Genomic DNA, 63,699 nt, shown 5'->3' on the forward strand with positions numbered 1-63,699 from the left:
GGACAGAGAAGCCTGGCATGCTGTGGTTCATGGGGTCGCAAAGAGTTGGACACGAGTGAGCAAGTGAACTGAACTGAAGAGTAAACAAGTTTCCCTGTCTCCCTACACCCTCGCCACATTGAACTTAAATCCTTTGCTAGTCTAAGAAGTAAAAATGGGGCACCACAGTATTGTGGTTTAATTTCCATTCACATCACAGGAAAGGTTCTTGTGCCTTTCCTTTTCATGTACAATGTGGGCTTGTCAAGGTGTCAGGATAGGAAAAGGGAAGAGCTTGTTGTTTTAGTCGCTAATTCATGTCCAACTCTTTGTGACCCCATGGACTGTAGCCCACCAGGCTCCTCTGTCCATGGGATTTCCCAGTCATGAATACTGGAATGGGTTGCCATTTCCTCCTCCAGGGGATCTTCCCAACCCAGGAATCAAACCCGGGTCCCCTGCCCTGCAGGCAGATTCTTTACTGTCTGAGCCACCAGGGAAGCTCAATTCCATCCATAACTCCCCCTTAGTTTGCCTTCAGTGGTGTTTTCCAAACCAAGGAAGACATTTGATAGCTTCCACATCTCTCATTCCTTCCTTTTTCACCACAGTCCGTATGGGACTCATAGCATGCTTAGGAAGAAATATAAATATTGCACATACAGGGGCAAAAAGTCAGAGGCTGTATCTATAAATCTGTCAAATTAAAGGATAGATCTTGGGTCTAAAAAAAATTAAGTGCTATTGTGTCCACATAACTGGAGGGAGAAGATTAGACTTTCACATAACCTGTCAGAAGCCTGTGGGTCTCCAGTGGAAAACCCCAGGTATTATAAAAAGATTATTTTTTCTATGCTTCTACCACTTCTAAGTTGATCCAAAAAAGCAGGTATGATGGGTATTGTAATTTTTTCCCACTGATCTATATCCTTGCACAAACAATTATTTTCAATTTGTCCCTTGAACCAAAGCAAAAGTTCTTGGGCTTTTCCCTCCTTTTGTGCATCTCCACTCTGCCACAAGGAATTCATATCAGCTGTCTTTTTAAATGGCACCCCACTCCAGTACTCTTGCCTGGAAAATCCCGTGGACGGAGGAGCCTGGTAGGCTGCAGTCCATGAGGTCACTAAGAGTCAGACACGACTGAGCAACTTCACTTTGACTTTTCACTTTCATGCATTGGAGAAGGAAATGGCAACCCACTCCAGTATTCTTGCCTAGAGAATCCCATGGACGGAGGAGCCTGGTGGGCTGCCATCTATGGGGTTGCACAGAGTCGGACACTACTGAAGCGACTTAGCAGCAGCAGTCTTTTTAAAACGTTGATCGATTTTTCCTTTGTGAACAAGTCTGTTCATATTATTACCTTTCCCAAGAAAGAAACAGATAATTGGTTGCTTTGTACGATACATATGCTTATATTGTCCCTGAAAGAATTTTCCAGTGACTAAACATACTTTTCCATTACTTTAGAATCTTGACCTGGCTATTGGTTTTCAAACCAGAATAAAAGGGAAGCTAGGAAATAAGTTTTGTAATATTGACAAGTCATTCCTACTTATTGTAAGACTTCTCGAAGCTGATCTCGAAGTTTTGGTAAGAGATTCCAAGAGTCCAGAAAACTTATCTGCTTTTAAAACTTCTGGGATTCTCCAATACAGCTCTACTTGAAGTGGCAAACTAAGCTGTGGTCAAACTCCCTTGTTCTGTAAGTCCTCTGAGGGACCAACTATATATTCATACTTCTTAAAATACCGAGCCACGTTTCTCTGAGGCTTGGCCTCTTCATTTTGCTTAATATTGTTCCTGGGTTTTAGAAGGAAAAAGTAATCATCAAAAAAAAAAAAAAAAAAAAAAAAAAATCAAAGGGCTTTTTCAACGAGTTTATCCAGTAGTGAGACAAAAAGCTTTTCCTGTAAGATCGAGAATAAGACCAGGATGCACTGTTTTACTACTTCTCTTCAATATCTTATTGGCAATTCTATGCACTTTATTTTGGCTATTATGACATCAGCTCCACCTCAGATCATCAGGCATTAGATCCTGGAGGTTGGGGACCCCTGCTCTAGGGGGTGTTCCCTCTGTTGTTGGGGGTGGGCTCTGTAGGCGGTGTCACAGGCCTGGTTGCTGGGGCCTACCCTGTGTGGAGGCTGCCAGCGGTTCATTAGTGGTACCTGGTCCCAAGGAAGCTGGCTGCAGAGCCCCATGGGACCTGGAGCTAGTGCTGGCTCACTGGTGGGCATGGCCAGGGTCCAGAAAACTCCAGGGCTGTTGCCCATCCACTGGTGGGTGAAGCCAGGTTCTGGGGTTAGTGCCAGATGACTGGCAGGCAGAGCCATGCCCTGGAGTCTGGCTACAGGGCCCAGGTATCCCGAGTTGGGGTCAGATCACTGGGGCAGGGTGGGGGTAGGGGGTAGTTCCTGACACAGTTGGGGTCGAATCTGGCATGTCCTGAAGCTTGTATTGGCCTGCTAACAGGCAGGGTTGGGGCCCAGTTGGTCCTAGGACAGGGTGTCACCTGCTGTGTACAGGTTGCATCCACAGTCTGCAGGACTGTGGTTTTCTTGCATTCTGCCCCTTGGTGGCTGAGGCTGTCCAGAGGCTAGTGAAGGTTTCCTGGAGGGCAGGGCCCTTACCTGCCCACTGGCGGGGGAAGCTGGGTCTTGGCCCACTGGTGGGCAGTGCCATGTCTAGAGGCATGCCTAGAGGTGGCGGTGGGCTCAGGACTGTCTTTACTCAGCTGTCTGATGATGGGTGGGACTGTTAGTTGTTTGGCCTGAAGCATCCCAGCACTGTGGACAGTGACTGCAATCATGAAATTAAAAGACACTTGCAGTTTGGAAGAAAAGCTGTGACAAACCTAGACAGTGTGTTAAAAAGCAGAGTCATTACTTTCCGACAAAGGTCTGTATCGTCAAAGCTATAATTTTTCCAGTAGTCATGAATAGATGTGAGTTCAACCAAAAAGAAGGCTGAGAATTGAGGCTTTTGAACTGTGGTGCTGGAGAAGACTCTTGAGAGTCTCTTGGGCAGCAAGGAGATCAAACCAGTCAATCCTAAAGTAAATCAACCCTGAATATTCATTGGAAGGACTGATGCTGAAGCTGAAGCTCCAATACTTTGGCCACCCGATGCAAGAGCTGACTTATTGGAAAAGACCCTAATGCTAGGAAAGATTGAGTGCAGGAGAAGAGGGCAACAGAGAGTGAAATGGTTGGATGGCATCATTGACTCAGTGGACATGAATTTGAACAAATTCTGGGAGATAGTGAAGGACACAGAAGCCTGGCATGCTACAGTCCATTCGCATGCTGCAAAGTGTTAGACATGGCACCCCACTCCAGTACTCTTGCCTGGAAAATCCCATGGATGGAGGAGTCTTGTGCGCTGAAGTCCATGGGGTCGCGAAAAGTCAGACACGACTGAGCGACTTCACTTTCACTTTTCACTTTCATGCATTGGAGAAAGAAATGGCAACCCACTCCAGTGTTCTTGCCTGGAGAATCCCAAGGACGGGGGAGCCTGGTGGGCTGCAGTCTATGAGGTCGCACATAGTCGGACACTACTGAAGCGACTTAGCAGTAGCAGCAAGCGTTAAACATGACTTAGCAACTAAACAACAATAACCACATCCCAGCAGTGGTGCCTACAGGCTGTTGGGTGGGGCTGATCAATCCCACCCAACTCATTAGCTACTGGGGCTAATGAGCTAGGGGGAAGATCCCACAATAGTGCCTATAAGCACCCGTGTCCACCAACAGAAGAAGTTTCCAAGTATGGCTGTTACTGTTCAGTCGCTAAGTTGTGTCCAACTCTTTGTGACCCCATAGACTAGCCTGCCAGGCTCCTCTGTCAATCCCCTTTATGGATCACAGTCTTGTCATGGCAAAGGGGCTTGCATAATTCAATGAAGCTATGAGCTATGCTATGCAGTGCCACCCAAGATGGGTGGGTCACGGTGAAGAGTTCTGACAAAACATGGTTCACTGGAAAAGGAAATGGCAACCCACTCCAGTATTCTTGCCATGAGAATCCCATGGACAGTGTGAAAAGTACAGCTGTTACCAGTGTCTATACCCACAGCCTGAGCCACACCCACCCACTGCCCCTCTGGGACACTCTTTAAGACCAGCAGGCAGCTCTAACCCAGCTTTCCATCAAGTGACCACTTTTGCCCTAGGTCCCAGTGCATGTGTGTGCTCTTGAAGACTGAAGTGTCTGTTTCCTCCAGTCCTGTGGGACACGCAAAATTAGGACCCTGCTTGCCTTCAAAGCCAAAGGCTCTGGGGGTTCATCTTGCTGATGCAGGATCCCTGGGCTGGAGAGCCCACCTGGGGCTCAGAACTCTCTGGTGGAAAAACCCTGCAATATAATTCCCTACTTTGTGGGTTGTCCACCCAGGAGTATGGTACTTGATGATAGTGTGAGTCTGCCCACTCCAACCATCTCAGTGTGGTTCCTGCTTTATGTCTTTAGTTGTAGAAGATCTATGCTGGTGGGTTCCTGTCTTTTTTATCAGTGCTTGCTCTGCAAATAGTTGTAATTTGGGCTGCCCGTGAGAGGACCCAAGCTCAGGGTCTTTCTGCTCTGCCATCTTGCCCTGTCTGTATTGTGATCTGGTTTTCAGAATAAACACATGCAAGCGGGCCTCTCCTGGTGTCTCCTCCCCTTCTCTGGCTCCTCCTCCATTTGCCCTCCCAGTTCTTGGTGGGAGGTCTCCTTGCTTGAGTACTCTTAGTGTGGAAGATGCACTGCAGCACCCTCAGCTCAGGGAGGGCAGATCACTTCCTCTTACTGTAAAAAATACTTTGTAAGCACTTCAGCCCTCCTTCCAGCACACCTATCTCTATAGTATTCCAATCATGGCAGGATGATGTTATGAAAGTAGTACTTCTCAGTTTATCTTTTCCATCTCAAAACTTTGTGTGCCCAAGACTGGCATGGCTGGACCCAAACTAGAATTGGCTGAGTATTTAGGGACATTCAGGGTATGGTGCTCCAGTGGAGTTTGGTAGGGGTCCTACCTCAGTGGCCTTGGTGCAATAGCCCTTTCCTCTTCCCTTTCAGAGGTCCTGCCCTACTGCCCCTCTGTTCCCCGGAAGTCACGTGTTTCTTGCTTTTGTTGTTCCTTTTGTGGAGGACACTCTGCCTTCATCTTCAGAGGGAGATAGAAATGAATTCTTCTCAATCAAGTGTCAGGTCACTTATCCCTTTCTCAGAGGACTTCCTTAGTGCCCACCTAAAGTATTAGCCTTGTCAGTGTTCATCATGTTTATTTAAGGTAAGCTTGGTGAGAGCATGAAGTTGCCTTGTTTTATATCCAATCCAAAGAGCACCTGACCCAAGATAGGCACTTAATTTTTTCACTAGTGGTGGTTTATCTTTTTACTCTTCTCTCCGTTGGAAGTTCTTATTTTAGAAGAGTTTGTTGGAAATATCAAACAGTACAAGAAAGGCCATTAGGTACAAAATCCTCATGTGTTTATGAATTCATGACCAAATTAAATATGCAATTTTATATAAAAAGAGGCATGTGTGTGTTTTTCTCCCCCATCCTCCCATTCTCCTCTAGAGTTCTGAGTGATACGGGTGCAGGTGTGTGTGTTCTTCCTCCTTCCTTCTTGCTTTTATGCCTCAGGCTCAAGCTTGCCCTGTATGAATGTGTCTCCCGCTCTGACTCAAGATTTCTGGGCACCAGGTTCCTGGGGGACTGGAATTCAGCCCCTCCTCCATCCCTCTCCTCCCTGCCCTTCCCCTGACTGGGCTGGCCGAGGTCCCTCACAGCCTCCCCAGGTGGTATCTCTTGAGTCCCACCTGGGCTTGCTGGGCTCCTGGAGGTATGGACTGGCTCTGACGGAGCTATTGGGAAGGGGTGCCGAGACCCTGCCTGCTGGGATCCTGCTGTGGCCTCTCACTTGTGAGCCTCCTGCCACTCCTGAGCCACCTTTCCTTTCTGTCCCTGCTGGCCTTTCTGCATCCTCATCTTTGGGCCATACGACTCAGGCCTGCAAGCTCATGGAGACCTAATTCCCCTGCCGTTGGATTTCAGGTCCTGGCTCTCCCATCCCCCTAGAGTTCTTGAGAGGCCCCCAAGGCCCCTCCTACACCCTTTCCAGAGTGAAGGGGCTGGTGCAGAGCAGCACACCCCACCTCGGAGGCTCCCCTTCTGTCCCTTTCACCTCAGCTTCAGCCTGAGCTCAGCAGAAGTGAGCTGACCAGCCAGTAGAGGGCAGCACATGTCTGGTTTCCAAGCCTGCCACCTGGAGAACTTGGAGGGGAGGCAGCCATGGCCTTGAGGTCTAGGGCTCAGACACCAAGGGTCACAGTCATTCAAGACCCACTTGACCGGCCACCTCCTGCTCCTTCTCTTGACAAGGCTTTGACCTCAAATCTCTAGGTCTTGGCACCACAAAATTGATGCAGAGGTTCCATTTTGGGGGGGGTTTGCTCTATGCCAGATTATTGGAGGTGGAGCCCCCCACACCGGGCCCTGGGACCAAAACCCAGTTCCTCTCCCTAAAGCATCTTTCTTAGATGAGATGACTCCTGAGTGCTGAGGACAGGAGCTCAGTCTCTCTGGCTCCACCTTCATCAGAGGGACCCTGTGTTCTGAATCTAACAAGGGTGTGTGGAGTGAGATACAAATCAGAATCAGAAAAGGGGGACAGGGTCAGTTGTGGCCCAGCTTTCCCCCATGGGGCTGCAAGATACTGTCTTAATCCTCCACCATCCTCCAGTCTCCTCCCTCCTCTTCTCTGGACTGACCTTGGTTTTGCTCCTGTTCAATTCCCCCATTCTTCCCTGTTATCACCAACCAGCACTGGGTAAGGTCACGTACTTCATTATGATCCTTCTTTACAAAGACTCCTATTCTCCATGTCAGTGCCCTTTGCCCTGACCTTTGACCCCTACCGCATCCCACCCCTTCAACACGGTCATATCCTATGGAGTTACCTGCTGAAGTTGACAACAGACTGATTCTCACGATGGGTCCAACACCATGGTGATTCCCGAGCCCACCTTCCCCGCCCCTGCAACCTCATCCCCAGCATGCTGAAGGCCTGCACCGTGCCCTCCAGAGTCAGTCAGTGGGGCCAGGACGTCCTCGGTCACAGCCGGTGACACTGCTTTCCTGAAAAGCATCGGAGTCAATTCTCCCACCTTGACCATTGCCTCATCCACATGGGGTCCCCTGCTTGGCTTTATAAGAATGAGAGCCATCCAGGGTCTTTTTCTGCTTTTCTTCTTTTGAGGGGACAGAGGCAACAATGTTTTTGTCGGTAGTGATTTTGTTCATTGTCTGCGTATTTTTGCAAAATTTACCCTCTCCCCATTAGAAGCTGTGCTGGCCAGCAGCAGGGGGGAGGAGCCCAAAGGAGCATGGGATTGCTGTACTCAGGTCCCATCACCCTCTACTTTCTCTCCCCCTGTTCCAGTGTTTCCTTTTGTTTCCATCTCCAAACCTGAGCGGTAAAGGATTGGGGAAAGAGAAGTTTCTCATTGCACCAAGAAGCACTGCTTCCAGGGCTGAAGCTCTGAAAAACCTCTGCCACCTTCTCAGGCCTGGTTGCCCACAGCCCCGGAAGCAATGCTGGCAGAGGGCAAGCCTTCTGCTTGCGGCTTCTGGCAGCTGCACCACAGAGGTGGAAGCCTGGAGTTGGGCTCTGAAGGCTTAATTTCTACCCTGACTTTTCCAGTGAGGGTTTGAGTAGGCTCCACGTGGAAAGGCCCACAAAGCCTCTATAACCCTTCAAGTCCATAAATGGAGACGTGGGGCCAACAGAGGTAGGACCCTGCCTGCCCACTGCTGCTCCCTGGGAGGGGGCCGCCTGCGCAGACCAGGACACACAGCTTCCCAGCAGGAGAGTTTCCCCTTTGATGCTAGGGTTCTGCGACCCACAGACAAGAGGCCACAGTCCTCAGCTCTCTCCCTGATGCCCGCCTCCAAGAGTTGTCTCCCGGCCAGCCATGGAATCAGGACCTCTGCACAGGGCCACTGCTCTGGTCCACGAGGCCAGGCTCCCTCCTCTCTGTGCTGAGCTATGTTGGCTGGTGAGGGCAGCTCCACCCAAAGGGTCCTGGTTATGCGAGTCCTCTGTCCCTGGGAGGTGGAAGGGGCGATGCGGAGGAGCAGAGGGGCAAAGACAAGTGGGGACAACAGCAGCAGGGTCAGAAGAGGGTGGCAGCATCTCAGACCACAGCCGAGGAGGAGGATGGGGACGCCGAGGAGGCGGCCGAAGAGGACGCAGAGGATGGACTATTCCAGAACAGCCAGCGCCGCTTGGGCTGCCGCTTCAGGTGCAGATAGTCCTCCTTCTCACGCTCCTTCCAGGCCCGCTGGTAGTGGTCTTCCTCCTTCAGGTACCAGACGGGTGGCCACCGGTGTTTCTCGAAATACTGCTGGTTTTCTGGGGCAGAACGGCAGTAGAGCTGGGTGAGGAAGACGCAGGAGGAGGGGCAGAGGGACTCCCACCCCTGCCCAGCTGCCATGGAACATGCCTCTGGTCCTCCTAGGCCCACATGCCAACCCCTGGGGACCAGAAGCGGAAGCCCTGCCTTCACTGAGCCCCCAAAGAGAGTCAGTTGCCCAAGGAGTGGAGCCGACAGTCCACACTGGGGAAAGGCATTTCCACTTGCGTTTTTCTTCCAAGGCAGAGGGAAGATCCTATCAAGGCTTGGAGAATAAAGCAGGCTGCAACAACGGATGAGGGAGAAATGGTGAGAAGAGCTGTGGGCAAGAAGATGCTCAGCCTGGCTGGGCCGACAGCAGGTGCAGCTGGCAGAGATGAGGTTCTGAGAGGGGAGGTGTGGGGGGTGGGGGTATGCAGGAGGTCAGATGGGAGGGAAGGCTAGGCTGAGGGGTTTGGACTTCTTCTAGAAGGTGTGGGGGCTCCACGAAAGTTTGGGGCCAGGGAAGTGAGGCAGTTGGAGCTGTGCTTTAGAAAGAAAATGCTAGAAGGGTGACGAGGAGAGAGCAGGAGTGGGAGACCTGGTAGAGCACTAGTGGGGAGGAGGGTCACAGCAGAGCAGACGGTGCCCAGTGAAGAAACTGGGGGAGGCCAGCCACACCTCTCCCTGGATCCCATGAATCCTGGACCCCTGGCTTCCTGTCAGGCCCCAGGACCTGAGACATCAATTAAGCAGAGACCAAGCTGCAGGGACCCCAGAGGATGCCCAGATCTGTGTTGTCCAAGCTGTGACTTGTGCCCATTCCTAGGTTATGAAATTAATGTCATGAGTCGTGAACAGTATTAAAAACAACTGATGAATTTTTCAATGTGTGTACTAGGTCACAAGATACAATGTAATTCTTGATAACCTAGAGGGGTGGGATGTGGGGATGGGAGGGAGGCTCAAGAGGCAGGGGATATATGTATAATTATGGCTGATTTGCATTGTTGTTTGGCAGAAACCAACCAACATTGTAAAAATTAACAAACAAACAAAAATGTTTTTCTTAATGTGGAGTTTGGTCCACAAACATCTAAAAAATACCACCTCTAGTCTGACTGTACCTGTGAAAAGCAGGAGCTCAGAGGGGCAGAGTGAATTGCCCAAGGTCTCTGGTGGGCCGGGGCGGGGGGGCCGCCCTCCCCACCAGCGCTTTTTCCAGGACCCCCTCCGCTGGGCTGGGTGCATGTTTGCAGGCTACTCCCCACCCACAGGGGTCTTTGGCAGCCTCTGGGCGCCCTGGGTCAGAGGCTTGGACCCAAGGAGAGGGAGATGACAAATGCCGCTGGGGATGCTCACCTGGGGACATGGCCTTCATGTCTCGGGGGAACTTGCGACACACATTGTTGTAGTTGGTGCAGATGTGGTGAAGACACCAGTCAGCCGACTGGTACGCACAGTGGAACTGGGAACAGACAGGAGCATGTGTGTGCTGGGACTCATGGGCCAAGGTCTGCACACAGATGTCTACTTTGGCCTTCAGAGCCAGAGCTTTGACGCAGGTGGGCAAAGGCCCTGAGTCACAAAGAACCCACTTCGAGAGGCAAGGCCACACAAAACCATGACGGAATGACATGGATTTGCTCCTTGGCCCCACCACCACCACCACCTCACCTGTGACCTGCCCCCAGCAGCCCCAGAAACCCACAGTCCTATGAGGTAGCCTCTTACTGGGTCTGCCCTCCTCAGATCTGACCCCTCATCCTCCATGCTGGACCAGAGCAGCCTGCATTAAGGTGCTGACAACCGGGCTTAGAGAGCTGACCTCCCAGGCATATCTGCCATATTTTAACTTCATAAACTAATCTTTAGAGTGTTTGGCATCCTGAGGATTCGTAGGGGAGATTTTGCTTGCCTGTTTTGGGTGGCTCAGACAGTAAAGAATCTGCCCGCAATGCAGGACACCTGGGTTCAATCCCTGGGTCAGCAGGATCCCCTTGAGGAGGAAATGGCAACCCACTTCAGTATTCTTGCCTGGAGAATCCCATAGACAGAGGAGCCTGGCAGGCTAAAGTGCACGGGGTTGCAGAGAGCCAGACATGACTGAGCAACTGACACTATCACTTGGGAAATTGGAGGAAGGAAGTCCATCTTAGATGGAGAGTCCCCAGTGTGTCTTAAATGACCCCAGCAGGCAGCAACCACGTCTATACAGGGCTCTGGTTTCCCTCTCCGGCCCAACGGTTGCCTGAAGTCTCCGTCCCTTCCTGCCACAGCCAGCCTCTTCTCTTGGCATGTTGGGGTGAATCCTCTGGCCTGCAGGATAAGATGGGTCTGCCCCCTGGGGGAACCAAGTCTGTCAATGGGTTCCCTTCCTACCCACCACCTCCCGAACCCTCCCCGTTTGCTGCCAACAGGCAGAGCCCAGAGCTGAGAATGTTGGAGAGATTCCTTCCCTGCCATCCTACCTGAGCCAGTTCCAGGAACACAAGGACGTCCCCGTCGATGTCCACCATCATCTGAGTTGCTTCCATCAGCCCAGTCACTGTGTACTGCTCTGTGACACACACACAGCCAGGAATGGGCTGAAGAACCACAGGAGTGGACAGGCACTTGTTTATCCCCGCCCCGACCCCAGCAGGGGCCCACAGCAGGGCAAAGAGAGGTCCAGGGCAAGTCTCAACAGGCCAGGAAAGGCCACAGGAGATTTAAGTCCGCTCTTACCAGTGAGAAAACCAGGATTGGAGCAAGACTTTCCCACTGGAGAGGAGGTGGGAAGTGAAGGCAGAGACTAGAATAACCTATGAAGTTTTTTAAGCTACATATGTTGCAGCAAGGAGTTATACAGGTGGGGTGAAAGCCCCCACCCCTGAGAATCAGCCACTGATACTGATGGGAGAGGGTATTAAATCTCAAATTTGCTGAGAACTATAGATTAGAACTAAGGATTAAATCAAGTTGTTCATTTTAATTTAAATTTTGTAACAAATTGTGTACTAACCTTGCATTTCATGTTAAGACCTTTCTAGGGAAGAAGTAAACACTTTGAGTTCTGAATTTTAACTGTATCAGTATAAACTGATAAAGTATTTTATCTTTAAAAGTAATATCTCTCAGCTGAGTCCATGGAAAAAGACCCAGAAAGAACAGCCATCCCAATAGCAAAAGCATTGCTAATGCAAATACTGTAGCCTTGAAATCCCATTTCCAACTACAGGAAGCCAAGACTTCCTAGAGAAATGGCTGATACCGGGTATGGGGCAGGAAATGTACACAATGAACCTGGCACATCTTGTCATTCCAGAGCATCGAAAGCTCCTCTAGAGACTCTGCAGCCAACTTGAGAAGACTTCTACAGGTTAAAGGAACAGCAGAGTATCTGAGTTTCCATAAAGCTAATTGCAATGATTTAAAACCGATAGCTGGAATCAAGATTGCCGGGAGAAACATCAGTAACCTCAGATATGCAGAGGACACCATCTTTATGGCAGAAAGCAAAGAACTAAAGAACCTCTTGATGAAAGTGAAAGAGGAGAGTGAAAAAGTTGGCTTAAAACTCAACATTCAGAAAACTAAGATCATGGCATCCGGTCCCATGACTTCATGGCAAATAGATGGGGAAACAATGGAAATACTGAGAGACTTTATTTTGGGGGGCTCCAAAATCACTGCAGATGGTGACTGATGCCGTGAAATTAAAAGATGCTTGCTCCTTGAAAGAAAAGCTATGACCAACCTAGACAGCATATTAAAAAGCAGAGACATTACTCTACCAACAAACGTCCATCTAGTCAAAGCTATGGTTTTTCCAGTAGTCATGTATGGATGTGAGAGTTGGACTATAAAGAAGGCTGAGGGCTAAAGAATTGATGCTTTTGAATTGTGGTGTTAGAGAAGACTCTTGAGAGTCCCCTGGACTGCAAGGAGATCCAACCAGTCAATCTTAAAGGAAATCAGTCCTGAATATTCATTGGAAGGACGGATGCTGAACCTGAGACTCCAATACTTTGGCCACTTGATGTGAAGAACCCACTCATTTGAAAAGATCCTGATGCTGGGAAAGATTGAAGGCAGGAGAAGGCGACGACAGAGGATGAGATGGGTGGATGGCATCACTGACTCAGTGAACATGAGTTTGAGTAGGCTTCAGGAGTTGGTGATGGACAGGGATGCCTGGCATGCTGCAGTCCATGGGGTCACAAAGAGTCGAACACAACTGAGCAAGTGACCTGAACTAAAAGCCAATAGAGTATGTTCAAGTCCAAAAATTCATAATCACATGTAATATTAATAACAAATAATGGTTACTCTCAAAGGATGATAGGAAACAAATGTGTGTCTTGAAAACTGGTAAACAGGGACTTCCCTGATGGTCCAGTGGCTAAAACTCTACACTTCCAATGCAGGGGACCCAGGTTCAACCCCTGGTAAGGGAGCTAGATCCCACATGCCGCAACTGAAGATCCTTCATGCCACCACTAAGACTCCACTGCAGCCAAATAAGTACATGAATATGAGAGAAAAGAAAAACAACTGGTAAATTAAAATGCCACATATTCACCTGCCTTTCCTACATGAACTATTCTACTGGGAAATCAAACCATAGGTGAGGGAAAGTTTCCCTCCTTTTGAAAGTATTCTAACAGATTAAAAAAGAAAAAAAAAAGACCTGGAATATTACCATTTCACAACAGTTAATAAATAAATGGATCCAGGCAATAAAACTCAAAGGCTGCTAACACCACAAAAAGAGAGAAAAGCAGATGATCTATGTTTCTTGATGAAAAGCAGAAACAGCCTACAAAATGTAGTCTCACCAAAAGAAGACTGGATCTAATCTAGCCTCTAGACCTGAAGGCCAGTTGATAGGAAGGAAACATGGTGGATACAGAAAGGCGATCAGTAAAAAAATCTAGGTTCCCTGAATCAGAGGGTTTTTCCAACGTATCGCAAGGGCAAGTTCTGTTTTTGTTTTTAACAGACAAGGTACTTACAGATTAAAAAAACCTTAAAAGATATATAAAAAATAAAATCATGCTACAGTGTTTCAGGATGTACACTTGGATGATATAACTATGAAGAAGAGTAAGGAAGAGCAGTTATAAAATCTTAGCGCCATAGGCAGAACGGTTACTTTGGGGTGGGGAGGGCCTATGGTTGAGAGGGACAGACTGGGGGCTCTGGTGTGGCGAGCAAGGGCCACTTCAGTTTGTAATAGTTTATTAAGATGAACACATATTACATGTTTTCGTGCAATATTTAACATTTTAAAAATTAAGCTTAAATTAATAACTTCATAGTAAGCTTATATAACAAAACATGTCACTTATTATACAACACTTGGCATTTTCCACTGTTCCTTTACAAGGTACATAGAAACATATTTTTTAAATATGCTTTTTAGCAATTATGAAGCATTTCCCAGGAAAGGTCATTCAATGTTATTTTCTATAAGCCTTTCCATGCAGCAGTGAGAGGTAACATTTTTAATGGCTACCTTGCAAAATCCATCCACATGTGCTTAACCAGTGTGCCTGTTTGATTGTTTCTGATTGCTTGCTATGATGAAACAAACTTAAAGAAACACCTGAATACATTTTTTTTTTCATTTGGGCCATTTCTTTGTAGCAAGTCTTTCAAAAGTTATTTAGTCTAAGAGTTTGGACTGTTTTCTATGTTCTGGGAATGTTGCACCACTTTTTCAAATTGTTGCAGCTGTGATCTTATTTATTTTTTATTTATTTATTGGTCGCACCACTCAGCATGCAGGATCTTAGTTCCCTAACCAGGGATTGAACCCATGCCCCCTGCAGTGGAAGTGCAGCCTTAACCACCAGACCACCAGGGAATTCTGCAGTTGAAATCTCTAGAAGCCTCTTACTCCCTGCCCTAAAGCCCTCAGTGTCCCCTGGCCTGCCTCTGCAGGCTCAGCTCTTAACATTTGATTCTGGTCAATCATGTCCACCTCTTCCAGGGACCAAGCGCCACCTTTCAATTCATTTCTCGTCATAGGATCGCTGCTTCCCTCATAGCCAAGTCCCAGTCTTGATCATCTGCCGAGGGCCACAGCAGCTCTGACACCAGGTCCTTCCCTGAACCTCAACTCAGTATCTGAGGCCTTGCTATCTGCCGCCGACCCACCCAAGGACATTAACCTGGACATCAATGCCCGTACAGGTACCAACACCAACATCAAAGGAACGCACATGCTGACTCCAGCTCAGGAGCACCACCTGTCGGCGGGCACCAAGGGCTCCAGACGGCTTCTCATCTGCACTGCACCATCTCTCCTCCTGCCCTGGCACCCCAAGCGCTGCTCCTTGTCTCCCTCCTGCCCCAGTCCCTGCTCCACCCAAGCCTCTGGGGTTGGTCCATCCTGAAACCTGAGCTCTAGCTCACAGGATCTTCCAGGAATCAAAGAATTAGGAGTGACCAACAATTAGGTCAATGTTTACTGTGTTTCTAGAAGAAGAAAGAGAAAGGGAAGGTAGAAGAGAAGAAGCAAATGAGAAAGGGGAAGAAAAACAAAAGGCAGAAAGAGGAGATGCAAGGGTAGGAATGAGGAATGGTGTTCTGTTCTTTTTGGCTTCTTAAGCTTGCCTGAGTGTGGCCAAGCTGAGAACCTCGAGCCCTGGCATCTACTGGTGCCCACGTGCTGCACCGCAATAACCTCTAGAGAGACCTATAAGGTGACCCCACCAAGCATCCCTCTCACACATCTCTTTACATCCACGTCCTCACCGCAACCCCAATACGCACCGATGTATCTCACGCTATGTTAACATATCCCCTTGGTGCTGGTGGCCTGTCCCCTAGGAGGAGACAGGTGAGAGAAGAAATCATGACTCCCAGGGGATCCCCTGACTCCTCCTCCTCCTCCCTGGAGGCTCCTCCCCTGGGCTTAGCTACCTGTGAGGGTGACCAAGTGCGGCAGGCAGAGGCGGTTGGCCAGGATGATGAGTTTCATGTCGTCCAGGTCGGGGCTGGAGGTGAACATGCCAGTGTACAGGTACTCCAGCATGGCCCACATGCAGCTTTTGCTTGTTTAAGGAAATACCACCTGTGAATGGGAAGGAATGGAGCAGGCTGGAGCAAGGTCCAGCTTTAGGGAAAGAGCAGCAGTTCCGAAGAACTCAGAAGGCTCTGGCCTGGACAGTTGGTCTCCCATAGACAGGCTGCCACCCCTCTGTGGTCCCTTGACCTGCTCAGAACCCCTCCTTCCCCAAAGGCTAATCTCCCATACCAACAGCCTTCAATGAATCCATCTGCTGAGCACCTGTGAGCAGGGCTCCAATAGCTTTTAAAAGGACCTGGACTCGCGTTAGCATCTTTCTGGTTTGGAGGAAGCATAAAGGAGTCCTGCCGGTCACCTGCACCTGGCCCCACTCTATCCTTCGGGGAGCAGTGCAAGTGGGATGTGGATGAACAAAGCGAACACCAGCTGATCTCTCTGGGCTGCTCAAAGCTACAGCTCTGGGCCTCTGGGATCTCTCCAGAGCAGGACCAACACAAAAACTGCTTTCTCATCAGCCGCCAGCCTCTCCAGGCTGCACTGGGAATTGGCTGGAACTTTACAGCTGCTTCTGTGACTCTGGAGAGTTCCCCTCTCACACTTTGCACATCTCAACCCATTCATGCTTCAGGGAGCAGAGACCACTCAAATCTCGAACTCTCCTCTTCACCTCCCAGAAGGACTCCCTTTCCAGTGTGTGCTAAGTCGCTTAAGTCATGTCTGACTCTGTGCGACCCTATGGACTGTAGCCCGCCAGGCTCCTCGGTCCATGGGATTCTCCAGGTAAGAATACTGAAAAGGGGTGCCCTTCCCTCCTCCAAAGGATCTTCCTGACCCAGAAATCTTAGGAAATCCCTTCTCTGGGTTATAGGATGCTATGCTCTAACATTCTTTGTTCAGCTTTTCATTCAAGTGCTTGCTGAGCACTGGCTAAGGGACCAGAGCTGAGAAGGGTACTCAGCAGAAATAAAAGACCTCATCCGCATACTCAAGGGAAACCTCAGATCAGCTGGAGAAACTTGGTGTGGACCCTTGGAACTTTGAGTAGATTCACAAAGGAGGACACTGTTAACTACAAGGCTGAGGGATGGACAGTCAGTGTCAGAGTTCAGAGAAGGGTAGAAAGGAGGTCAGACTTGAACCCCAGTCTTGATTTGGCTAGAACTCCCACTGACTCCTGATGTTTCCTCTTAGTAATTTTCTACCCTCTGACTCCCACCCTACACCTTGACTATAAACCCCACTTGATCATGCTCAATTAAGAATTAAAACCAGTTCTATACTGAGGTCTCTTTTCCCCTATTGCAATAGTTTCTGAATAAAAATGTTTTTACTGCTTTAAGAAAAAAGTTTTTTCTCAACTATAGAGCTACGATGTGACCATAATTGCCCATTTTGGTATACTGCAAAGTCCTTGGCTATAGGAGCCATCTCATAAACTTCTCTTGGGCCCATCACTTGGTGGTTTGTACAGAGTCAGGGCTGAAGGAAGTACCATGAAGTGACAGATGCCTCAGATGGAAAGGGAGTAAGCCTCTCTCCCTCCCAGCCATTTCCATCCTAGCCTTACCTCCCTGGTGGAACTCTCCACAAATGGCCCCCCAAACATGGCAGCCATCCAGTCACAGCTAGAAATCAACAGGGGCTTGTGGGCGCTGATGGTGCCATCATCCAGGATGAAGGTCACATCTGTTGGGTGAGAGAAGATGCATCACGTGAGGATGGGGTGAAAGAATATGGGACAACCAACCCCACGGGTAGACACTGCTCCCAGATGACTGCTTTCTCCTGAAGCCACACTCTGTGAGCACCACATGACCACAATCTCAAGCTGGGGGCTCTAGGTTTCAGGAGCAGAGCCGCAGTATCTCCAGGACATCAGTGGCTGAGATGACTCAGAATGCTACTCGGACCAACCCAGATTCTGCAGAAAGAGCCTGGAGGGAAGTCCCCTGCCTTTGGGACACCAGCTCCTAAGCCTGTTTCATACCTGAGAAGGTGCCTTTGGCCAAGCACTCCTTAGCCCGGTTGGTCTGACGGACATGGAAGGCCTTGGTGATCTCCTGGTTCATGAAGGCCTCGTTGTTGAGGATGTTGGCCACCATCATGCGCAGATCAAAGACCTCAAGCAGCTCAGCGATGTGGGCAATGTGCATGAGGTCTCGCTCATTCTCGTCCAGCTCCCCTGTGTACAGGTACTTGAGAACAGTCCGGAACGGCCCTGGCTGGATGGAGTTGTCCATTTTCACCACCACCATCAGCCGGGATTTATAAGTCAGTGGCTCTTCTGTCATCTCTCCCTGGATGCTCACAAAAGCTCGGCTCCAGGAAGACAGCACTCGACCCCGCCCAGGCAGGTACCCTGTCCCATTGCCCCGTAAGATCCCGTCGCTCGTGGATGCCCGGAGCCCAATAGGCCCAGAGCCCCCGCCCTCCTCCACGCTCTCACACACGTCAAAGCTCGCTGCCCGGAGCAGGAAGTCCCGGCCATGGTGGTGGTGGTGGTGGTGGTGTTGATCAGGGTGACCCCGGTGGTCCTCTGAGCGGGGACCCCCTGACTCCGAGGGTCCCCCCAGCTCCCCCTCACTCAGGTCCATGAGGAACAGGTCGTAGAACTTGGAGGAGGATGTGGAGAGGTAGATCTTGTGGGCGAAGATGCGCACCCGCTCCTGAAGCACAAGGATGACGTCTGCACACAGAGGGTCCTCCAGAAGGTGGGCAGCGCACTCCTCGCTGCTGGAGGGGGGGGGGGTCGGGCACCACAATGAGCGGGGGCGGCGGCTTGGGGGGCAGGAAAGGCGCCTGCAGCAGGGGCCGCTGCACATGGCGGAGATAGGACTTCCAGAACTGCTGGTGCCGGCGGGAGATAAGCGCTGCCCGGATGGCGTTGTCGAAGACATCCTTGATACCGAACTGCGCCATCACTCTCGTCTCGTAGCAGGGGAGACCCAGCTCCTTGGCCACCTCTCGGCCCTTCTCCGGGGTAAGGATCTCATTGGGCTTGATGGGCTTGGCACGGTCAAGAAGGGAAGCCAAGTTCATGTCGGTGGTGGAGGGCTGGGCGGCAGGGAGATGCATTTCCCCGATCCTGTGTGTTTTTCACCTGACTCGGGGAGTCCCTGCTGAGGATATGAGTCTAAGCCCCGGTCCTGCCCTGCTCATTTCCACTCCCTTTCTCCTCTATTTGGCCAGACCCTACCATTCTTTCAAGGCTCACTTCTAAGCCCTTCTTCTTCCAGGAAGCCCTCCATTATCTATGGTAGGCCTGGGTGATCTCCCCGGCTCAAAGTAGTGGGAGGGCTGACTGCCTCTCTGGCAATTAGCATGCTGGTTTTTAATATATTCACCTATCCAGTTCGTCTCCCAGCAAGATTATAAGCTCCTTTCATACAAAGATTGCCTCTCCTTCGCCTTCTCTCCTCATGATGCTTAGCCCAGTATTGCCCACTCAGTGTGTAATGGATGGATGGGTGGATGGATGAAAGAATGACCATTCTTACTGGCTCCCTATGTGAATCTGCTTCAAATGGAGGGAGAGAAGTGAGGCTCTGTGCATTCTCTCAGGGCTGAGCAGGGAGTTGAGAGACACACAACTTCCCCCCACCCCCTCTTCCCCTTCCCCATCTGCCAGCTTTCCCTCCCTAGGCACCAGGACTCCCTCTCTACCTAGCCAGGGTCTCCTGGCCCTATTGACAGCGTCCAGGTCAGCGTAACGCTGGTCCACCTGGCAGCCCACCAAGATGACAGGTGCTCGGGGGCAGAAGTGCTTGATTTCTGGGTACCACGTGGTCTTGGCATGGTGGAGGGAGTTGGGGTTGGCAATGGAGAAGCACAGAACCACCACATCAGATCTGGGGGTGGGAGAGAGTGAGGTTATAGGCAGAAAAAGCTAGTGATGGGTTCCCTGCTGCTGGAACAAGGGAGAGCACATACCCAACGGCATCCCTACACTGCAATCCCACAAATGTCATATGGATCGGCTCACGTGATCTTCCCCAAAACATGTAATCATAGCACCTCCTATTTCTGTACCCCCAAGTTAGCACTTGAGAGCTTTCAAACACTCTTGGGCTGACCTTACAGCTCTCTTGAGATTTAGACATGACCGCTTTTACCATCTCATCTGAGAAAACTCATCTCAGAACAGCCTTCCTAAATGCTCAGAGTCCCAGCGTTACTGAACTGAAACCCGGCCTCCCGACTGCAAAGCCGGCTCCCTGCCCAGCCCGGGCTGCCTTCCCATCAAGGGTCTCCCAGGGCTGTTTTCTCCACTCCTTCCTCCCAGTTTCAGAGTGAAACTCCTTTAACTCAGTTTCACAGAGTGTCCTCATACCTCGGGGAAAAACCCCATCCACTTGGCTCCCTGCAGGCAGCGGGGGCCTTCCCTACCTCCCATAAGCAAAGCGCCGGTCTTTGTGGTGGTCTCCGAAGGTTTCCCAGAGGCGGAGAGACATGCTCACATCTTCTACCACGTCTTGGGGAATGTTCCAGCACCTGGCGGGGGGTGGAGAGGGGGTGGGGTGGGACAGGGAGAGGGGAGAGAAGCGAAGGCAATGGTTCCTGGGGGCCCTGCATGCCGACTCAGGGTGGGGTCAGCTCACTCCTGGGTCCCACAGCATGGGGGCTGGAGGGACAACTAGTGTCTCCCTCTGTGTGTCCTAGAACACCTGAGTCCCCTAACAAGAGAGATTCCAGAGGGCAGACAGTCACGGGAGTGATGTGATCTCCCAAGGAGCCCATCCTTGTTCCCAGCTGTACCTGCCATCAGATGTTTCCCAGCCTTGGGTCTTTGGGTATCATTAGCCAGCAGTTTCTTTTCTCCTGGCAGCTCTCATCTCTCCAAAGCACCACCCCTTTCCCAGCTCCAGGGCTTCCCATTACTGGGGGCTATGTTACACAAGATGCCCCAGGCTTCTGCTCAGACAAACACAAAGGGCTGGGGACCCCTCCCCTGGGGTGGGCTCCCCTCAGGCCTCTCCCAGGAATCTGTGCTCTTCAGCTGCCTCTACTCAACCTTTAAAGGGCTTCCGTGAGCTCAGCACAGGGCCCTTCTGGAGAGATCCCTGGGGAAGAAGCCCAGATGAATGAGGCCATAGACTTGCAAACTTACCTCTTGCCATACCCAATACTGGTCAATGGCCCAAACCGTGGGCACGTGGGTGGCAAGTAACTGGTAGTGGGTGAGGGTGGCATTGCAGGCCCGGGCACAGATAAGCCTGGTCTTGCCCACAGCGTTGTCCCCCACCACCACGCACTTGATGGTCTCTACGTTTGGCCTTTCATAATCCATGTCGGAATCCATTAATTGGGACCTGAGGGAGAGAAGAGAAGCAGTCAAGACAACTTTGCACACCAGCCCCTGAGGGCCAGGGCCAGCAGCTCTTCTCTGCCGGGGCTGCCCCCTCTCTGAGCATTTGAGCAGAGAGGAGGACAAGGGAGTGGGTACCTTTCCAGGCCCAGGCTCCACAGGGGCCCGAGGAGACAGGAGTCCCTTCAGGCTGAGAGGCACAGCTCCACTGGGTGAATCTCTGGTCTTCCTCCTGGTGTCTCCATCCTCCAGCAGCAGGGCTTCTGGTTGGGGAATGCCAGAGAGAGATCCCAAGGCGGAGTCTGCTTGGGGGTGGTCCCCACTCTCTTGGGAAGAGAGGTGTCTGCCTAGGAAGCTCATTTATCATCTGCTCTCCTCCTCCAGCTTTGTCTTAATTTTATTTCCTCTTCAGGTCCCATTCCAGCTCATATCTACACCCCTTCTCCACAGTATATGGTGATGTATTTTACAACTTAGAAAAATTCTGTATCCCTAAAACACGTAGTGTTTCTTTTGTGGAAAAAATATTTATGAGTGAGATTGTATGCTATTGTGGCAGGATGTTGGGTGGAGGACAGTAGAGAAGTATCAGTGAGTATAAATTTTATATTTTGTACCCAGCACATAGCTCAACACTTAGATATTATTCCATTAAAAAAGAAGGAAAGAAATCACCTAGACCTGCATTCTGGTTTCATCTCTATTAGTAAAGAGCTGCATGCACTCAGAGCGGCAGGTTTCCTCTCAGATTCCTCCTCTGTGAAGTAAAGGTTTCTACATTATGATCTTGAGTTTTTTTTCCTAGCTCCTGCTTTCTGATTTTAAATGTAGTATCTCCTGTAAATGTGTGATTGCAGAGATCCTTTGGTTCTGGGGAGTCTGAAGAACAGAGTATCACCTAAACATCAGTGTGTCATGGCTGTGATATTTCTATACTGATGCCCCAATATGTTTTTGGCCAGATACTGAAGCAGCCTAACTTCAGCCATAAAGTACAAACATTGCAGATATTTCAAACACTGCAATGCTTCTATGATGCACAATGCCCCATGTCATTTCTCCTGCTTATTGGCAATGCCTCATCATTGTTGTATAAATATGCATACCCTGTTGCATTCCCCATTTATTTCTAGTTCTCATCCCTATGATTTATAGCCATTAGGACTTGGCAAAAGAGGAATGAGGAGGAAAATACAGTATTCTTAGCTTGTGAGGTTTACTAAAAGATGCTTACTCCTTGGAAGGAAAGTTATGACCAACCTAGACAGCGTATTAAAAAGCAGAGACATTACTTTGCCAACAAAGGTCCGTCTAGTCAAGGCTATGGTTATACCAGTGGTCATGTATGGATGTGAGAGTTGCACTGTGAAGAAGGCTGAGCGCCAAAGAATTGATGCTTTTGAACTGTGGTGTTGGAGAAGACTCTTGAGAGTCCCATGGACTGCAAGGGGATCCAACCAGTCCACCCTAAAGGAGATCAATCCTGGGTGTTCATTGGAAGGACTGATGTTGAAGCTGAAACTCCAATACTTTGGCCACCTGATGCGAAGAACTGACTCATTTGAAAAGACCCCGATGCTTAGAAAGATTGAGGGCAGGGGGAGAAGGGGACAACAGAGGATGAGATGGTTGGATGGCATCACCGACTCAATGGACATGGGTTTGGGTGGACTCCGGCAGTTGGTAATGGACAGGGAGGCCTGGCATGCTGAAGTTCATGGGGTCACAAAGAGTCAGACTCAACTGAGCGACTAAACCGAACTGAACTGAACTGTTATGTTTACAGAGGGAGAAGGCAGGCTTGTTAATATTCTGTTCAGGCACTGCTGTGTTATGGGAGACTTTCCCAATCTCTTTCTTTCCTCTTCCTTCCTGCTCTAGACTGGATTAGGTGTCGCTCCTTATCCTTCTGTAACCTTGTATTCCTATCATTTAATGTGCCAGATTGTTTCCTTTTATTTATTTTATTATTATTGGCTGCACTAGATCTTTGTTGCTGGGCGGGTGGGGGGTTTGCTGTCGTTATAGCAAGTGGGGGCTACTCTGCGTTGCAGTGCATGAGCGTCTCACTGCGGTTAGGTGGCTTCTCTGTTGCAGGGCACAGGCTCTAGGGGCATGGGCTTCAGTAGTTGTGGCTCCTGGGCTCTAGAGTGTAGGCTAAGCAGATGTGGCACACGGGTTTAGTTGCTTAGAGGCACTTAGGATCTTCCCAGACCAGGGATCAAACTCATGTCCCCTGCATTGGCAGGCGGATTCTTATCCACTGTACCACCAGCAAAGTCCCCCATGTTGTTTTCTAAGTTTCTGTTTTTGTGCCTGTATCTCTGACTAGCTGAAGTGCCCTCCTGTTAGGGACTGTGTTGTTAATTATGTTTGTTTCTAGCACAGTGCCTGGCATATCCGGAGGACTTTGTTGAATGAATAAGTGAATGAATTTAGTTGACCAAACTCTGAATAAAGAAACAATTTAATCACAGCCTATCCTTTATTGCATAGCAATATTTACCTGAATACAATGTATTAATAAAATAGTTGAATCTTTGATCTATTTGAATGATTGTTTCTTAGCTGTTTGGGGCTGAAATACCTCTAAACTTAATTGCCTCCATGTTCAGACTGAGAAGCTTGAGCAAAGAACAGGTGTGGGAAATCCCTTTTCTTTCTTCAAAGCACCCAGACCACAGAGGCTGTTGCTATCTACCTATTAACAGCCATGACTCTTTAGAATAACTCAGTGACCTTTTGTGATTCTGTTCAATTTCACTCCAAAGAATTGATCCCCGTTTATTTTTTTAATATTTATTTATTTGGCAGCGTTGAGTCTGAGCTCTGGCATGCAGGATCTTTTGTTGTGGCACCTGGGCTCAGTAGTTGAGGCTTAGTCACATGTGGGATCTTAGTTCTTTGATCAGGGATGAAACCCATATCCCCTGCATTGGAAGGCAGATTCTTAACCACTGGATCACCAGGCAAGTCCAAATGTATCACTTTGTCATCTCACTGTCTTCGCTTCCACTCTTTCCATCCAAATTGTTCTGTATTTTCAGTCCAGCATAAAAGTACCTTGGAAGCCATCATTGTGCCCTAACAAAGGTCTGAAAAAGCAATAAATGAGCAACTCTTAGACCCATCAGAGAACTGAGGTCAAAGGGCAAACTTCTATCACCAAAACTGGGGAAACAGATATGCTACAGAGAATCACACTTGCTAGAGCAGACACCTGCAAGAGAAATCCTCCTTTGAAACCAGCATCAAGGTATCAAAAAACTATATGTGTGGATAAGTCTGAAAATTAAAAACACCAAGAAGGCCAGTCTTAGAAGGAATCCCTTGAAGTGAGGAGTTTTACTTCCAGGAGCTCTGCCAGGTTCTCACAGTGAAGATTAAAAAAAATCCTGTTGCTTCCCACAGGGAGGAGGGGGACACTAGCAATTTGAAACAGGGTTTAGGAGAAACTTTTTTTTGGTGTTCTTTGGAAGGAATGATGCTAAAGCTGAAACTCCAGTACTTTGGCCACCTCATGTGAAGAGTTGACTCATTGGAAAAGACTCTGATGCTGGGAGGGATTGGGGGCAGGAGGAGAAGGGGACAACAGAGGATGAGATGGCTGGATGGCATCACCGACTCGATGGACGTGAGTTTGGGTGAACTCCGGGAGTTGGTGATGGACAGGGAGGCCTGGCGTGCTGTGATTCATGGGGTCGCAGAGAGTTGGACACAACTGAGCAACTGAACTGAACTGAAGTGTGGTTTTATTAACCATTCAAGTACAGTAGGATCTGGGAGTGTTAGTCTCAGTTGTATCTGACACTTTGTGACCCCCATGGTCTGTAGCCCACCAGGCTCCTCTGTCCGTGGCATTTCCCAGCAAGAATACTGGATTCGTTTGCCATGCCCTCCTCCAGGGGTTCTTCCCGACCTGGGGATCAAAACTGTGTTTCCCTCGTTGCTGGCAGATATTTTACCGTCAAAGCCACAGGGAAGTAGCATCCAGGAAGATGTGGGCAAAATCAGGATTTCAAAGTTTCAGCATCTTAACAGTATGAAGGAAGTCCCTACATACTCTCCTCAAAAATGCTTTTCTGCATCTTTTGATATGAGCAAACCATTTTCTTCTTTTGCTTGTTGATGTGGTGGATTACGCTGAATGATTTTCCTATATTAAACCAGTCTTGCATACCTGGGATAAATCCCACTTGGTCATGGTATATAATTCTTCTTATGCTTGATTAGATGTGCTAATGTTTTGTTGAGGATTTTTGCATGGACATTTGAAAGATATTAGTCTGTAGTTGTCTTTTCTTGTCATGTCTTTCGTTTTGATATTAGGGTAATGCAGGCCTCATAGAACGAGTTAGGAAGTATTCCCTCTGCTTCTATTTTCTGGAAGAGACTGTGGAAAATTGGTAACATTTCTTCTTTAAATGTTTGGTAGAACTCACCAGTGAACCCATCTGGGCCTGGTACTTTCTGTTTGGGTATTTTATTCATTACTGATTTGATTTCTTTAACAGATATAGGCCTATTCAGATTGTCTATTTTTCTTAAGTTCTACCAAACGGATTTGGCCCATTTTATCAGGGTTATCAAATTCATAGACATAGTAGTAGTTCATAATATTACTTGAGTATTCTGTCAACATCCTGGGGATTAGTTGTTATGGTCTCTGCTTCTTCCTTGAAATTTGTCATTTCTCTCTCTCTCTCCACCACCTCTCCCCACTTCTCTCTATCCCATGAACCTCATGGGAGATTTCTCAATTTTACTGATCTTTTCAAACATCCAGCTTTGGTCTGGTTGATATTCTTTATTGATTTCCTGTTTTCAGTTGTGTTGATTTTTATTCTGGTTTTTATTTGTTCTTTTCTTTCTCTTCCTTTGAATTTAACTTGCTCTTCTTTTTGCTAGTTTTCTAAGATGAAATCTTAGACTATTGATTTTAGATCTTCCTTCCTTTCTCACATGTGCATTCATTGCTACAAAGTTGCCTCCATGCACTGCTTGTGCTGCAGCCCACAAAGTTTAATACATTTTAGTTTTACTTCCATTTAGTTCAAAATATTCCATTTCTCTAAATCCTTTTTCATGTGACCATGTGTGATTGAGAAATTATTATTTAATTTCCAATATTTTAGGATTTTCCAGTTGTTTCTGTTATCGATTTCTATAGTTTTATTCCATTGTGGTTTGAGAGCAGACATTGTAAGATTTTTATTCTTTAAAACTTGGTAAGGAGTGTTTTATGGCCCAGATGTGATCTATCTTGGTGAATATTCCATGTCAGCTTGAAAAGAACATGTATTCTGTTGGTTTTGGATGAAGTAGACTATAGATGTCACAGATGCAGTTGACTGATGGTGTTGTTGAGCTCAACTAGGATCTTACTCATTTTCTGCTTGATGGATCTATCTGTTACTGATGGAGGCTATCGAAGTCTTTAGCTATAATAGAGGATTCTTTTATTTCTCCTTGCCTTTCTATCAATTTTTGCTTCATGTATATTTTGACACTCTGTTGTTAGGTGCATTCACATTAAAGATTGTTATGTCTTTGGAAAAATTATGCAGAATTGACTTTTTTTTTTTCATTGCATGTTGCCCCTCTGTAATCCTGATAATTTTCCTTACTCTGAAGTCTGCTTTGTCTGAAATTAATATAAGCATCCCACCTTTCTAGTTTTAGTGTTAGCATATTTTTCTCTACACTTTTACTGCTTGTCTGTATCTCCATTGCCTTTTTTTCCCCCAAACATCATGCAGTTGAGTGTTGTTTGTTTTTATCCACTTTGACAGTCCCTGCCTTTCAGTTGGGGTATTTTGACCACTGATGTTTTGATTATTATGTATATAGTTGAGTTATAAATCTAAAATATTTGTTACTGTTCTGTATTCATTGCCTTGTTGTTTGTTTCTTGTATTGACTTCCACTTTTTCTGGCTTCTGTGGGTTTAATTGAACACTTTATGTGATTTCATTTTTAACCTCTGTTGGCATATAAGTTTTACTTCTTCTTTTTCTTTTTGTACTTTCTAAGTAGCTGTCGTTTGGTTTACAAAGGGCAACCAAGCCTGTGCACCAAAACTACTGAGCCCACCTGCTGCAACTAAGACAGTGCAGCCACATACACAAATAACAAGAACTTAAAAATAAAACGAATCCAAGTCCTTTTTCTAATAACACTATCACTTCACAGGCAGTACAGGTACTCAACAGCAATGCCATCCCAATCCCTCCCTCCCATCCTTCATAATACTGCTTTCATTCATTTCACTTATCAAGAAGTTATCATCACTACATACATTTTGGCTAGTATCATTTGGAGCAAATTATTATCTGTGGCATCAAATGGGCTTCTCTGTGGCTCAGACGGTAAAGACACCTGCAATGTAGGAGACCTGGGTTTGATTCCTGGGTTGGGAAGATTCCCTGGATACGGGAACGGCTACCCACTCCAGTATTCTTGCCTGGAGAATTCCATGGACAGAGGAGCCTGGTGGGCTACAGTCCATGGGGTCACAGAGAGTCATACACAACTGAGTGACTTCACTCCAGAGGTTTTGTTGGACCAAACGAGAATAAGTAATCTTAGAATGTCATTTGTCTCTAATCTGGATTAAATAGTCAAACTTCATAGCAAAATAATTAATATAGTTTTCACTGAAGAATCAGAAAGTGGTTTGTGGATATATTTACTAGTGGATAAGCTCCAGGATGACATTCTGGCTGTCCAAAGTCTAAAGAGTTACTGGTCCATAGTCGGTGTTCAATAAAGAACTGTTGAATATATAGACCTTCTTTCAAAAAACTAAGTACAAGATTTTAATTTGCCTTTTTAAAAAATTTGTCTTATTTTATTCCTTCTCTAAAGCTATTTTCTTTATGCAAATCTTAGTGTTTGACCTCTATCATTTCCTTTCTTTCTGGAAAAAAAAAAACAAAACACCTTCCTAAAAGCATATCTTGCAAGGCCCAAGTTTCCTCAATTTTTGTTTGTCTGAGAAAGTTGTTACTTCTCTTTTACTTCTGAAGAACAATTTTCTTCCACAAAGAACCCTGGGTTGGTGGGATTTTCTTTCCTTTCACACTTTAAGTATTTTACCTCACTTTCTTCTTGGTTTTTTTTTTTTACAATTCTTATTCTTCATCCTCTGCAGGAAAAATGCTTTTTCCTTCAGGATTTTTCTTTTTTAGAATTGAAATTCAGTTTATTCACAATCAATCATGAAACCATATAATTAAAAAAATATTTTAATTGGAGTATAATTGCTTTACGATGTTGTTAGTTTCTGCTGTACAACATCTTGAATCAGCTATCTATATATATGCATATATCCCCTCCCTCTTCAGCCTCAGGCCTCTTTTAAGATTCTCTTTTTTTTCTTTGGTATTTTGTAGCTTGGGTATGAGATGCCTATGCATAAATTTTTTTTTAACATTTTTCCTGCTTGGTGTTCTGCTTGTTTCCTACATATGTGGTTTGATGTCTATCATTTATTTTTGAAAATGTGAAGTCATTATTTCCTCGAATACTTCTTTTTCTTCTCTTTTCCTTTTCTTTCTGGTATTCCCCTTATGTTTATGTTACTTCCTTTTTAAATTGTCCCACAGTTCTTGAATATTCTGTTCTGCTCTTTTAATTCTTTTGTTTTCCCCTTTGTGCTTAGGTTTCTAAGTTTCTGTTGACATTGATTCAAGCTCACTGATGCTTCCCCTTCCACTGATTCTATTCATGAGCGCATGAAAAGCACCCTTTTTTTCTGTTACATTGTGGGGTTTTTTGTTACTAGAATTTCTTTTTAATTTTTTTCCTGAAGTGTCCATCTCCCTGCTTACATTTCCTATCTGTTCTTGCATGCTGCCCACTTTTCTATTAGAATCATTAGCATATTATTCCTAGTTGTTTTAAATTCCCGATGTGATAATTCCAACATCTCCACCATATCTGTGTCTCATTCTGGTGCTGGCTCTATCTCTTAAACCTCAATGAGTGTTTTTGGCTTTGGTCTTTTAGGATGCCATATAATTTTCTGCTTAAAGTTAGACATAATGTAACTGGTAAGGGAACTGAGCTAAGTAGGTGTTTAGGGTGAGGTTTTATTTATTTTTGTGATAGCGGTTGCTGTCAGAGACTAAAATTCCCTTGTTGTGCTTGTTTATCTATTCTCTGTTGTCTTTGGGTTTCCCTTTAGACTTCTTTGTCAATCAAGTATAATACCTTCTCTGTCGACTTTCCTGGTGGTTCAGACAGTAAAGAATCTGCCTGCAATGCAGGAGACCCAGGTTCAGTCCCTGGGTTGGGAAGATCCCCTACAGAAGGAAATGGCAACCCACTCCAGTATGTTTGTTCGGAGAATCCCATGGACAGAGGGATTTTAACATTTTCTGCTACCGATACTTCCCATTACATATCTCTTCCTTCCGGGTAAAGTTTATATCTTTTTACTGGTTCTCACCTCTAATTCATAATAGAATCTCTTTTGGGGAGCTTTAAAATATATGTTTGGCCTGTAGAAAAGTATTAAAATGAACAAAGTTAGGATATCTCAGCACAGAAGTGATAACTATAAAACAAGAACCAAAAGGAAATTTTAGAACTGAAAATCCCATTATCTGAAATTAAAAATTCACTTGAATGTTATTAACAGAGTTTGAACACTGCAGAAGACATAATGAGTGAACTTGAAGAGAGATTTGATAGATCTAAAGAGCATTCAATCTGAAGAGCAGAGGTTAAAAAAAAACTGAAAGAAAACAAGGAACAGAGTCTTGGTGACCTTCGGGACAACACCATGGAATATGTTTGGGATCGAAGACTGAAAAGAAATAACTGAACAAATGAGGAAAAAAATGGCCGTAATTTTCTCAACTGTAGTACAAAACACCAATTTACAAATTCAAAAAGCTTAGAAAGCCCCAAAGAAAGATAAATATAAAGAAAACACCACCTGGGCACATCATAGTAACAAAGAGAAAATTTTGTGCATAAAAAAATTTTTTTTTGCATTCAAAAGACCAATGAATGACCTGACTTAAACAATGGAGCTAAGAATTAAAGTGGTGAAAGAAACCTGTTGACTCATTACTCATTTATACCCAGTGAAAATATTGTTAAAAAAACAAAGGCAAAATGAAAAAATTGTGGCAAATCATATATTCCGAATAAAGCTACAATAATGAATGTAACTAGAATAAACATGTCATTTATAAGGCTAAGATTCTCCAACTGGAAAAAAGCAAGCTGAAATTATAAGCTGTCTAAAACATGCTCAGTCAGTCACGTCCCACTCTTTGGGACCCATGGACTGAAAAGAAAAACCAATAATCTCAACCATTCCACTGAAAGTAGCATCAAAAACATTTGGGAATGCATTTACAAAAGATGTATACAATCTGTACACAGAAAGCTTCCAAATGTTGTCAAGATTAAGTAAGAAAGGTCTAATATAAAACCATCTCATTGATTGCAAGACTCAATATTGTTAAAATGTTAATTCTTGTCAATCATCACTTTCAATGCAATATGGATTAAAATCCCAGCAGGACTTTTTAAATTATTTTATATAAAACATATCGAAACGCAAACAATTTCAGAGGAAAAAGAGAACAATTGGAGGACTTAAACTACCTGATTTCAACACTCACTATAAAGCTATGGTCATCAAGGCAACAGGCTTCCCAGGTGGCTTACTGGTGAAGAATCCTCCTGCCAGTGCAGGAGCAGCAGGAGACGTGGTTCCATCCCTGTGTCAGAAAATCTTTTAGAGAAGCAAATGGCAACCCACTCCCGTATTCTTGCCTGGGAAATTCCACAGCCAGAGGAGTCTGGCGGACTCCAGTCCATGGGGTCGCTAAGAGTGGACCACGACTGAGCACACACACACACACACACACAATCAAGTAACGTGGTATTGGCACAGGACAGAAAATGAATAGACCCATGGAACACAATATAGAGTCCAGAAATGGAACATACAGATGGTCAATTGAATTTCAACAAAGGCAGAAATATTATTCAATGGGAAAAGAAAGTGTTTTCAATAAATGGTATTGGAACCGCTGGATAAACATATGGAGGAAAAAGGAATTTTAATTCCTACCACACCGGCCTCACAAAACGGATACAAAAGGGTGGAGCTGGAGGCTCCCGGTTCGTGTCTCCCCTGCTCAGTCCCCAGCCCACAGTTGCCCTAGCCTTGTAGGACCTAGGCTTGAGCCGCTTACCCAATACTGGACTCCCCACAACCTAAGTCCAGCAGAGCGCGGATGTTTCGGGACAGCTGGACGCGCCTGACCCACGTGGGGACCTCCTCCTCCTCCTGGCCCGTTTGGTTTCATATGCCAATTAGCGTCCAGCAGTTCTGTTTCCCAAAGGCTTTAAAGAATCTACGGGGAAGAAAAATTTCCAAGAAAGGCTGAATGGAGTGGATTCCTCTAGCTTGCCTGACTGCAAGAGCAGTAGGGTCGAGAGGAGATCGTATGAAGTCCTGCGTGTGAAAGGCAGACGTTGACCCTGGCATTACTGCAACGCACAGGTAGTGATGGAGGACATCCGAAGCCTATTTGTGACCTGAATTCAGACCCACCGATGGCCGTCTCTGTGACCTTCATTCTGTCCACCCACCTGTTCATTGAGTATCTACTCCAGTCAGGCACCTGGCTACTAAGATGCTAAGAGCAAACCTCTGATTCAACAACTTTCCCCTGGGACAGAGCTGCCATGTGACTCTGGAGACAGTGATACCCCTCCCTTGCACCCACACTGTCAATGAGCCTGGGAGGAGCAGAAGCTGAGAGCGGTAGTCAGAGGACCAGAGGTAGCTCAGGAGGGTCGTTGCCCCTGAGAAGGGATCCGGTTCAAGAAGAACCTTTAATGCCAACTCTGCGTGCTTCGGCCTTCCCAGGTGGCTCCCTGGTAAAGAATCCGTCTGCCAATGCAAGAGATGCAGGACAGGAGAGTTCCATCCCTGGATCGGGAAGATCCCTGGAGGAGGAAATGGCAACCTACTCCAGTATACTTGTCTAGGAAAGCCCATGGACAGAGAAGGCTGGTGGGCCGCAGTCCATGGGGTCAGCAAAGAGTGGAACACGACTGAGCGACTGAGCACGCACAGGCTGCGTTCAACTCGCCGTCTAGAGAGAGAGACGGAGATTCTTATTTTTCCGGCACTGATTGAGCAATATCCTGAGTAAGACAAGGAGGGGCCACCTCCGCCTGCTTTCTCTGAAAGCGTGAGTACAGTGCGCAGGAGCGGAGGTATACAGAGGAGCGGAGGTATACAGAGGAGCTCCGCGGCGGCATACATAGGAGCTCCGCGGCGGCATACAGAGGAGCTCCGACGTCTGGCCATCAGAGGCGGGTTTCCAAGTTCCACGGACGACCGTGAAGATTCCTCATGACTGTGCCTGCCATCAACCTGCGGGGACCTCGACAGCGAACGCTGCCCGACCGCAAGCGGCAGCGGGGACGGAAGGCACCGGCCTCCTCGAGCGCCGGTGCAGGGCGCCCCGGTGGCCCCAAACTTCGGTTCGGGTACCTCGTCTTCGTCATGGGTGTCGTGTTGTGGGTGAGTACCACCGCGGGTACCACTCCGGAACGCGCGCCGGGTGGCCGGTAAATGGCGGCGGGAAAAGACCCGGCGGTGTGCATGCCCGGGTCAACTGCGGCCGGGGCATGTCCGAGCGAGATCTACCGTGGGCTGCATGCGGGGAAGGAGCAGGTTCAGGGCCTGGCGGGACCGACCCGGGCCCAGAGGGAGAAGAGCCTGTGTTCTCCGTCCCGGTCCTAGGCTTGTCTGGCTGTCCCAGAAGTAAATTCCAAAGGAAAAAGAATGGAAAACTCTTTTGCAAGCTTCTCCGCTCCCCTTCCTTCCCCTCTCCTCCCTCCCGTGTCCCTTCTTCTTTTTCCTCTCCCCTCCCCTTTTTTGTTGAGATTCTAGAATATGCTCATCGCATCTATTCTTCCCCTCGATTTGTACAGAAAAGTAGCTTTCCCACCCTCTCTTGCATTCAGCACCCCTTCTGGGCTGCTGTCAGTCATTTTGCAAATTCCTTCCACTTTCTTCCGCAGCAACCCACAGGGCTTACAGGGTAAATCCCCAGTAATCAGGCGACTAGCCTCAGGGGCTCTGTCTAGTTTAGGAGGAAAGGGTCTGAAGATGTTCTTTTGATTTCTGTTTTGAGTCTGAAACAGGTTTGGCATGCATCCTGAAAAAACTATTTAATGGCTGCCCTGAACTCCAGGCGGAAGGGTCTACTGTTAACCTAGCTGTCTTTTTACTTGTAAAAACAACCCCACAGCCACACAAATCTTAGAAGAAACAGGTCTCAGAGCACAGGAAGACCTTGAGAACAAGTCTGACACTATGGCTTTGTCACAGCTGATGAGGTTTAGAGTAAAAGAGAAACCCTGTATGATGTTACTTACACGTTACTTACACTTGCACGTGCAATAGAAAAATTACAACAAACTAGTGAGTAACACACAAAAAAGAAGCAGACTCAGGGATACAGAGAAAACCTGGTGGTTACCAGTGAGGAGAGGGAAGCAGGGAGGGTCAAGATAGGGATGAGGGGAAAAGAAGAGTTATTGTGAGATTATATGAAATCCTGTGTGTGAATCGCTTGAAAATTGTAAAGCACTATAGAATTTAAAGAATCTTTTGTTCAAAAAAAAACAAAACAAAACAAACAAAAAAACGAAACGGTGCAGCTTTTAGGGCCCATTTGTCCCCAGGGAGGAAAGAGTAGTGTTGTTTTGGGTGACCTATCAAGGGATAGTGAAAATCAAGCTCGACCCTAAAACAGTTACGTCAGCTCCGGGAAGTCACATGGGAACACAGCAAGGTCCAACTAGACTCTGCAAACCCAGCTAACAGTATTGCATCACTTGCGGGAAGTAAGTGGTAAGAAGCACGAAAGGAAATCCCTACTCGGGACTCAGCTCTAACTTCACCAGCTTGGTAGCGGTGGACAAATTGCTGAGCCGAACTGAAGACACTTCCACGACCCATCCTCCGTTCTCAGTTCCTTTCTTTCAATTGGCCAAGGCTCAAAGGCTGCAGGAATCTTAGTTCCCAACCTAGGATCCAGCCTTGACCCCCGCAGTGAAAGTGCGGCACCCTAACCACTGGACCGCCAGGGAAGTTCTCTCGTTTCCCTCTCTCTTTTGTCCCACGCTGCTGCTCCACCGCAGCCCTCCTGTCCCCCTCCTCTCTCTCTCTCTCTCTCACACCCCCAACCCACTCTCCACACACACACACCACAAGTCTGTGAGTGGCAAAGTCTCACATCTCCACCGCACCCGGTGCACCCCAGTGTTTGTCTCTCAAACAGCCCGAAATGGACATTACACACCAGGAAGCCTGCTCCTCGTCCATCCCAGCCCCCCCCCCCCCCAATTCAAGAAATTGACTTCGTTCTTGTCTGTGATCCTGGCACTGTGGGACTTTTCCCTCCATGTCCACACCTGTTCTCTGCCACTGGGAGTCTTGTCCCATCTGCCTTGCAGCCCTTCCAGGCTCTTTTCACCTTGGTGACTTTACGGGAATCGCTGTCTCTGCCTCAGGTTCCTGTGGCCAGAACTGCCCTGAGGAAAGCAAGGACCTCGCCTTGTCCCCGGTGCCCCACAGCCCCTGCACAGGGCTACTCAGCAGGCTGCAGACAGGACTCCCCCTGAATGCGTGGGTGGTGTGGGTTCTAAGATGCCTGCACTAATGTTAGTGTTGTGTCCTGCTCTGAGGGGCATGGAGGGTATTGATCTGGGTGGTGGGAAATGTGACCGGCAAGCTGGGGACAGAATAGAGATAACTGAATGTCAATGCTGAAGGATTGCCCAGGTCCATAGAAGACTATTTCAAGTTTTCATCTGATGTTACCAAAGATTTTTTAAACGTATATTTGTAGTGTTACAAGTGTCAATTCATCAGGAAGACATCTTAACCATAAATATATTGTGCCTAATAAAAGAGCTTTAAAAATACATAAAGCAAAAATGGATGAAATCAAAGGACTATCATATCACCCTTTAATGAAAATGAAAAAGGGTAGTAACATTATCGGGCTTCCCCAGTGGTTCAGCGGTAAAGAATCTGTCTGCCAATGCAGGAGACACAGGTTAGATCCCTAGGCTGGGGAAGATCCCCTGGAGGAGGAAATGGCAACCCACTCCAGCATGCTTGCTGGAATATCCCATAGAGGAGCCTGGCAGGCTACAGTCCAGGGGGTCTCAGAGTCTCTCACAACTTAGCCACTAAACAACAGCAAAAGTAACGCTGTTAACCATAACGGGAATTCCCCTGACCGTTCAGTTGTTAGGACTCTGCTGTCTTATGGAGGGCACAACAGGTTCATTGGTTGAGGAACTAACATCCTCGAAGCTGCACAGAGAGACCAAATTAAAAAAAAAAGAAAAAGAAAAATCAACCATCTTGATTTAATTGACATTCAGAGAGCACGCTTGCAACATCTAATGAAGACTCATTCTTTTTTGATGAATGTGGTACTTCCACTAAGATAGACCACATTCTAGACAATTTAAAAAGTCTAAATAAGTTTAAAAGCAATGAAATCATATAAACTCTGTTCTCTGACTTTAATGAAATTACATTGCTAGTCAAGAATGATCTCTAGAAAAGGACTCCAAAATTTGAATATTAAGCGACATCCTTCAAATCATTATGGTTCTTAGATGAAATCAAAAGAATATTTTTTTTGAATTTAAAAACAAATAGTAATGAATACATACTAAGTGGAAACTTGTGAAAAGCTGCTAACACAGTGCTTAAACTGCAGTTTTCAATTAAAGTGTGCTGCTGCTGCTGCTGCTAAGTCACTTCAGTCGTGTCCGACTCTGTGCGACTCCATAGACGGCAGCCCACCAGGCTCCCCCGTCCCTGGGATTCTCCAGGCAAGAACCCTGGAGTGGGTTGCCATTTCCTTCTCCAATGCATGAAAGTGAAAAGTGAAAGTGAAGTCACTCAGTCGTGTCCGACTCTTTAGTGACCCCATGGACTGCAGCCTACCAGGCTCCTCCGTCCATAGGATTTTCCAGGCAAGAGTACTGGAGTGGGGTGCCATCACCTTCTCGGAATTAAAGTGTGAGTGCATGCTAAGTCACTTCAGTTGTGTCCTAGCCTTTGTAACCCTATGGACTGTAGCTCGCCATGCTCCTCTGTCCAAGGGATTCTCCAGGCAAGAATGGAGTGGGTTGTTGTGTCCTCCCCCTGGGAATCTTCCCGACCCAGGGACTGAACCCACATCTCTTGAAGTCTTTAAGTCTCTTGCATTGGCAGGTGGGTTCTTTACCACTGGTGCCACCTGGGAAGCTCTTCCAATTAAAGATGTTCTATTAAAAAGAATAGGGGGTTGGGAGAAGTGGGGAGTAAAATTTTTTTAAAGTAAAGAAAAAAAAGCGACCTGAAGATTCACATTTTTAAATCACCATAAAATAAGTGTAAATTAAACTCAGAAGAATAGGGAAAAAATAATAATATGAGTAGAAATCAATGAAATAGAATACAAATAATGAAAGGAATTGACAAACCAAGTGTTGATTCTCTGAAATGATTAACAAAATTAACAAACCAAATTTTAAAAGAAAAAAGGCCAAAAAAACAAAAAATACCAGTATCAACAATTAATGATAAGATATTATAACAAACTCTGCAGCCATAGAAAGGACAATAAGGGGAACTTAGGAATAATTTAATGTCAAATAAATTTGAACTTGAATAAAATGGACAAATTCCTTGAGAATATTACTTAGCAAAACAAATACAAGATGAAAAGAAAATCTGATTAATCCTTTATCTTTTTATGAATTAGAATTCATCACTTAAAATCTTACAGCAATGAAAACTGCAGGCCCATGTAGTTTCATTGAGGAATTCTATAAATATTCATAGAAAAAATAATATCAGTCTTATACAAATTCTTTCAGAAAATATGAACAGGCAACAGTTCCTCACTGTTTTATAAAGCCAGCACAACCCTGGTATCAAAAACTTACAATGACATTACCAAAAAAAAAAAAAATACTGACCAACATCTATTATACATGCAAAAATCCTTCATTAAGGAACTTCCCTGGTGGTCCAGTGGTTAAGACTCTCCCTTTCCAATACAGGGCTTCCCTGGTGACTCAGATCATAAAGAATCTGCCTGCAGTGGGGGAGACCCAGAGTTGATCCCTGGGTTGGGAAGATCCCTTGGAAAAGGGAATGGGTACCCACTCCATTATTCTTGCCTGGAAAATTCCATGGACAGAGGAGCCTGGCTGGCTACAGTCCATGGGATCGCAAAGCTGGACACAACTGAGCGACTAACACTTTCACTTGCATAGTTTGAAAGCAAGAAGCAAGATGCCACCAGCCTTCCTTATCTTTTCTAAAAAATTACTTTGGCTCTTCAGAGTCTTTTGTGGTTCTGTAAAAAGTTTAATTATTTGTCCTATTTCTGTGAAAAGTGCCATTGAAATTTTGATAAAAATTGCATCGAATCTATAGATTTCTATGGGTATATGGACATTTACAAATATTGATTATTCAAATCCATAAGCATGGACTATTTTTCCATTTATTTGTGCAGTTTTCAATGTACAGGTCTTTGACCTCCTTGGCTAAATTTATTCAACTTATTCATAGGAATTTTATTTTTTTGATGCCACTGTAAATTAGATTGTTTTCTTATTTCTCTTTCTGCTGGTTTGTTATTCATGTAAAGAAATGCACCATATGTTTTCATATTGATGTTTATATCCTGTAACTATACTGGCTTCATTTATTAGTCTTAAGAGGTTTTTTTTCAATGGAGTGTTTAGCATTTTCTATACATAATATCATGTCACCTGCAAAATGGGACACTTTTAGTTCCTCCTTTCCAAGTTGGATGCTTTTTATTTCTTTTTCTTACCTAATCGCTCTGGCTGGGACTTCTAATACTATGTTAAATAAAGATGACAAAAGTGAGTGTCTTTATCTTGTTCCTGATCTTAGAGGAGATAATTTCAGCTTTTCACTATGGAATGTGGTGTTTGCTGTGGCCTTGTCACATAGGGTTTTATTTGTTGAGGTGTATTTCCTCTATGTCTGCTTTGTTGAGAGTTTTATCATAAATCAATATTGAATTTGTCAAATGCTTTTTTTGTACCCATTGAGATGATCATATGACTTTTGTTCTTCATTTTACTAATGTGGTATATCACACTGACTGTGATTTTTTTTTTTATTTGTAAATTTTGAACCATAGTTTGCATCCTTAGAATAAATCCCACTGATTATGTTGTATGGTCCTTTTAATGTATTGTTGAATTCAGCTTTCTAATATTTTGTTGATGACTTTTGCATTTGTGTTCATCAAGAATATTGGCCTGTAAATTTCTTTGTGTGTGTATGTGGCTGACTTCCAGTCAACCTGAATCTAGGCACTGAGATCTTCCTCTTTGGGATAGTGTTACTGCAAGTGTGTGTGTGGGTCTGGCTGCTCTCTGCCCAAAAGCCAATAAACAGTCCAGGTTGGTGGTAAGGAAAGTTTGCTTTATTTCAGATGCGGACAACTGGGGGGCGAGAGTGGTGAACATCTCTCTGAAGGCCGACTCCCCGCCCCCACCGGCAACCTGTGGGCAAGAGCTTTTATAGACAGAAGTTAGGAGGGAGCCACATACAGAAACAGCAGAGTCAGCTCTGATAGTCATCTTCAAATTGATCATCGGTGGTCTGACCAACATCATCTTAATTGTTTTAGGTACAGTTCCAGGGTCCATTTGTTTCCATTTCTCTGAGGCCGGTTCTTGGAATTGTGGCAGCTCATATCCTGGGTACAGTCTGGTCATCATGTAGTTAACTTCCCCACTTGGGGTTTCAGTATCTGTAAGACAGCTCACCATGAAGATGCTCAACATCACTCATTATCAGAGAAATGCAAATCAAAACCACAGTGAGATACCATCTCACACGGATCACAATGGCTGCTATCAAAAAGTCCACAAACAGTAAATGCTGGAGAGGGTGTGGAGAAAAGGGAACCCTCTTACACTGTTGGTGGGAATGCAAACTAGTACAGCCACTATGGAGAACAGGGTGGAGATTCCTTTAAAAACTGGAAATCGAACTGCCATATGACCCAGCAATCCCACTGCTGGGCATACACACCAAGGAAACCAGAATTGAAATAAACATGTGTACTCGAATGTTCATCGCAGCACAGTTTACAATAGCTAGGTCATGGAAGCAACCTAGATGTCCATCAGCAGATGAATGGATAAGAAAGCTGTGGTACACAATGGAATCTTACTCAGCTATTAAAAAGAGTGCATTTGAATCAGTTCTAATGAGGTGGATGAAACTGGAGCCTATTATACAGAGTGAAGTAAGTCAGAAAGAAAAACACCAGTACAGTATACTAATACATGTATACGGAATTTAGAAAGATGGTAACGATAACCTGTATGGGAGACAGCAAAAGAGACACAGATATAAAGAACAGACTTTTGGACTCTGTGGGAGAAGATGAGGGTGGGATGATTTGAGAGAATAGCATTGAAACATGTATATTATCATAGTTAACTAGATCTCCAGTCTCGGTTCGATGCATGAGACAGGGTGCTCAGGGCCGGTGCACTGGGATGACCCCAAGAGATGGGATGGGGAAGGAGGTGAGAGGGGGTTCAGGATGAGGAACACATGTACACCCACGGCTGATTCATGTCAATGTATGGCAAAAACCACTACAATATTGTAGTTAGCCTCCAATTAAATTAATTAAAAAAAAAAAAAAGACAGCTCACAGGATATGGCTCAGAATATTATCTGTAGCCCTTGAGAAAGAAAGAAAGATCCTTGACTAAGCTTAATGACTACATTATTATTGTTTGGTCTCCTTTGACTATTTTCTTTAGTTTCTGCATTTCTCACTTCTTTGATGAAACTTATTCTTGGACTGAAGTTTTCCATAGACAAGAGGCAGGCAAAGGACATAGTGGGGGGAGGGGCAAGGACCATAGTGTCCTGCTCCGTTGCAATAGGACAGGTCTTGGCATGTGCTCAACTACTGGGAACTCTTAAAAAATATAGTAGGCTGCTTCAACAATCCCAAGAGTTTGAGAGATGACTAAGAGCAGGCTGAATGAAAAATTCATTTCTTACACAAGGCAACTCCTTCAAGACTGGGAGAGAGGGGGTTTCATCTACTGTATAGAAAGAAACACAGAGAGTCAAGCAAAATGAAGAAACAGAGAAACCTGTTCCAAGTCACTAAATGCGATAAAGCCTTAGGAAGAAGCCTTAATGAAATGGAGATAAATAATTTAGTTGATAAAGAGTTCAAAGTAATGGTCATAAAGAAGCTTGCTGAACTGGGGAGAAGAATGGATGAACACAGTGAGAACTTCAACAAAGAGATGGGAAATATAAGAAACTGTCAAATAGAAGCCACAGAGCTGAAACATACAATAACTGACCTGAAAAACAATAGAAGGGTTCAGCAGCAGACTAGGTAAAGTAAAGAAAGGATCAGTCATCTCAAAGACAAAGCAGTGGAAACTTCCCTGGTGGCCCAGTGGTTAAGACTCCAGCTTACAGTGCAGGGGAAAGTGAAAGTGAAATTCACTCAGTCCTGTCTGACTATGTGCGACCCCTTGGACTCTGTGGATCACGATAAACTGTGGAAAATTCTGAAAGAGTTGGGACTACCAGACCACCTGACCTGCCTCTTGAGAAACTGTATGCAGGTCAGGAAGCAACAGTTAGAACTGGACATGGAACAACAGACTGGTTCCAAATAGGAAAAGGAGTACGTCACGGCTGTATATTGTCACCCTGCTTATTTAACTTCTATGCAGAGTACATCATGAGAAACCCTGGGCTGGAAGAAGCACAAGCTGGAATCAAGATTGCCGGGAGAAACATCAATAACCTCAGATATGCAGATGACACCACCCTTATGGCAGAAAGTGAAGAGGAACTAAGAAGCCTCTTGATGAAAGTGAAAGAGGAGAGTGAAAAAGTTGGCTTAAAGCTCAACATTCAGAAAGCGAAGATCATGGCATCTGGTCCCATCACTTCATGGGAAATAGATGGGGAAACAGTGTCAGACTTTATTTTTTGGGGCTCTAAAATCACTGCAGATGGTGATTGCAGCCATGAAATTAAAAGACACTCCTTGGAAGGAAAGTTATGACCAACCTAGGTAGCATATTGAAAAGCGGAGACATTACTTAGCCAACAAAGTCCGTCTAGTCAAGGCTATGGTTTTTCCAGTGGTCATGTACGGATGTGAGAGTTGGACTGTGAAGAAAGTTGAGCGCCAGAGAATTGATGCCTTCGAACTGTGGTGTCGGAGAAGACTCTTAAGAGTCCCATGGACTGCAAGGAGATCCAACCAGTCCATTCTGAAGGAGATCAGTCCTGGGTGTTCTTTGGAAGGACTGATGCTAAAGCTGAATCTCCAGGTCTTTGGCCACCTCATGCGAAGATTTGACTCATTGGAAAAGACTCTGATGCTGGGAGGTATTGGGGGCAGGAGGAGAAGGGGATGAGATGGCTGGATGGCATCACTGACTCCATGGACATGAGTTTGAGTGAACGGGAGTTGGTGATGGACAGGGAGGCCTGGCGTGTTGCAATACATGGGATCGCAAAGAGTTGGACACAACTGAGCGACTGAACTGAACTGGACTATACAGTCCATGAAATTCTCCAGGCCAGAATGCTGGAATGGATAGCCGTTCCCTTCTCCAGGGGTTTCTCTCAACCCAAGGATCAAACCCAGGTCTCCCGCATTGCAGGCGGATCCTTTACCAGATGAGCCATCAGGAAAGCCCAAGATTACTGGAGTGGGTAGCCTATCCCTTCTCTAGCAGATCTTCCCGACCCAGGAATTGAACTGAGGTCCCCTGCACTGCAAGTGGATTCTTTACCAGCTGAGCTACCAGAAAGCAATGCAGAAGATGTAGGTTCAGTCCCTGGTCAGGGAACTGAGGTCCCATATGCCACAGTGCAACTAAGCGCACGCTGCGACTGCTGAGCTCACACACCACAACCTGAGAGTCCATGCACTGCAACAAAAGAGCCACGTGACAAAACTAAGACCTGATGCAACCAAATAGACAAATATATATTTTTCAAAATGTTTTAAAAAAAGACAAAGCAGTGGAACTTGCCCAATCAGAACATCAGAGAAGAAAAAGAATGAAATCAAGTGAAGATAGCTTCAGGAACTTATGGGACAACATTAAAGGACATTATAGGGCAATACTGCATTATAGGGCTCCAAAGGAGAACTAGAAAGGGGCAGAAAACTTATTTGATTAAATAATGGCTGAAAACTTACCTAATGTGGGGAAGGAATCAGACATCTAGATACAGGAAGCTCAGAAAGTTCCAAATAAGGGCCTTAAAGAGATCATTGCTGCTACTGCTGCTGCTGCCTTAAAGAGATCCTTACTAAGACACATTATAATTAAAATGTCAAAAGTTAAAGATAATGGAGAGAATATTAAAAACAGCAAGAGAAAAACAACTTGTTACATACAAGGGAACCCCCATAAGGCTATCAACAGACTTTTCAGCACAAAAATTGCAAGTCAGAAGGAAGTGGCACAATATATTCAAAATGCTAAAAGGAAAAAAACCTCTAACCAGTAATACTCTACATGGCAAAGTGATTATTCATTAATCGAAGAGAGAGAAACAGTTTTCCAGACAGCTGGCCCTAAAGAATGGTCAGGAGTGGTAAAGAACTCGCCTGCCAATTCAGGAGACTCGGGAGATGCAGGTTCCATCCCTGGGTGGGGAAGATCCTCTGGAGGAGGACATGGCAACTCACTCCAGTATTCTCGCCTGGAAAATTCCACGGGCAGAGGAGCCTGGTGGGCTCCAAAAAGTCGGACATGACTGAGCACATTATGGTTATGGTTACCAAACAAAAGCTAAAGGAGTTAATCACTAAACTGGCCTTAAAACAGATGTTAAAAGAATTTTTTTAAGCTGAAAATAAAAGCCATTAAATAATAACAAGAACAGATAAGAAAGAATAAATTTCACTGGAAGGTAAATATTTAGTAACAGTACTGGTTTGATTACTTATAAAGCTAATATGAAGCTTAAAGACAAAAGCAGTAAAAATAACTATGATTACAATAATTAACAAAGGAATATTCAAGATGAAAAGATGTGAAAAGTGACATCAAAAATGTACAATGTTGGGCGTAGGAGACTAAAAATGATGAGCTTTAGAATGGGGTCACACTTGTTATCAACTTAAAATAGACTGTTATAGATATAAGTTGTCATATGTAGGGCTTCCTGGGTAGCTCAGCTGGTAAAGACTCCCCTGCAATGCAGGAGACTCCGATTCAATTCCTGGGTTGGGAGGTTCCCCTGGAGAATGGACAGGCTACCCACTTCAGTATTCTTGGGCTTCACAAAACAAACCCTATAGTTAATACACAAAAGATCAATGTCTTTTAAAACCTGAGGATAGTTCCTTAACATTTGATCCTGTAATCTGATTTTTTGTTTGTTTGCACTATGTATAATGCTTATTTGTAAAAGTGTGTGTGTGAGTGTGTGTATGTGTGTGTGAACTGCTTGAGGAGGGAGAGGGAGTCTCCTCATGGGCCGGGGTACCTGATTCTTGGTCCACACACTTGACATTGCTCCAGGGGGTATAGGCCATGGCCATGAGCTTCCTCAGGGCACCTGGGTACAGACACAGGGATGACGTAGAGGACCCATCAGGGACAGCTGGCTGGATGAGGAGAAGGAAGGGGCAACCTCCTGTCCCAGGTCTTCTGACAAGACAGAGGAGAGGGGACAGGCTCCTGCTGTCTGCAGGTCATGATCCCTTCACTCCCCCTCATTGGGCGGGAAAAGGATCCAGGCTTGTGCCCTGCAGCCCCCGGGCTCCTGCTGAGTGTTCAGAGCTGTCCTTGCAGGGCCTCTGCAAGGCCCACCCTGGCCTCCCTGGGCTGCAGGGGGAGTCCTGTGAGGGGAGGCCTCATCTAGGTCAAGGGTCACAAGGGTGTGGGCACAAGCTGAGCTTCATGCTTCAGTCAAGCTTTAAATACGAGGCCCTCTCGTCCTCCACCTGTTGACTCTTCCTGCCAACCTCAGCCAACACTGGAGTGTCAGAGGACAGCGAATTACTATTGACCTTCAAGTCCCTAAATAGGAAAGATTCAGGTGTTACTGGGGAACAGGGCTGGGTGTGAGGCCAGTCAAGTTGGCTCAGGGTTTTATGGGAACCTTGAAGGAGCACACTCGTGGCCTCATTATGACTTCTGTCTGCTGTCAGCACCTTTGGTCTTTCTAGGCCCCTTCTTGCTTACAAAAATAATTAAAGATTATATTTAGGACTCAATAGGTATAAAGATGAATATAACTGAGACTGAACTCTATGCAAATAGTTTTGTATGATTTCAAGATTTTTTTTAAAAATTGGAGTATAATTGCTTTACAATATTGTATTATTTTCTGCTGTACAATGAAATGAATCAGCTATATGTATACACATAGCCCTCCCTCTTGGACCTCCCCAATCCTCTAGGTCATCACAGAGAATGAAGCTGAATTCCCTGTGCTATGCAGCAGGTTCCCACTAGTTATTTATTTTACACGTGGCGGTGTATATATGTCAATCCCAATCTCCCAGTTCATCCCATCCCTCCCTCCCCCACCTCCACCCCCATCCCATGTCCAGATGTGTGTCCTATACATTTGTGTCTCTCCTCCTGCCCTGCAATAGGTTCATCTGTACCATTTCTCTAGATTCTACATATATACTGAAAAATTTTTCGTGGGCCACTGATGGGATCATGGGCTCTAACCTGCAGCCTGCTGTGCCCAGTGGAGAAGCTAGCTTGGCCTAAGGGGAAATGTGTTGAAGAGGTGTGGGGATGGACACTGCAAGGGGCAGTGTGGGGCCACACAGTCGGATAAGGAGGGGCCTCTGCAGCCCCAGAAGACCCCACCAGCATGGGAAAGCCTGGGGGCGGTTGGGGCTCTATAGGAAGAGGGGAGAAAATGGGGTACAGGGAAGCTCAGGAGTTTCCCTGGTGGCTCAGATGGTAAAGAATCTGTCTGCCACACGGGAGACCCAGGTTTCACCCCTGGGTCGGGAAAATCCCCTGAGAAGGGAATGATCCCCTGATCCCCTGGAGAAGGCAGTGGCTACCCACTCCAGTATTCTTGCCTGGAGAATCCCATGGATAGAGGATCCTGGCAGGCTACAGTCCATGGGGTCGCAAACAGTTGGACATGACTTAGTGACTAAACAACAACAATCAATATAAAACATTGCTGGACTTTTTTTCTTAAATACTGTCTTTGAAATTCAGAATGTATTTTTCACTTGCAACACATCTTGATTCAGAGAAGTTGTTTGAAGTGCTCCATTCCCATAAGGACCTGGTGATTACTCTATTGAACAGCACCACCTGGGCCTCTAGAACTTAGAGAAGGAAGTCCTAATTCTGGTTCTCAAGGAGCTCCTAGTCATTAAGAGACACAAAGAGGCACAGAAAAAATACAGTGATGAGGGAAGAGCCTTCAAACAAAGCTCATGCCATTGGGCCCTGGCGGGAAGACAAGAGGAAAAATGGGTCCGACCTGTAGCGAGTCAAACAGTGACCCACAGGAAGGGGCTCTGTGATCTGGAACTGAGCTGAAGACGTGGAAGAGCTGTCACAACCCGGGACCCCATGTCCCTAGGCTTGACCTTCACCTCCCGGGCTCTCCTCCTTCAGATGACCTCAGTCTTCCTTGCAGGATCTGTCTCTCTCATGTAATTCCTATTTATTAATAATTAAGATGCTCTTAAAAAAACCCAACCTTTAAAACCTTTCCTTAATAATGTGTTATGGTGATGACACTTCCTATTAATGATAAAAAATTCACTCTTCAATAATGATGATACAGCAACTAGGATGCCTTCTGAAAAAGAATGATGTTTCTTCCTTATGCTCTTCTTATTGGATAATTAAAAGTAGGTGGATCAATGAATGAATTGTAATATATGAAACCAGAAGAGTACTGCAAAAATATGAGAAAAAATGTCTTACCACTTTGGAGAGGGGAAGAACTTCTTCAGTATGAAAACAAATTATAAAACTTGCCCAAAGCTATATAAAAATTAAGAAGAAAGCCAAAGGGAAGAAATCATGACAAAGATAAAAACAAACTAGAAAAAAAGTACTCAGAACACAAATCACACTTAGAAATGTAATTTCCTTAATCTGTAAGGATTCATAATAAACCGAAAGAAGATCAACGGGAAAATAGTCGACTTGAACAACATTATAAAACAATTAGACCAACGGACATCTATTGAATACTCCAGTCAATAACAAAATACATTCTTCTCAAGTGTGCATGGAACATTCTCCAGAATAAACCATATACTAGCTCATAAAACAAATATCAATATATTTAAAAGGAGAGGCATAATAGAACACATACCCTCCCACCACAATGGAATGAAATTAGAAATCACGAACAGGAAGGAATTGGGGAACTTCACAGCTATGATCAAATTTAAACAACACACTTTCAAATAACCAATTAGTCAAAGAAGATATCAAAAAAGAAATTGTAAAATCTTTTAAGATGAATGAAACTGAAGATACCGTATACCAACACTTATGGGATATAGCTAAAGCAGCTGAAAACTTAGAAAGAAATTTATGCCTATAAATGACTGCATTCAGGAAGAAGAAAAATCTCAAATCAATAACCTAATACTATACAGTGAGACACTAGAAAATGAAGAACATACTAAAGGTAAACAGAGGAAGGAAGTAGTACAGATTAGAACAGAAAGTAATGAAACTAAAGCTAGAAAAACAACAGAGTCCATGCTGATGAGCGTGTGATGGACCTCGTGGGGCCCTGGCCCTTCTGCTTGCCCAGGACTGCAGTAGAAACTGGAAAAGGCTGTTCTGGTTCGATCTTCTGCCCCAAGAGGAAGTGGTGAAGGAGGGAGATCAGGTTCATGGAGGGGAAGGGAGCCAGCTGTGGTAGACTGGTTGCTCTAAGAGATGTTGTGTTACTTATTACCTGTCTTGTTTTCACTAGCTGTCAATATATTCCTGAAACCTCAAGCAGGCATCACAGAGCGGGTGCTCCTATGGTTGTTGTATGATTGAATAAAGGCTGCATGTATTCCACTGTGTGGTGGTTATAATATTTAGTAATAATCCTCCTAAAACTAAACATTTCTGATTTTTTTCAAAAGTATTACATTGTATATATTTGAAAATAAAACCATATATGTTTTCTGATGACGTTAGTAGGTGACTTTCTAGAAGAGTAGAATCTGGGTCAACCCACCAAGCATATTTTGTACTTGTAAATATACAAGTGTATTTTTACTGTAACCCATCTACACACACACACTTGGGCACAGGTGCATCCAGCTTTGGTTCCTGGAATTCAGTAGTTTTGATCTGATGTTGTGGGTCAGTCTTTGTTTTATTTTTCCTAACTGAAAAAATATTTCATATGATCCATTTATTTATTTACATTTTTGGCTGCAGTAGGTCTTCATTGCTGCACGTGGACTTGTTCTAGTTGCAGAGAGCAGGGGCTGCTCTTCAGTGCAGTGCCCAGGTTTCTCATTGCAGTGGCTTCATAAATAGATCTTTAAAAACTATGCCAGAAACATCACATAAAGTAACTCTCCTCTAATTAAAAATTTAAAACACACACACACACACACACACACAGACACACACACCCCAGTGTACAGGAGAAAAACTATACGAACAGCTTAACAGATGCAGAAAAAGAATTTGAACTGACACTTAACCCTCTGTAATGAAAAGGGGAAAGTGTTAGTTGCTCAATCGTGTCCCAACAATTTGCAACCCCATGGACTGTAGCCTGCCAGGCTCCTCTGTCCATGGAATTCTCTAGGCAAGAATACTGGAGTGCATTGCCATTCCCTTCTCCAGGGCATCTTCCTGACACAGGGATTGAACCTGGGTCTCCTGCGTTGCAGGCAGATTCTTTACTGTCAGAAAAGGGACCTTCCTCCATATGATGAAGGCCACTCCCTCTTGGGGTCACATTAGAGATTAGGATAACTGAGGAAGGGGCATGAGAGAATGTTTTGAAGCAAGCTAATTTCCATGATCTAGATAGAGGGTTTGGATTTCCCAACTGTATGCATTGAAAAAAAACCAAAAAACTCTTTGAATGGTTCCCGTAAGATTGTGCACGTCTTTCTTTGGAAATCTTAACATTGACGTAAACTGTAAAGAAATATTGAGCTTGAGTTACTGACATAATGCCGATGTATTAAGAGTTGCAGATATGAATTTCATCATAAAAATAAGACAGGAGAATGGACAGAGGGGGATGGATAGAGAAAGAAATATGTGATACACCTAAGTTACAGAACTTAGGTGGTGAGCATGTAAGAGTTTAATGAATGAATCTTAGAACTTTGTTGGATGTTTGAAACTGTTCGTAACAAAACATTGAGGGAGAGAGTCTGTGAGAGGAGAACCAGGGAAGAAAGGAAGGCATAGGATTGTGAGGGCAGGGAAGGGAGAGTCCACCAATTTGGGGTGACTCGGAGGAGGCCCAGACTGGGGAAAGGATGATTAGGGGACACATATGAGCTTAGCTGTCCCCAAATATTTAACTGATGGCATTTTATCTTGTTTAGATGCAGGCAGTTGAACTGGGCTCAACATAAGCTGTTTCCATTTTCACTTTGTTTTTCTTTCTTTTTTTTCCTCTTCATGTCATTTTCTACTTTAAATCACTCCCAGATTAAAGTTACAAAACTATACAAAACCCTTTGTTTCCTGTATCATCTGAAACATAGCTGCTGACATGACAGATCCCATGACTGGACAGTTGAATGTGTATTTCCCACAAATGAGGGCAGTCTCCCCACAAATGACAAGACAATCCTGAACGTCAGAACACTATAATCAACACATTAATCCTGGTGGAATCCTCAGACTCCAGTGATTTCAGACTGGCCCCATTCTGTCATTTTTAGCACAGAGACTTGGCTAAAAACCCTATATTGCAATTTCTTCTTTCTCCATGTGATTCTGGTATTTTGTGGAACACTGACAGCTGCCTTTTGGGGACCGCTTGTTGGATTAAAGCCATAAGTCCATTACTCAATATATGATTCTATATCCTGATTATGAAAAATTGTATTAATGGCAGAACCCTCATTTGTGAAAATGTGTGTGTGTGTGTGTGTGTGTGTGTGTGTGTGCACGCACTGTGAGAAAGAGAGAGAGCCTGAGAGTATTCACACGTGGTCAAATAGAAGAAGTCAAGACACAAAATAATGGATGTTTTCTCTAATCAAGGGGATCTCTATGCTTTCTGTATCCTTATAAAAAAAATTTTCCTTGCCCATACTTTCTGGGCTTCCCAGGTGGTGCTAGTGGTAAAGAACCAGCCTGCCAACACAGGAGATGCAAGAGACTGAAGTTTGATCCCTGGGTCGGGAAGATCCCTGGAGGAGGAAATGGCAACTCACTCCAAAATTCTTGCTGGGAGAATCCCATGGACAGAGGACCCTGATGGACTACAGTCCATGGGGTTGCAAAGAGTTGGACGTATCTGAGCACATACTTTCTGGAATAAACATTTTAAGAGGAAAAAATACAGGGGAAAAAACTTAAGTGTAAGTTACTTGCTAGCACAAAAGGCCAAAGAACAAACATGAATGAGAGTTCAGAGCTGGGAAGAAAGGTCCCAGTTCTGTTTCATTTTGCAGGTAGTGGTCAAGGAAATGTGGGGTGGATCCTAGAAGGGGTGAGAGTGTGGAAGCCACTCATGCCTGTCCCTTCTTTGTCCCCATAGGTCAAAGCTGCTTCAGCCATATCTGTAAGGAAGGATGAAATTCACCAGCACTCATCAGCCCCACTGGAACGGAGCCCCCAGCAGAAGTTATGTCCACCAGGTAGATTCTAAGACTGGTCTCCAACCCTTGTCTTCATGTCTGTGTATTTATTTTTGGCTGTGCTGAGGCTGTGTTGCTGCACGGGCTCTCTCTAGTTGTGGAGAGCGGGTCCTGCTCTCCAGTTGCGGTACTTGAGCTTCTCCCTGGGGGGCTTCTCCTGTTGCAGAGCACAGACTCTCGGGTGCACGGGCTGCAGTAGTTTCAGCCTGTGTGCTCAGTGGTGGTGGCTCCCGAGCTGTAGAGTGCAGGCTCAGTGTTTGTGACTCGTGGGCTTAGCTGCTCTGCAGCATGTGTGATCTTCTCAGACCAGGGATCGAACCCATGTATTCTGCATAGGCAGGGAGATTCTTTACCACTGAGCCACCAGGGAAGCTCCTGACCTTTCTTTTTACTGTTTAATGTGCCAGCTATGAGTGTGACTTGGATGTGTGGCTTGTAATATATTTCTGTTGGCAGTACTGGTCTAGGGTATGTGTTAGATGAAGAATCAAAAGATGAGAGCCCGGTTGAGGAGAGTTCCCCTTGTGGATTCCACAGATGGCCAAAAGAGGCCTTCGCAGCCACACTGCCAGCCTCAGGGAATCCTGTGGGGATTTTCTCACCAGCTTTTCCCTTCCTTCCCAGGATTCTATATGGAAGAAGCCATTGGAGGTTGTGCCCCATGCACCAATGGGATTACACCAATCATTCAAACACCCTCCCTTCTTGCTTACCTTGCACGACTTGCAAATCAGGTACAGAGCCTGTGGTCCCCCATGCCTGCAGTTAGGGTGCTGGGTGATGAGATGGGATTTAAATGGGACGAGGAGTCAGAGACCTGATTTCCAGCCCAGCTAGGTCTTCATCCTGTCTTAGGTCAGTAAAATAATGAAAACAGAAGTTACTTGCATAACGCATTTCAACTGGTAGGGAAGTCTTTCAGAACATCAGCTGGAAAGAGGAGAATAACGTGTCCCTTGATGGAGGGGGCTGGATGGTAAGAGTGCAGAAGGCCTGGGGGAGTGGGGCAGGGCTGGGTTTGAGCTGTGTGATGTGTCTGATCCTGGGCCAGGCTCCTGCGGGCGCCATGCCCTCTACTCTGGGGTCTCAGCCTCTTTCAGCCTTCATGACCTGAGGTCCCTCTGCCTCTCCAGCAGGGCATCACCCGTTGGGACATCAACCAAGGGTTCCTCTCCATCCACAGCATCTCAGATTACACCTCACCCCAGCCCACTTCTTGCTCCTTATTTGTGATCTAAAACATTTTGCTTCCTAACCCTGATGCAATCTGTAATGATGCACAGTGCCTTTTGTATGCCTCGGTTGGTGACACGTGAACAGTGGCTGTTCTATGGATGGTGTATGTGTGTTGCCACAGAAAATGCCCCCAAAATTACTTTAAAAAAAAGATTAACTCATTTATTTTCGGCTGTTCTGGGTCTTTGTTGCGGAACAAGGGCTTTCTCTAGTTGTGGTGAGGGGGGCTGCTCCTTGTTGCTTCTCATCGTGGTGCACAGGCCCTAGAGCACAGGATCAGTAGTTGTGGCACACGGGCTTAGCTGCCCCGCAACATGTGGGGTCTTCCCAGACCAGGGATGGAACCTGTGTCCTCTGCTTTAACAGGCGGATTCTTAGCCACTGGACCACCCAGCAAGCCCTCCGAATTACTTCTTCAACTGAGTGGATGGAGATCTGGGTGGTGAAGAAGGGTTGAGAGACATACGAGGGAAACACACCCTCAAAACCTTATCTTTGGTCTCTAGGAGAAGAAGAAAAAAATGGCTGCACCCCGACCAAGGACACTGAGTGTCAGTGCAAACCTGGCACTTTCCGTGGAGAAGATGCACCTGAATTCTGTCAAAAATGCAGCACCGGGTGAGACACAGGAGCCTAGGGGGGCTTCCAACCCACAGGAGACCCGAGTTTCCTTGTACCCATTTCTCTCTCCTGCTTCCGTGAAGCCCCTCCCACCTCCCAGAGCTCCCTTGTGCCTGTGGGGTCTCCTGAGCCTGCAGCAGTGCTCCCTACCACCACTGTTTGTCCTGCACGACTTTCCCAGTGGCCCCTTCCCACGTCTCCTCGGGAGGGGCCTAGAAAGACCGAAGTGCTGACAGCAGACAGAAGTCATGAGGAGACCATGAGTGCGCTCCTTCAAGGTTCCTATAAAACCGGAGCCAACTCGACAGGCCTCACACCCAGCCCCTTGTTCCCCAGTAGCACCTGAATCTTTCCTATTTGGGGACTCGGTGGCCAATAGTAATTCACTATCCTCTGATGCTCCAGTGTTGGCTGAGATTGGTAGGAAGAGTCAACAGGTGGATGAGAGGGCCTCGTGTTCAACTTTGACTGGAGAATGAGTCAAACTTGTGCCCACACCCTTCTGACCCTTGAGCTGGACGAGGCACCCCCCCCTCACAGAGCTCCCCATACAGCCCAGGGAGGCCAGGCGGGCCTTGAAGAGGAAGCCCAGCTCCTGAAGGACAGCTCTGAACACTCAGTAGGAGCCTGGGGGCCGCAGTACACAATCTTGGATCCTTCTCCCACCCAGGGAGGGGGAGTGAGGGGACCCTCCCCTGCAGACAGCAAGAGCCTGTCTCCCCTCCACAGTCTTGTTAGGGGACCCAGGACAGGAAGCTTCCCCCTCTTTCTCCTCATCCAGCCAGCTGTCCCTGATGGGTCCCCCTGTGTCTGTACCCAGGTGCCCTGATGGGAAGGTGATGGTCATGGACTGTACCCCCTGGAGCAACATCAAGTGTGTGGACCAAGAATCAGGTACCCTGCCCCGTGGGGAGGCCCCAGGTCCTGGAGAGCTAGCAACCATGAGCCAGAGACTACCCATCACTCCCTCTCCCTCCTCAGGCCCTTCAAGGCTGATGATTGGAATAATTGTAACTGGAATCATTTTCCTAATTGGATGTGTGGTATGGTGCCGCTTTAAAAGTAAGGTTCTAGAAGGGAAGGAGGAGGTGCTGGCTCCCTCCTCCATCTCCCCAATCCTCCTGTTCTTCCTGGCTTGTCTCTGATCTTGTTCCCCAGGAAACCCCTCCTCCTCCCACCTCACCTGGTCCTACAAAACTGATCACATCGGGCCCCCAACTCAGCTGACGGTCCCCTCTTCCCCCTGGCCGAGTCTGGTGGGAGGAGGCAGGAGAAGAGGGTGGTTCAGTAGCACTGCACAGAGATTTTACATAGGTTTCATTTTACTTCATTTTCTCCCTTCTCTTCTCGTCCCTGAGGGTTCTCCAGATTCAGAATGTCCCACTTGCAGTCACAGGCCCGGGGCTCTTTGTTCAGTGTCTGAGCCCCCAACCTGCACCCTGTCCCTAGAAAGGGAGGTGCGGCAAGAGCGCCCTCCCCACCACTCAGTGGATGTCTCTTCTCTTCTAGGTCCCTTTAATGAGTGCTGGCACAAGGTGATCGATTTCTCCAGCATCTGGCGGCCTCAGACCCTCAGTAACTGCATCACAACACAGCCCAGGGTGGACACGGTCCCCGGTGTGTCCTATGCTGTTGTCCCTGACTCTCTCAACTGGCCTGGGGGCTCTAGGCTGAATGTAGAAGGGAGACTGGTCTGCTGAGAGCTGTCCTAAGGCTGGTTGGCAGCGCTGGCCCTGTCCTTACTGTTTGAGACACCCTCACTCTGTAGCCCTGGGGTGTGGGGGGTGTCAGGCAGGGGTGCTCAGTTCCCCTTAGCATCACACCAGAGTCTGGGTGCCATCAGCAGAGCCCAGATGTGCTGAGTCTATGCCCACTTGGGGGGCACAGCACAGGTGTAGGTGGGAAGGCAGAACCTACTGTGTCCCCTCAGAAGCTGTAGGGGTTTGTGGGTGTGTGACTCGTAGATCAGTGCCTTGCTTTTTCAAGGCCCTTTTCTGGCACTTATGTCCCCCAGGAAGGTCTGGGGCTCTGGACCATGCACACAACAACAGGCTGACCAATGGAGATTGACTTTCCATTCTGGTCCCTTGGCAGAAAAAGAAGCTGCAGGAAACAACGCCCAGTCCCGAGATGCAGCAAGCAGACTGCCTGTTGGTGAGTGTGGGGCTCTGGCCCTTCTGCTTGCTTGGGTCTGTGGTAGAGACAGGGAGAGGCAGTGGGTCAGGTCTCCTCTTCTCTGGGGAGGTGGTGATGGAGGGAGACCGGGGCATGGTGGGAAGGGAGCCCACCCCCTGCTCTGGAGAGAGACCAGGGCATGGAGGGGAAGGGAGCCCCAACCCGTGTTCTGGTCCACTGGCAGCTCTGATGCTACTTCTCATCTGTCTTGTCACCACATCCCTCGTCTAGAACAGGGCAGGCGAAGGGTAATCACTCCTCCCATGACTGACTCAGTGATGGAGTCAGAGCTACATAATATTTTTCTGTGTGACTGTTGCATACTTTTAAGCCATTCCTCATCATAGTGGGAATTTCACATTTATTTCAAAAGTATTGTTAAGTTGAATCTACTTGAAGTAAAATTTCTTTGTCAACATATAGAAGTATTTTCACTATGTATATGTGTGTGTGTGTGTGTATATATATGTATGAGGAGGGCATGGCAACCCACTCCAGTATTCTTGCCTGGAGAATCCCCATGGACAGAGGAGCCCAGCAGGCTACAGTCCATGGGGTCGCAAAGAGTCAGACATGACTGAGTGACTAAACATATGTATATTATTTATGTATACACACACACACATACAGAGACGTTTACAGTTTGGGGTCATATCATTTCAATAGTTTTGAGGTTTTTGAGTATTACCTTAATTTATAAATTAATCTAGGAGGAAGAGATCTTTTAGCTATTCTATATCTTTCTTATGAAAAGAGTTAGCATTTTAAGAGTTTTATAATACCTCAACTCCATGTGTGTTTTTCTTCAGTAAATTGCTCATTTCTTGTTGAGGCTGTACCTTTGTATTACAATGTTCTATAACCTTATGAGTGTATCCAACTCATAATTCATTATAGAATTTATTGTCATAATTTTTAACAGTCATCCATCCACACATTCACATTTAAGTACTATTGTTGAACCATTAGAGTTTTATAAGAATACAATCGTATATAAAATAACGACTCTTTTGTCCGCTCCCTTCAGAGATCCTGCATTGGTTTTGATTTGCTTACGGCTGCATCTGCCAGAATTTCAGAACAAGGTTTACTAGGCTCAGTTCTGTAACCTAGGATCCCCGGTTAAGACCAAGGCTGCTCTCTCCATTGTGTTTTACAGAAACCAGCAGCACCTGAAGGATCTCAGAGGAGAAGATGGCTGCTGGTTCCAACAGACACCACTAAAAGTGAGTGTTTTTTTCCTGGGCAGGGGATCAGGAGTGGAGGGAGGAGGGACAGTGTCCTAATTTCTGTCTCCATAGCGGTTAGGGCAACTCAGAAAGGGGATGGCTTGTCCCTGAACCATCAGGACTCTAATTCCCTCCCTGCCCCCTCCTCTTTTTCCCACTCTGAACCCCTCTGTCCTCTAACAGTGGCCCCTAACACCTCCCTGTCCTTCCCTCCTCTACCATCCTCTCTCCTCCCTGGTTGCTCAGGGCCAGGTTGACCCACTCTGAGACATCCGAGAGGTTGTGCTGTCCAGCAGGGCACCCCCTGGCCCAGGGAGGCTGTGGAGCGCCTATCCATGCATGCTAAGTCTCTTTAATCATGTCCAACTCTTTGCAACCCCATGGACTGTAGCCTGCCAGGCTCCTTAGTCCATGGGATTCTCCAGGCAAGAATACTGGAGTGGGTTACCATGCCCTCCTCCAGGGATCATTCCAACCCAGGGATCGAACCCACCTCTTACATCTCCTGCATTAGCAAGCAGGTTCTTTACCACTGGTGCCACCTGGGAAGCCCTGTGGAGCACCTGAACTGTGGCTAAATCTGATAAGCTGTAGTATATAACTCGATACTGTAGTTCAAGGAGTTGGTAGAAAAAAAGACTGTAATTTGTCTTGTTAACAGGTTTTTTTTTTTTTTGGTATATTCATTACATGTTGAGGGGCTTCCCTGGTGGCTCAGATGGTAAAGAGTTCGCCTGTAATGCAGGAGAACAGGGTTCAGTCCCTGGGTCAGGAAGATCCCCTGGAGAAGGGAATGGCAACCCACTCCAGTATTCTTGCCTGGAGGATCTCATGGACAGAGGAGCCTGACAGGCTACAGTCCATGAAGTCACAAAGAGTCAGACACACAACTGAGCAGCTAACACTACATATTGCAGTGAAAAAAATTCTTAACTTACTTTTAATTGGAGGATAATTGCTTCACAATGTTGTGCTTCTTTCTGCTGTACAGCAACACGAACCAGCCATAGGTACACATATATCCCCTCCCTCTTGAGCCTCCTTCCAACACCCCCATCCCACCTCCCTTAGAGCACCGGATTGAGCTCTCTGTGTTATAAAGCCACATCCCATTAGCTATCTATATTACATATTGAAATGAACTTTTTTAGAATACTTTGAGTTAGTACCATATTTTATGAAAACTAGTATTGTTATTTTTCATGTTTTCAGTGTAACTGTTAGAGAATATAAACTTGTGTTGGGTGCCCTCCTTATGTACTGTGGATGGTGGTGTGCACAGCATTTCACACACACAGCGTTGAATCTGCAGCACAGTCCATGAGGCGGGTGGTGTTTGCTCCATTTTAAGGTTAAATTCTTGCTCAGAGTCTGTCCCCATCCAGCTCCACCGCAGTGTCAGGCAGTGAGGCCGAGCGGGGTGTGAGGCCGGAGACCTTCCTCCCTCCAGGCCTTTGCTTTGTCCCCAGTGCAGAGGTGGCAGCCAGGGGGCCTCACCCTCCTGAGAAAGGCAGGTGCCCTCCTCTGAGGTCTGTTGCCCCTCGCTGTCCCACCCTCTATCTCCTATCACAGATGCCTTTTCCCTCTGTGACAGCAGTCTCCTCTTCCAGATGGGCCCTCATCCCCTGCTTGAGGCAGGACTCACTGCTGACCTGGACTGCCCCCAACTGCGCTGGGTGCTGGTGAAGTCCAAGCCCAGTGCCTGTGTGGCTTGTTTGCTGCTGGGAAGCAGGTCGGGGCGCAGAGCAGCAGGCTTACCAGCAGGGGGAGCTCCTCAGGTTCCCATCCTGAAGTCTAGGCCTGAATTGAGGGTCCTTGGCCTTTGTGAAAGCCTGTTCCAACTCTGTCTCTGTGACTTTCCCCCAACCTAGGCCTGAAGCTATGCTTTGCAGCTATCTTTTCCTTCTGTGATTCGCTCCTGAGGCAGTTGGGCCTCACATGAAATGAGATCCTTGTGACCAGAGAATAGGCCTGGGTCTCTCCGGATGCCTTGTGTGAAATGCTGCCAGTCACCAAGAAGGGACAGGGGACCTCAGTCAACACCCTGATGGATGCCTTGGAAATGCTGGGGCAAAGGTTGACAAAAGAGACAATTCAAGAGCGCCTGCTGAACTCAGGAAAGTATTAACATGTTTATGAAGAAAGGGAGACAGGCTCTGCTGTGCCCTTAGCGTTTGAGGGCTTCAATCTTTCATTTCAGGACACACTCCTAATAGACTTCTAGTTTTTATTTGTATTTGTTTGAAATTTGTCATTCATGTTAGTATGTATGCATTTAATGATGTAACTTATAATGAAGATGTTAGTCACTGAGTCATGTCCAACTCTTTGCGACCCTATGGACTGTCGCCCACCAGGCTCTTTTGTCCATGGGGTTTCTCCAGGCAAGAGTACTGCAGTGGGTTGCCGTTTCCTTCTCCAGGGGATCTTCCCTACCCAGGGATGGAACCTAGGTCTCCTGCACTGCAGGCAGACTCCTTACCGACTGAGCCACCAGGGAGGCCCCGTAACTTGTAATATACATGATTAAAGTGCAAACATCTTGTATGTCTTGGTATTTTTATGTTTGTGCATATATTTATATGTGTAGAAAAACATTTTGCAAATATAATTTCTAGGTTTATGTGGGCTACCTGGTTGAGTACTGGCAATCCAAAGCAATTAGAAATACAAAAGGAGGGCATTCCCTGGCTGTTCAGTGGTTAGGACTCTGCGCTGAGAGCCCTGAGTTGAATCCCTGGTGAGAAAGTAAGATCCCACAAGCCATGAGGCAAAAAAAAAGTAAGATCCCACGAGCCATGAGGCAAAAACAAACAAACAAAAACCTACAAAACAACAACAACAATAAAGGAGAGCAAGCCCACTGCTGGGGGAATTTGACCACTTTGGGATTGCCTGGCGACTTCTTTAGGGTCCAGGCTTTAAACATGTCAACTTTATAGTTGGGTGAATATTTGTATTTTTCATAGGGAGATGTTAACAAGTGAGCAGAGAGGGAGGGGAAGTGGCACCCCCGTGCTGTGTCTGGTGACCGTGAACTGGGCTGTCATTCCCCGGGCTTCCTCCTGCTCATCTGGGAGGTTAGGGTGGGACGTGGGTTAGATATGAGTGTCAGATAGTTTCTGTGTCACATCTGCTCTTATCAGTGACCTTCATTGCATCTGGGCTCAAGGAACAGAGGACAAGGATCTGCCATAGTTTCTGGGAGGAAGAATGGACGGGCTCCTGGGTTAAGTTCAGTGTTGGCTTGCTCCGCACTAGATGGGCCCCCCTTGATACTGGTGCTCTGAGCCCAGAATTGCCTTTTTGTGTTTGAATTGGCTGATTAAGAATCTCAGCCCCTCTGTAAGCTTTGACCTTCTGCAGAAAAGACACAGAAATGCTGATTCTTAAATACTGTGAGAACTGACCTAAAATTCCTGCTATATTAGGGTGGTTTTTTTTTTAATTAAAAAAAATTTTTTTTTACCTTCTGCTAAACCCTTCTCCGTAGTATTCCAATCACTGCAGGATAATTTAATGGCAGAAGCAATTCTCAGGGAGGTTTTTGGTCTAGTCCATCTCAAGGTTTGTATGTTGTCTTCCCTAAGGTTGATGTGACTGGTGTGGTCAAAACTGGAAATGCCTAAAATTTAGGTACAAATGGATACAGTGTGTGGAGTTCACTTGTGTTTTGAGAAGGGCCGACCCCTGTGGTCTTGGTGCTACATCCCTCTGGCCCTGATGTCCCTCCCTCTCCTGGAAGTCAGGTATTTCCTGTCTTTGCTGTTCCTTCTGTGCAGGACACTCTGCCTTCATCCCCAGAAGGAGATAGAAATGAATTCTTGGGACTTCCCTGGTGGTTCAGTGGTTAAGACTCTGCACTCCCAATGCAAGGAGCCCGAGTTCAGTCTCTGGTTGGGGAACTGAGATCCCACATACCACAACTAAGCATGTGCTCCGCAACTGAGCCCATGTGCTGTAGAGCCTGCACATCACAGCTAGAGGAGCCTGTGTGCTGCAGTGAAGAGTCTGCACAGCTAAAATAAATAAGATACAATAAAATTTGAAACTGTCACCTATATGTTACAAAAAGCATGTGCATTTGTAAAACAGTTTAAGAAAATACATAGTCAAGTGTCAGGTCACTTGTCCCTTTCTCAGAAGACTTCCTTGAGTGCCCATCTAGAGTATCAGCCTTGTCAGTATTTGTCATGTGTATTCATTTGTACCCATTTATTGTGTGTTTTACTAATGAGAACCTTCAAGAAACGTGAAACTTGACTCCTTTGTTGCTTCCCGGTGGGTGCTTAGTCGCTCAGTCGTGTCTGACTCTTTGCGACCCCGTGAACTAAGCCTGCCAGACTCCTCTGTCCATGCGATTCTCCAGGCAAGAATACTGGAGTGAGTTGCCATTTCCTACTCCAGGGGATCTTCCCGATCCAGGGATCGAACCCGCGTGTCCTGTGTCTCCGGCACTGCAGGCGAGTTCTTTGTCTGCTGAGCCATCCGGGAAGCATTACTGCTTTATGCCAGTGCAAATGTGACAATTTAAAGTTTTACTTGAAGACTGGATGCCTGTTCAGGTTTCTCCTCAGTAATGAATTTGTGACCAATTTTAATATGTTATGTCCACGTGTACACCCGTGGTGGATTCATGTTGATGTATGGCAAAACCAATACAATATTGTAAAGTAATTAGCCTCTAATTAAAATAAATTTAAATTAAAAAATAAAAAAGCAACCATAATACTATATCTCATCTAAAAATTGGATAATTAAAATTCATTAAATATAAAAAAATCAATAAACATGCAATGTCATATACAAATAATTTTATGTAAATGTGGAATTTTATGATTTTGAACCAAATTGAATATTCAGTGTTATATACAAATTTTGCAATTTTCTATAAACATGCAATTTAAAGAATTTGTGGCCAAATTAAATCTGCAATGTTATATACAAATTTTATAATTTTATATAAATAAGCAATTGGATGAATTTGTGACCAAATTACATGGCAGTTACATAAACATTTTGCAATTTTATATAAATATGCAATTTTATGACTGTGACTAAATTAAATATGTGATGTTATATACAAATATTATAATTTTATATATAGTTTTATACATTTTGACAAATGTGGAATGTTATAAAAAGTATAAAAACTATCAAACTGTTATGAAATATACAATTTTATGAATTTGTGACCAAATTAAATATGTAATTTTATATAAAAAGAGGCATGTGTGTGTTTTTTCCCCATCCTCTGGTTCTCTGGAGCAGTTCTGAGTGAAGGGTACAGGGGTGTGTTCTTGCTGTGTGACCCACTCCTTCCTTCTCCCTTTATGCCTCAGGCTCATCTTGCATGGGTGTGTCTCCTGCTCTGACTCAAGATTTCCAGATGCCAGATTCCTGGGGGACCTGAACACAGCCCCTCGTCTATCACCTCCTCCCCGCTTTTCCCCTGGGAGAGAGGCCCCAGCCTGGTCAGGCTCCTGCACAGCCTCCCCACTGTGGTGTCTCTGAGTCCTGTCTGGGCCTGCTGGGCTCCCTGGAGGTGCAGACTGGCTCTGACAGAGCTGTTGGGAAGGGCTGGTGGGGCCCTGCTTGCTGGGGTTCTTCAGTGGCCCCTCACTTGTGAGCCTCCTGCCACTCTGGGGCCACCTTCCCCTTCTGTCCCTGCTGTCCTTTCTGCATCCTCATCACAGTGGGTCTGGTGGCTCAGCCCTGCAACCTCATGGAGACACAACTCCCTTCCCCTGGACCTTAGGGTAGGATCCCCCACCCACCTAGATTTCCTGGGGGAGCCCCGTGGTCCCAGCCCTGTCCCCTTTCCCAGAGCAAAGGTGCTCGAGCAGAGCTGCACACCCCCTGACTGCCCCCACTCCTGCCTGTGAACATATTACATCAGGAATGGGAAGAAAAATATTTTAGATCACAAATCAGGAGTAAGAGGTGAATTTATAATTACTTGAAAATAAATTCTTGAGAAGCAGTGTTGCCTGTGTGAGACCCCTATATCAGATCACCTAAGTTGTCCTTGAATGGAGAAGACTGACTGGGCCTCCATTTGTTTTTGTGTCTGTTAACACTTTATGAGAAGCTGAGGGATGGCGGGGGGTTGGGGGCGGGGTGAGGGTGTTAGGGGCAATATTATATAATCAACAGACTTGAGCTTCCCTGGTGGCTAACATGATAGAGTCTGCCTGCAATACAGGAGCCACAGGTCCAATCCCGGGGTCTGGAAGATCTCCTGGAGAAGGAAATGGCAACCCACTCCAGTATTCTTGACTGGAGAATCCCATGGACAGAAGAGCCTGGCAAGTCCCAGTCCATGGGGTCACAAGAAGTTGGACATGACTGAGCGACTAACATTTCACATATGGGATGCATCTGAGCAGTTTTACAGGATAGGTAAGAGCACATATTAGTGGAAATTAACCTAAAACATAGAGTTTTAACACTACAGCCTTATTGTTGTTGTTCAGTCACTCAGTCATGTCCGACTCTGTGACCCCATGGACTGCAGCATGCCAGACTTCCCTGTCCTTCACCATCTCGCAGAGTTTGCTCTAACTTATGTCCACTGAGTCGGTGATGCCATCCAACCATCTCATCCTGTCGACCACTTCTTTTCATGCCTTCAGTCCTTCCCAGAATCAGAGTCTTTTCAAGTGTCTTTTCAAGCTTTTCCCATCAGGTGGCCAAGTATTGGAGCTTTAGCTTCAGCATCAGTCCTTCCAATGAATATTCAGGGTTGGTTTCCTTCAAGATTGACTGGTTTGATCTCCTTGCTGTTGAAGGGACTCTCCTGAGTCTTCTCCAACACCATGGTTAAACAAGCATCAGTTCTTCGGTGCTCAGCCTACTTTATGGTCCTGCTTTCACGTCCGTACATGACTACTGGGAATACTATAGCGCTGACCAGACGGGTCTTTGTCGGCAAAGTGATGTCTCTGTTTTCTAAAACGGCGTCTAGGTTTGTCACAGCCTTTATTACATCACCATTTCTAATGGTTCAGTGTAGGTTGGTTCTCTGATACTGAGTCTCACCAGACTGGGGCTGTGGTCCCTTCAAGGCCTGAATGGAAAAGGACGTGCTTCCAAGCTTACACATGAGGTGGGGCTGGATTCAGTTCTTGGGGGCAGTTGGCAGGAGGCTGTCCTTTGTCCTTGTGTTGTGGGCCTCTCCATTTACTGTTTAGTCGTCACTCAGGCGTGTCAGACTCTTTGAAACCCCGTGGACTGTAGCCTACCAGGCACCTATGTCCGTGGAATTCTCCAGGCAAGAATAGTGGAGTGGGTTGCTATTTCTTTCTCCAGCAGATTTTCCCAACCCAAGGATCAAACCCAAGTCTCCTGCATTGGCAGGCGGATTCTTCACGGCTGAGCCACCAGGGAAGCCCAGTCCTCTCCATATGTGTGTGTGTACATGCTAAGTCGCTTCAGCTGTGTCAGACCCTTTGCGACCCTATACCAGGCTCCCTCTGTCCATGGGACTCTCCAGGCAAGAATGCCGGAGTGGATTGCCATGCCTTCCTCCAGGGGATCTTTCTGATTCAGGGACTGAACTGGCATCTCTTAGGTCTCTAGCAATGACAAGCGGGTTGGTTACCCCCAATGCCACCAGGGAAGCCCAGGCCTCTCCACAGGGCTGAGCAAAACATGGCAGCTTGTTTCAACAGAGAAAGTGAGCAATGCGGTGGGGATGGGTGGGGTGTGGGAGCTGGGGAGGAGTCACCATCCTTTTAGCCTGATCTTGAGACATCCCACTGCTTCTGTTGATCCATTTCTCGGTATTTTATCTGAAAATCTGACAGCTCTGAGACCCTACTTGTGAGTTAGTGAGTTACCTTACCACATTATTTATGTGAGTCTTTATGAGTGTGCATGTTCACCTGGGTAGTGTGTATATACCAGTATACAAGTGCATATGGATGCATACAAACATATGTGCTAGCCAACTGTGCACATACCATCCCGTCGTGAGATCTCTGGATCAAGGATCAGACTGTTTCGTTGCCAAGTACACTTAGCCCTGGTTCCCCAAGCGGGAGAGGGCAGAGGCACGTGTACCTGTGTGTGCAGTGGGGTTTATGCATCAATTCCAGGTTATGAAACTCAGAGCTTAAATAGATGGCTGACACATCAACTCCTGCTCTCCTCCTCAGTAAGAAATATCCTGTATTTTCTTCTGGAATAGAAACAAAGTCTCTTTTGGAGGAAAGAAGCCTAGAATGTGAGTACACGGCCCTGATCGGCAGGGGACAACCTCTAGTCCCTACAGGGCAGTAGCCAACCTCTCCCTTCTAAGGCCTGTCAACCATTTGTGCTTGCTGCATGCTAAGTCGCTTCAGTCATGTGTAACTCTTTGCAACCTTATGGCCCTTAGCCCACCAGGCTTCTTTGTTCATGGGCTTCGCCAGGCAAGAATACTGGAGTGGGTTGTCATGCTCTCTTCCAGAGGATCTTCTTGGCCCAGAGATGAAACCAGCATCTCTTAGGTCTCCTGCATTGACAGGGAGGGTTCTTTACCACTAGCACCACCTGAAAAGTCCTGTTAACCAAACAGCCTTTAAGCAAAGTTGCCCACAATCTTTGCTCAAAAAACTTAAACTTTAAGCAAACCTGAAAAATGTCATGTCCATTTTATAAATTGAAGATAATAGGATTAAAGGCCAGAAATTTGTCCCCAGTAGTAAAGATAAGCAGGGTGCACACAGTCTCTCTGCCTGGATGTTAAACATTCACTCTATGGGATTTCATTAAATACATATAAACTTTTAAAGATTTTTTGACATCCCCCAATAGTCTGAGTTGGACAAATAGAAA

At 46.2% G+C, this 63,699-nt stretch overlaps 2 pseudogenes; one reads left to right on the forward strand and one right to left on the reverse strand.

Moving 5' to 3' along the window:
• Positions 1-8,002: 8,002 nt before the first annotated feature.
• Positions 8,003-20,699, reverse strand: LOC129651744 (rho-related BTB domain-containing protein 2-like; annotated as a pseudogene).
• Positions 20,700-32,015: 11,316 nt separating this feature from the next.
• Positions 32,016-57,390, forward strand: LOC129651041 (tumor necrosis factor receptor superfamily member 10B-like; annotated as a pseudogene).
• Positions 57,391-63,699: the final 6,309 nt, after the last annotated feature.

The sequence above is a fragment of the Bubalus kerabau genome, chromosome 4 (genome assembly GCF_029407905.1).
Source record: "Bubalus kerabau isolate K-KA32 ecotype Philippines breed swamp buffalo chromosome 4, PCC_UOA_SB_1v2, whole genome shotgun sequence".
In the NCBI taxonomy this organism is placed as follows: domain Eukaryota; kingdom Metazoa; phylum Chordata; class Mammalia; order Artiodactyla; family Bovidae; genus Bubalus; species Bubalus kerabau.